Source organism: Olea europaea, chromosome 10 (genome assembly GCF_002742605.1).
Source record: "Olea europaea var. sylvestris chromosome 10, O_europaea_v1, whole genome shotgun sequence".
NCBI lineage: Eukaryota > Viridiplantae > Streptophyta > Magnoliopsida > Lamiales > Oleaceae > Olea > Olea europaea.
Genome location: NC_036246.1, coordinates 8383024 through 8454064, shown reverse-complemented (window position 1 = coordinate 8454064; position 71041 = coordinate 8383024). Strand labels below are relative to the sequence as shown.

The window sequence follows — 71041 nt, the reverse complement described above, 5'->3', positions numbered from 1 at the left end:
ATTTTGGCCTGGACATGCAAACCATGAGCCTAAGAACCTAAGCATCAGGCTACACCACAACATTGGCCAATTCCTACCAAAGCATGTTGGTACACTTGACGTTTTGTACTCGAGTCGTTAAATCCATTTTTGAACCATTTTACACTAGTATTTTAGAAGGACCCGTTTGACAATATTTTGAAAAGTCAAAAGTTATTTTTAAAATTAAAAAGTTGTTTTTGAAAAAAAAGTTGATATCAAGAAGTTATTAAAAAATATGGCCTCGATTTGGCCCTCCGTAAATTAAAATTTATTATTCTCTCTTTACTTATCAACCATACATTTTCCACTAAAATAATATTAGATATAAACTTAAAATTTTTTTCTTTCTTTTTAATCATTCATTTTTCAAAAAATTACTATTTCTTTCATAATTATTTGAAAAAATGGAGCCCAAATAAGGGCATAAAAATATGGACTTTACTACAAGTACATAGGGGAATACATAAGGGTGTTCATAATGGACACCTGACATCCTTCTATTGGAGGGAGCGGCTGGCCCACCGGCACCCACTCCAATAGGGAGTGCCGGGTGTCCATAATGGACACCCTTATATATCCCCTTATGTACAACAAGATTAATCCTAAAAACATATGCTTTTCTAAATGGACCTCTAATCTATTAGCAAACCGTACAAAGGATATTCTTTGCTTCAATAAAAAGGAAACTATGGAGAGCCCCTATTTGGGCCTATTTTTTGGGAAAAAAAAAATATATATTTTTAAACAGTATTTTGACATCATTTTAACCGCAAATTTTTCGATAAAATAATATTACATATAAATAAAAAGAATTTTCTTAATTTTTAACCCCACATTTTTATCAATACACTGTTTAAAAATTCTTTTTTACGAAAAAGAATGGGGCTCAGACAGGCTCCAGTAGCAGCTTCTTGAAAAACAGAAAATATGATCACTTAACTATGAATTTCAAGGTAAACGATAAAATTTCTGGATATTCTATTGGGAAACCGTGTCCACTGCCGGCCCACATTTACTAATTTCAACTGGTCACTCATCCATAATCTTGAATGCTTTCTGATCATTACCTCATCTGTCACCATATACACGTAACTCCACCGCCACGATATGCACTTATAAATAACAAGATTACACTCAGAATATAGACTCTATTCTCTATCAAATTCAACTTCGAAAATAATTAAATTATATACATAGGAAGAAAAAGAGGGGAGGCTCCTCAAAAAAAGAAAAAAAATGGGTAGTTTTGAGGAGGAGAATCTGTATCAGATGGTGAATGATTTTCTTGAATCAGAATCAACACCACCACTTTTATCTTCTGCCCCGCAAAGCTTGATCATCAATGGTCATCATGCTAAATATTACATCTTGCAGGTATATTTGAATATAACCTAGAAAATGATTTTAATGTTGAGATTATATTCTGAAACATTGTATTTTTTTATAGGAGATTCTTGAAAGTGGGGATGTTGCAGAAACTGATGTTCTTGGGAGTGTAATGACGCATATGAGAAAGAATATTGATGTTGAATGGAGTACTACTACACTGAAGAAGTGGCTTGTCAAGAAGTTGAAAATTGATGGCCTTAATGCAGCTCTATGTCACTCCACTTGGCCTACTACTATGAATTGTCCTGGTGGTAATTGCTACATTATTTGAAGCCTATTTTACTGTCATTATAATTTTTTTTTTGGGTTATTGAATAATCCAAACCCAAAATTATTAGGAACAGTTGAACCGTCTTATCTACGAGTTTAAGTTTTTTAGGGAGCGACGATATTTATTATTTATTCTTCTATACTGTTGGATTATTTTATTCACTTAAAATTTTATAATAACACAATTTTCATAAATGGGCGGTGACAACACTTAAAACTCAACAAACTTTTGCTTGAAACCATGTTGAGCCCCTTCATATTTATGAGAATTGTGCTTGTTTTAAGCCTTCGATGAAAATCTGTACTCGAGGGACTCGTTGAAAACACAATTAAAATTAATGCACTTCTCTCCTCCCTATCAGCTTAAGCTTTTAATCTAATAGACGAGATGTTTCAAGAAAGGCTTAGTTTGTTGTTTGTTATCGTTGATATATTATTGAACGAAATATGTTGTGTTTTGGCATATCCTAAACAGGTGAATATGTTTACGTTGAAGTTATACCAGAAGATAAAAATGGTTGTCCGTTGAAGGTGATAGTAGATACAGATTTCAAGTCACAGTTTGAATTGGCAAGGCCTACGTCAACTTACAAAGAGCTCTCCAACATGGTGCCAACTATCTTCGTCGGGACAGAACAAAAGCTGAAGAAAATTATTTCCATTCTTTGTGCAGAAGCCAGAATTTCATTTCTTGAAAGGGGTCTCCATGTACCTCCATGGAGGACAAGCACTTACATGCAATCCAAATGGTTTTCTGCCTGTGAGAAAGGGCAATAATTTCGCATAAGCAGAGAAGTTGACACAAAAAAGAAGAAATGAATGAGAAAAGAGTTGGTGACATTGTTCTATCTAAAATTTCCACAATTTTGTAAAATTAATTTGGTTTCCTTTTAAAATATCCAATGTGGTGTGTGAATATTTTAGGAGCCCAAACTATGTGATTGAATAAATCCTTCTCTATGTGTTGCGGGTCAAGGGCTACTTCTCCCTCCCCACAACTCCTTTCTTCTTGAGAATCCATATATCCCTTATCAGTGTATGCATTATATTTTACTGTCGATGTGGATGTGAAGGTGGAAAATCAACCAGAACCAGCAATTTCAGTTAGGGTTTATCCACTTTGCCAGGGCCATTGAAATTATAATTTAAGTTGCGAGTCTCTATTTCTGTGGATAAACGGTTGGTATATGATGCAAGTCCAAAGAATGTTGGACAAAAAATTGTATTTGACCCACTTAAATTATAATTAAGCTTTGCCAAACATGTACTTAAAGAAAACTATTATATAAAGTTCAGTCACTAGATGGGAAAAAAAAGGAAAAAAAGAAAAGTGATTAGATGAAAACATGTAAATAATTCAAGTGACCAAAATTAATTCTCCTGTTATATAATTAGGTTAATTGGAAAGTCCCACCATTTTTGTTTTGATAATCAAGCATTTTCGTTGTACTATCTATATTTTGAACATAAAATAAACAAACATTTTACATATCTCTTTGTTAGAGTGATAAAGTTCAACAAACTAAACATGAATGAAGCTGAACAAACAGGGTCAAAGACAAGGGCCTTTTTAGAGAAGAAAGTGGCAAATTTTGAACAGTTTTCACAAATAAAATAACAAGTAGCCTTAGATTTTCTTAAAGTTCATCACTTTTGCAATAAGATGAGCAGAAAAAATTCATTTATACTTTTGGAAAGAAGACAACAGACGTGCAGTATCTGTGTTTGGTACATGCATGTAGTGTTCTAGAAGACATAACGCGTGGAGATCGAGCTATGGGCTAGAGAAGTTGAAGCAAGGCGCAGGAGTAAAAAAAGCATAAAAAGACATTTTTTAAAATTTTAATATTATTTTAATTTTTAATTCATCGAAAAATAGTTTAATAATTAAAATTATACTTGCCAAACATCTAAAACAAATTTATAGGAAATTTATACATTTACTCAAAGTTTTCAACAAAAATGTAAGTTCCAAATATAAATATTAAATAGTAAATAAATAAAAAATTTTGGGATATTTCCTTTGTTCAAGGTTTCAAGCGACTATTTTGAATTTAGAACTGACGAAGTGAAGAAATTAATGTCTAAGTTTTGACTTACAAGAATTGTAAAAAGTAAAAAAATAATTAAAATTTAAAAAAATAATAATAATTATGCACGTCTAAATGTGCAGAACCACGCCTAAGCGCACATTAGCTGTTAACGATTGCCGTTGACCGCTAAATAAGGTGACAAGCCAAGTGGCTTGACGTTTTCGTCGCTCATTGCGCATTGACGACGCTTAGGAACCGTCAATGCGCGCCTTTTAGAACAGTGCATGCATGTATGCTCCAGCTTGGTGTAGATAAAAATTAGATTTTTAATATATTTTAATAAATTGATAAAAATTATGATTGAAAATTTGATAAAAATTGTGGGTCCTAAAAAATTCGGTTAAAATTAATTATTAAATTTTACATAAATTTTCATCATTTTTCAAACTGCACCAAACAGGACATACATGCATGTTACCAATAACGTTTTCTTCATTGAAGTTAACAAATATCCAATTGTAGATGGAGACAACAGCCATCAATACTGGAAAATCGAACGTGAGATAAATCTAAATGGAAGAAAAAACCACGGGCCCTCTAAAACAAGTGGCACCATACCGGGGGAAAGGACTTTAATTAGGGTCTGTTTGGCAATATTTTTGAAAAAGTAAAAGTTGCTTATAAAATTAAGAAGTTACTTTCGAATATCTTTGAATAGATTTCTGTTATTTACATTAAACAAAATCAAATTGAAGAATGATGCAAGCACGTAATGTGTGCGTTTGTGAGCAATGTACCACTAGAGCCTTATAGTCCAGTCAAGTCAGTGCTCGAACCAACATGCACTAATTTTGTTATTCTAATAGACATAATTATTTATTTACAAGATAGTTTTCAACGCTTCCTCTCCCATGTAGAATTAGTAACAATATTCAACTTATTTCATTAGCTTTGCTTTGATTTGATTTGATTTTATTATTATTATTATTTTTTATGTCACTTCAATTTTTCTTTGTTTAGAAAATTATTAAGCATACCTTCAATAATTAAAATTTCTCGTTATTTAGAATTTTGTCATTCATTTTATATTAGCCTAAGTTATTTTACTTTCTCAGTCGATGCAAAGTGATCATATATTATATGATAAGCAACAATACTGAACAACTGGAAGTATTGAGTCGATCCCCAGTTACTATATATGCATTTTTTTATTTTTTAGGCATTATTCATATTTGGTACTTCTTTCCTTTTTTAGAATTTTTAATATTCTATGGTAGTACGAGCATTTTTGGTGCTCTGTGTTTGTAAAAGGAGTCTAAACTCAGGATTGAATTGGAAGAGGACAATATGACAAAAAACAGAAGATACCAATACCAATTGTCAAATCAAAGATTAAAATCTACAAAAAGTATTTTGAGTTGCGCGTAGCTCACTTTGTCCTCTTTTTTTTTTTTTTTTTACAGTCATTTTTAACTACACAATCACTAAAAAAAAAAAAAAAAAAAAATATTCTGTACATAATTCCAAAAATTTTCTTTACATTTTAATCACACATTTTCCAAAAGTTCGCTATTCATAACTTTTTTTTTGACAAATAATGGCCATCAAACACCCCCTTAGTATAATTCCAAAAACTCCGAACTTGTACTCCTATGCAAAGATGTCATAATGTTTTTTGGAGGGATTTTCAAGAATGTCTAATTTTAAGGGTATAAGTTGAAAAGTGTCAACTCATTTGAATTTAGTGTCAATTTGTCTATTATGCCCTTAATGAAGAGCTACATTGTGAAATGGTATTTTCGACATTTTAAATGTCGTTCTCGACATTTGATTTTTTTATCAATTTGTCACGAATTTTGAGAAGTGGCTTCCATGAGAAGTTACATTAAAATAAATTCGGACGACAAAAAAAAAAAAATATATATATATATATATATATATATATATAATACTTTAAAAAAATCACGTGAAAACAAAAAATATGATACTTTAAAAAAAAATCAAAAAAATCACGTCTCCGTGACATGGAGGCAAGTGCCTCCGTGTCACGGAGACATTATCGACATTACATATATCATTATCGACATTTGAACACTGTTTCATTAAAAAAAAAAGGAAAAAATCACGTATCCGTGTCACGGAGACATTCTCGACATTTGCCTCCATGTCACGGAGACATTCTTGACATTACATATGTCATTCTCGACATTTGAATACCGTTTCATTAAAAAAAAATGAAAAAATCACATCTCCGTGACACGGAGGCAAGTGCCTCCGTGTCACGGAGATATTCTCGACATTACATATGCCATTCTCGACATTTGAATATCGTTTCATTTGTCTAGAATGACATTTTATTTTGAACATGACATTTCTCTACATTTGAAAATGTCGTTCTCGACATTTCTGAGTCAACGAAAAATATAGCATTTATTGTGATTTGACATGTATACTTTTGAAATAAATATGGTAGGTTATGTGTCAAAATTTTATTCGTCAATAACAATTTTGCAAAAATGTCCATTTTTTTGTCTTAGTGTGGATTAAAAATTGTTAATAAGGGTATTTTGGTCTAAATTTTTTCAAATTGGACATTTTTGCAATGGTTTGCAATAATGGACACTTTTGCAAATGACTGGGTAAAAATGGACATTTGATGAAATTTCCTCATTTTTTTTTTGTTATGAAAGAGCAAGTCGGCTGAAATAAGGAGATAAAGGCAAGAGGAAGCCAGCCACCAATTTTTTAAAATCAAGCGACAACGTCATTTCAATTAAATGAAATGGTGTCGTTTTGAGTCGAATTTGCTGAATGTACTAGGAATACATTTTATTCATTGCATTTTTTAAAACATGTTTCTTATTTCTTCTTTCGGTTATAACATAACGGAGAGGAGGGGAAAAGGCGTGAATTGGATAATTGTGAAACCTTCACTCTCTAAGTTCTCTTTCCCTCTCTCTGGCGTATCTCTTTTCTATCTTCCTAATTCAATTTTGTTTTGAATCGAATTCTATATCTTCAATATAAGTGTTGGTTGTAAAATAAATTTAATAGTTAGTTTGCAAGTTGCAGGAATTTGTATATTTAATGTTGAGATTTTAGCTCAACCATTACATTTGGTATTAGAGTAGCTGCGTGAACTGGGATGGCTGAGACTAGAAGCAAGCTGAATGAGGATCATCTGAAGTGATTGGACAAGGAGGTCGAAGATCTGGAAGTAGCATTTTAAATCTTCAGATCAAATTCTGAAAGTGGTCAGCCCCAAGCAAAATAGAATGGAGCAAATGATGGGTGAGATGAACCAAAAGTATGAATCTATTGCAGCAATGTTAGCTCAAATAAATAGGAATAAAATCGATCTATAGAAGAAACAGATCGAAGGAAGTACAGTGCCATTGCAAATAAGTGGTGATAACAGTCGTGGGAGTGAATACCACTCAGGTAAATCTAGTGGAAGTAGGGAGTTTAAAATGCATTCCAAATTACCCAAAATAGATTTTTCCTTATTTTGGAGGAGATGGACCTAGGAAATGGTTGCGAAAGGCGACGAATTACTTTCAAATTCATCAAATAGAAGATGAGATGAGGATAGGAATTGCGGAGATATACCTTAAGGGGAAGGCTGACATATGGTTCTGTGGATTCATCTCCAGCCATCCCCATGATGAATGGGACTTATTCTCAAGGAAAATTTGTTGGAGGTTTGCTGAAAACAAATAAGAAGAAGCAATAGAAGTCTTCGGTAGGCCAAGGTAAAAGGGATCTATGATTGAATCCAAACAGCAGTTTGAAGAATTGAAATCCTAGGTGATGATTTCCATTCCACGCTTGTTGGAGTCTACCATATTTTTGTCTTTACTAGTTGCCTAAAAGAAGAGATCAAATCAATGGTTAAAATCATTCTATCCCAAACTCTAGCCGAAGACTTTGAAATCGCCATCCTACAAGAGAATACCATCACAACCCTCAGCAGAGGCTCTAAAACTTTCAAACCTTACCTAACAAATAAATGGGCCAACCCAACCTCTAAACCAAATGAACCCACTCCTAAATCTACACCATACACTGAACCAAAAAAACCTCACTAATCCCCTTAAATTCAAAGCTATTACAACATCAGACTCTCAGGCAAAAAGAGAGTTAGGATTATGCTTTAAGTGTTATGAAAAGTACACTAGAGCTGACATTTGCTAAAACAAGATGCTCAATTTTGTTCTAATAGATGAAGAGAAGGATGAGGAGGTAGAAGAACTACCTAGAGATAAAGGAGAACAAGTAGATAAAGGAAGAGTAGATGTATTAATGGAGATATCACTTAATGCATTGGTGGGCAGTAACACGGGTAAAACTGTCCGGTTACTAGGGTTGATCAAAGGAAAAATAGTGTCTATTCTGATAGAAAGGGGAAGCATTTATAGCTTCACTGATGAGCAATTGGTCAATAACCTATAGACACCTAAACCTACCTCGATAACTATAGCAAGAGGAGGGAAACAAGTTAGCAAAGCTATTTGCAACCTATCAACTTAGAAGATACAGGATCTAGAGTTCCAATATCAATGGAGGTTCTCAAATTAGGAAGTAGTGACATTGTACTAGGGTGGACTGGCTAAGTTAATTCAGTCCTGTATTTTTTGATTTCATAAAAGAAAGCATAACCCTCAACCATGAAGGTGTCAAAATGGAACTTCAAGATGAAACTATTAGATAGGAATTTCAAATGTTGATTGACAATGAAGATAAAGGATGGTGCAGGAGTCAAACTTTTGGGATAATGGCACAGATTTCTGCCATCACTGAAGTAGAACAAAAATCTACCACTATAGAGCTAGAAGTTGTGGTGAATCAATTTCCCATGGTATTTATGGAGCCAAAAGACTTAACACCCACCCATGTTCAATGATCATCATATATCCTTTAAGGAGGAGGCACAACCATTCAAGATGAGACCATACCGATGCCCATATATACAGAAGGCAGAAATAGAGAGGATGGTTAAAGAAATGAGGAAAAATGGCATCATACAACCAAGAAATAGTCCTTATGCTTCACCCGTGTTGCTAGTCAAAAAGAAAGATGGTACATGGTGATTCTATGTAGATTACATGCAGCTTAATAAACCCACAATTAGGGACAAGTATGCCATTGATAGATGAATTGTTGAATAAGTTGAAATGAGTCAGATGGTTTACAAAGATTGATTTGAGAATTGGCTATCATCAAATTAGGGCCGCCACAAAAAAATGTCCATAAAACAACCTTTAAAACTCATGAAGGTCTATATGAGTTTAGATTAATACCATTTGGCTTGACAAATGTTACGACCACATTTCAATGCCTGATGAATGAGGAGAATAAATGTTCGTGGACAATCTCAGATAGAATATTTAGGCCACATTATTTCTGCAGAAGGGATATTGGTTGACCTTTCTAAAATCACTGCAGTGCAAAGGTGGCCGACACCAGTCAATGTTAAGCAGCTTAGGGGGTTCTTTGCCCTAACTAGGTACTATAGAAAATTTGTGAGAAGGTATGGGGCTATTGCCTAGCATCTAACTGATCTTCTTAAGAAAGGTAGCTTCCATTGGAATCAAAGTGCTAACTTAGCATTCTAGGAATTGAAGAAGGCCATTCGCACTACACCAGTTCTAGCTTTGCCAGATTTCTCTATGCCATTTCTCATAGAAATTGATGCATGTGATGGTAGATTAGGGACTATCTTGACCTAAAATAGAAGACCTGTAGCCTACCTGAGCTACGATATTTGTACTAGGAGCTTAGGTTTATCAATATATGAGAATGAGCTCCTAGCATTAGTGATAACTATTAGGATGTGGAGGCATTATCTAGAAGGTCATCACATCATCATCAAGACTGACAATCAATCACTGAAGTATCTATTGGAGTAAAGGATCACGACTCCATTGCAACAAAAGTGGCTATCCAAACTGTTGGGACTCATCTACGAGATTCAATACAAGAAGGGTTTAGATAATAAGGTAATAAATGCCTTATCTAGAAGGGAGATGGAATGCCTAACTGTCACTACAATGACACCCTAATGGATAGAATAGCCAGTTACGAAAGGGATAAGGTTGTTAAAGATAGAATTAATGCCACATAGTACTTAAATGGGCTACTTAAATATAAATCAAGAATATATATTGGGACTGGTGGAAGGGTGCGGAAGAAACTAATTGTAGCCATTCATGCTTCTCAAAAAGGAGGGCATTCAGGTGTTTAGGCTAGTATCCACAGAGCAAAGTAGTATTTCTTTTGGCCAGGGATGAGTAAAGATATCAAGCAAGAAGTTCTAGAATGTGCTACATGTCAGAGGTATAAGAATGAACATGTGGCATATCCAAGCATCTTATAGCTCTTACCTAAACTACAATATGTGTGGAGTCATATCTCCATTGCCTACATCCAACGCTAAAAATGTGATATTATTAGTGGTAGACAGGATGACTAAGTATGCACATTTTCTAACCCTGGCTTATCGATTCTCCGCCTCATCTATTGCAAGGTTGTTTTTGGATCGTATCTACACGCTACATGGTATGCCACAGAGTATTGTAATAAACAAAGATAAAATATTTACCAGCGAGCTTTGGTAAGAATGTTCAAGCATTTGGGGCTCAAACTACAGTTAAGTACAGTTTATCGTACCTAAACTAACGGGCAAACACAGAGGCCGAATTAGTGTTTGGAAATGTACCTTCAGTGCATGGTTTACAGGCAGCCTAAGAAATGGAGTAAATGTGTTAGCGTGCCTGAATGGCGGTATAATACCACTTTGCATACATCAATTAAAATGACCCTATTTGAGGTATTATATGGTTTTAAACCACCCCGGTTGGCTTTGGGTCCTTGCCTACAGAGTAACATCGCCGCAGTGGAAGAAATACTTCAAGAAAGACACTAAATCGATGAGCTACTGAAAGAGAATCTTGCTCAAGCTAGAGCTAGAATGAGATATTATGCAGATAAACACAGGAATGAAAAAGAAATTTAGGTGGGAGATTGGGTTTATTTAAAGTTACATTCGTACACTCAACAAACAGTGGCTAGAAGAGCTAACAACAAACTATCTGCAAGTATTGTGGACCACATCGAATAATTCAAAAAATTAGATCAATGGCTTACAAATTGGAACTACCTGCTATGACCCTAATTCATCCGATTTTTCACGTCTCATTACTCAAGAAGAAGATTGGGAGAAAGAAGTTCCTATTCGTGCACTTCCAAATCAAAACTAGGGCCATGGAGAGCATACTCAGCCCCTACGAGTGTTTTCTACACGATGGTTAGTCAAAAAAGGGTAGTTGTAACACAGTGACTAGCCCAATGGAAGGGCTCCAATCCAGACGAGACGAGTCGACTTGAGAGAATGCTGAGAACATGCATGCATCTTTTCCATTTTTTCAACCTTGGGGACGAGGTGTAGCTAAGGGAGAGGGATGTTATGAAAGAGAAAATCAACTGATATTGGGAGACAAAGGCAAGAAGAACACCAGGAAGAGGACAACCTAGCCACTGATTTTTTTAAATCAAATAACGACGTCATTTCAATTAAATGAAACAGTGTTGTTTTGAGTCGAATTTGCTGAATGTAATAGGACTACATTTTATTCATTGCATTTTTCTAAAACACATTTCTTTATTCTTTCAGTTATAACAGAATGGAGAGGAGGGAAAAAGGTCTGAATTGGATAATTGTGAAACCTTCCCTCTCTTAATTCTCTTCCTCTCTCGGTCTCATCTCTTTTCTATCTCTGTAATTTGGCCCTTGTTTGTGCCACATTATTAGAATGAAAATGCATTTTTGAATAGTGCATTGATAGGAAATGTGTGGTTAAGAAATAAGGAAAAAATTTGGATTTGCGTGTAATATTATTTTATTGAAAAATGTGTGGTTGAGATGATATCAAATCACTATTGAAAAATGTATTTTTTTGAAAAAATGTGGCTCAAACAAGGCCTTAATTTCGTTCTGAATTGAATTCTATATTTTCAATGTAAGTGTTGGTTGTTAAACAAATTCAATAGTTAGTTTGTAGGTTGCTGGAATTAGTGGATTCGAACTAGTACAGTTTTTCAAAGAAAGAAAAGATAGAACAAGTCCTTGGGCCCCTTTAGCTAACACGCTGAAATATACAAGGGCAACTTACAAAAATACCCTTAAAATTAGAGATGTTTTGAAAAATCATATGAAAAGTTTTTTAGAAGTAAAAAATAATGTGTAAAAATAAAAAGTGACACAATGTCACCTTTTTTGTAAAAAAAATTGTCACTTTTTTAAAATTTGAAAAAAAAAAGTGACACAAACACTCAAAAAGTGACAAAAGAAAAAAAATAAAAAAATTGACAAAAACTAAAGAAAAAAAAGTGACAAACACCAAAACAACATCATTCATTTGTGTAGTACCAGTAATCATGTTCATATCCATCATGTCCATAACAATTCATATGACAAATGACAAGAAAAAGTGACAAACACTAAAAAAGTGACATATATGATACAAATTGGAAAATGTGAAAAATATTCAAAAAAGTAACAAAAATTCAAAGAAAGTGACATACACTCACAAAAGTAACACAAATTTAAAAAAAAAAGAGAGAGAAAAAATAGAAAAAAGTGACTAAAAACATTTGAAAAAGTGACAAAATCAAATAAATTGACAATCACTAAAAGAGTATACAAATCCAAAAAAAAAAAAAATGGTGGCGAAAAATTAGAAATGTAACAAAAATTCAAAAAAAGTGTGAAGAATTTGGAAAGAGACAGAAATTTAAAAAAAATGACAAACGCTCGAAAAAGTGACAAAGTTCAAAGAAAGTAACGTACGCTAAAAAATTGGCACAAATTCGAAAAAAATAATGTCAAACGCTTAAAAAGTGACGGAAATTTTTTAAAAAAAGTGACAGAATTAAAAAAAAAAAAGAAAAAAGAAGTGAAAAAAATTTACAAAGTAACAAAAAATCGAACAGCCGTAGAAATTCAAAAGAAGTGACAAAAGTTCAAAATAAGGACAAACATTATCATTTTTAAGTGACATAATGTCACTTTTTAAAGTTATGTATGATATATAATGTCATTTTTATTAAAAGTGATGTTTATCACTAAAAAAGTGACAGAAATTCAAAAAAAGTGACAAGCATTCAAAAAGTGATAAAATTCAAAAGAAGTGATAGCCATCGTTTCTTCTCTTTCTCCGTTCATCGTCAAGTATTTATAAATCAATTTACTGACAAAACACCAATTAAAATATCAAGTATCTTTAAATCAATTCATAGTCACCGTTACCTTACAACTCAACTAATCCATTGACTTCCACTTAATGAAGATCCCAACATGAGAATAAGCCGAGTATTTTTTTTTTCAATCTCCGTTGATGCAAGAGGTCATCACCTACACCTGATTCAACCACTCCTTCACCACCACCAAAATGCGAGAATTTTCAAAAAAATATGATTGAAAATAAAAATAAAAAAGAAGAAGTGACAAATACCATTAAAAAGTGACACAAATTCAAAAAGGTGACAAAAACTAAAAAAATTGACGTAAATTAAAAAGTGAAAGAACATCAATTAAAATCTTAAAATAAATCATTTTATGCAAATTCAACCACTCCACCACCACCACACCATAACCCATAGTTCAACCCACACACCCAACCCTCAATCCAGATTCCTTCCCATTTTTTAAACAGTAGAAGCGATCTCACCGATTACAATCGTCGCACCGTCATCATCAAGCTCCTTCATCGACTACATGCCAAACTACCTACCAACTTCACCAACCCACTGCATTATAATAACATGACAATGATTAGTCATATAGTAGACATATTTCTTATAGTAAAAGAATTATAGTTTCAACATCAGCCACATACCTCGATGCCACCCAAGGTTTGACACAATGGACACCATTGAACTTTGTGATAAGAGCATTTTTATAGCAATAGAAGTGCTCTTAATGACTGAGGGAAACATCTTAAGAAGAACATTTGTGAAAGGTCCTGATCCTCTAAAATGTTGAGCAAATGGGGCCTCTTCCTCTTAAATGTTGGGGTGATAATGTCCTGTTCCACATCAAACGGTATGGGATCGAGGTTCATAGCTTTAATGACTTCTAAACCTCTCAACTGCCAAGAAAAAGCAATTAGGACTGTGAAAGTATTTGAATCTTTAATGACGGACAATTATTTCTTTGTGCTTTTAGCAACCATATTCAAACGTATGCTCAAAAAAAGTCAATGAAGAAGTGTCTATGATTAGTGATGATAAGCTAAAATAAAAAACATAGGTAACAAATGATAAATCTAAACCATTTCTTTTTTTTCTTTTGTAATCTTTTTAAGCTGTCCAAGTATGTATTCTCTCACTTGGGTATATTCGCAAAGCGCATTTTGTCAATAAATTGGGAGTTATTCAAATTTGTCGAATTAGTCAATAAACTTCATAAGGATGCTTCCAAAATTTATACAAAAGCCATATGAATCATATGATGTTTATTCAAATACATCATGTCTTTAAATGTAAATATAAATTGCAATTGAGAGATTTTGTCAAACACCTTGATGGTATCTTAGAAAGTCAAAGGGAAAAAGTGTGTCATTTAATTTTGGAGCTAATCCAAAATTTAATAACAATATTTTTTTATGCATTTATACACAAAAACATCACAATCTATGCCCAAACCTACTTCAAATATAAATGAACGAAAAAACTACTCAAAATCAAAGTTCAACCACAAAAACAAAGTTTATTCAATATTACCTTCAAAATCATGAGTGTAACTCTTCATGTTTGAACTTCCTTTTGCACTTCCAGATTTTCTCTTAAATGACTTTGATTCATGTTATTAATTTACCTACTTTGACCATAGATAAAATCGACCAAATATCAACAAAGATATACCAAATTCGAGCATTTACAGTGCAAGAAAAGGTTTTCACTCAAGATTCGCCCCAAAATCACCCAATTGTCCAAATGGGAAACTCTCGTTAAAACTACAAAGAAGCAGCAGCATTAAATTCGTAGGTGAAGTTTTCTCACTATAGGAAGATTGAAGTCGAAGTCAAAGTCAAAGTCAAAGTCAAAGTCGAAGTCGAAGTCAGGAGCGAAAATTTCTCGAAATTTTTTTGATTCAGAGTTTCTCCTTCTGATTTGGGATTTTCTCGTGGTTTTGAACGTAATTAATACGATAATACTAGTTTAAGTTAGTTTTAAGGTATTAATCAATTACATAATTTTTTTAGGGGCATTGCACCTAATTTTCCCAATATACAACACCAAAAAGGTATCTATTGGGCCATTGAATTTCTGTTAAGCCCATTAATATTACTCCACTCACTCAAATTACGGGGAAATAGTCGCTTAGAGAGTAGATTTTCGTAGGGTTCTTCAGCGTATAACATTCAGCTTCAAGCACGCCCGAAAATGACGAAATTCAGGAAGCTTAATCGACCTACAGGTCATCGGATGTCTATGCTAAGGTAAGAATATTTTTCTCCTTTTTTCTGTCTTTTTTTTTTGTTTTCTATTTCTTGGGATTTTTTTTTTTTAAAGTTTTGATTTTGTATTCACAGGACAATGGTATCACAGTTGGTGAAGCATGAGCGCATTGAAACCACTGTTGCTAAGGTAATTAATTTTCTTTTTTATTTTGCGTTTTCATATACCCTTTTTATTTTCAGGGGTTTACGCGAGTTTCAGTGTGATATTTTTACTAAAATATTTGCTGGCTTACACCAAACAGGAAATTATTTCATTTTTAGAACGATACCAAATTTTTGGAGTACATCCAGAAGAGATTTAATATTTTTTAAATTATCAGATGTGGGCATCTGAAAGAATTGGGGTGCTTCGGTGTTTATCAGGACTATTATATTTAATTCAAAATGTAATCTCAATTTACTTTGGTTTCTAATGATTTTTCTTAATCACGGCCACCAATTCCTCAAATAATTAAACGAGAAAAGGGAGAAAGAAAATTGTTTACTGCATAAATGATCATCTTTTGCAGATACTGAATTCAAGTTTCTTGATTTTTAATATTATCAAAAATATGTGTAAGTCAAGATTTTGGTTATGTTACTTCATTTTCACCATTTTTGTTTTTATTTTTTATAAGATTTTTTTTTTTTTTAGTGTGGGGGCGAGGTCGAGGGGGTGTAGGTACTGGGATGGTTGGGTGGACAACCTGCTAAAAAGCTCTTTGGCGTTAGTACTTTGGGCTTCCTTACGGATTGCAAGAATTGCTGTGTTTAACTTCTTTTCTTTTCCTTTATATATTATTGTATTTATAGGCAAAGGAAGTCCGAAGGCTTGCTGATAATATGGTACAGCTTGGGAAAGAGGTGTGAATTTCAATTTTCACTGATTTAAATGAGAATATTAATTCGGATTCTGCTGACAAGGGATAAATTTGAGCTAGTTCTAACTTTTTGATTTCTTTTCTTTCGTCATTAAGCTAATGTGAGTCGATAGTATGACATTACATTGTGTAAATAGGGTCATTCTTTAACGTTAGGAAGGGCAAATAGTATTATGTTCTTTATGTGGCAGAACTAATTTGCAAAGCCAACAAGACAAAAGTGCTGCTAAACCCTTCATGAGGTTCATTATTCGATTATCCCCATCGCTTAACTTTGTATAGTCCTGGTTATTGAATTCTGAGTTGTATTAGTTGGTTCTTATCTTTGTGTAAATTCATGTTTACTTTCTTTTATGACTTATTTTTTACAATATTTGGTGAAATATTTGTTATATTGTCCTTTCAAATCTGGCAGAAGATTAGGGCACTTTAGACAATCAGATTTGCTCTAGCTATCGTATACTTTTCCTAGCACTGCTTGAGTACAAGGTTCATCTATATTCCTCTGTTGAGATGCATTTCCTTGATGCTTTATTTGGATTAGGTTGTACTCTGCTGTAAATATTTATTACGTTGTTAACGAGCATAGGGATATTGAATTGGACGAGAAATCTTCAATGAGTGAGATGAAAATTCAACAATTAGCCCTTGTTTGAGCCCCATTCTTTTCATAAGAATGAATTTTCTTTTAGTGCATTGAGGGGGAAATGTTTGGTTAAAAAATAAGGAATAATTTTGGATTTGAGTGTAATATTATTTTATTGAAGAATGTGTGGTCAAAATGATGTCAAAATATTATTTATGAATGTATTTTTTTTTTTCCAAAAATGGGGCTCAAACAGTGGCTTAAAGAAAATATTATTCATAGACAGAAATGGCGCTGGGTGCTTGGAAAAAAAAAGAAAGACTTTATTGCGTCCAAATTTGAATCAATGTATGATGGACATTTGAATATACTAGTCAAAGTTGAACGTGCATTGCACGTTATTCTAAAATACTTTATAAGTGATGTAAAAGGAATATTTGGTATCAATTTATTGGACGATTTGATGAGTCTCGAACGAATTAAAGAGAATAAAATTTAAGAGAAGAAAATTGTACTCTTAAAATTCAATTTCTATGATTCAAATTTTTGTAATGATGAAATACTATAAATGAGCAATATTTTTATATTACATTTGATACCAAAAAAAAGAAAATAAATAATAAAAAAAATTATTTACACAAATTTAAACACCCATTAAAATTTCTAGATACATAAATATGAATGAATTCATTTATAATAATTCTATATTCATATAATTTAAAATTCATCGAGTGAAAATTCATTGAATTCAGATTATTGTGAATGTTAATAATTGAAAATTAATAACACGAATTTCATAAATAAAAATCGTTATATGATATTTATTACATATCGAAAGACGAAAAGTAAGGTGTTATTGAAATAATTGAATTGTAAGAAGGTTAAAATCGTCCAAAAAATGATTCTCCCTTGATGTGATACTTTAATATATTATAGATTATAGATATACGATTTCGATAAGGTAGTTGATCAATGTACATGAATAGAGTGCTACATACGACTATAACTTTGTTCTGCTTACTGAGCATGTTTCAAGAAAAAGTCTGATTATATTCTAACTCCATGATGATGAGTTGAAATAGTTTGATATAGTGAAATTGCAATCCATTTATTGCTTTTTAGCATAATGGAAAACCATTTGTTCTATGGTAACTCTGGAATTTTTTTTAATAGAATTAGATAACGATTCCGATCTTGTAAAGTTAGACTGAATTTTCATGATATATATACCAAGTATGTTGTTTTATTTTTTTAGTTTTTGACTCAAATATCAAATTACTATAGGGTTCTCTCTGCGCTGCAAGGCGTGCTGCTGCCTTTGTACGTGGTGATGATGTCCTCCACAAGTTATTCACGGAATTGGCGTATCGATACAAGTGCATCTCAAACCTGTAAACTTTTTACAGTGTTTGTTTTTTTCACTTCTCATTGTGATATAAGTTGGACATTTCTCATTTACAGAGAGAGAGCTGGTGGATACACGAGATTACTTCGAACCCGAATTCGAGTTGGTGATGCTGCACCAATGGCCTATATTGAGTATGTCTTTTGTTTTACCCTTTCTTTATCCTGTATGGACACTAGCTTGCCATCTGTTCTTATATTAATGATCGAACTTGCAGTTGAGTTTCATATTTCACGAATCATGGGAGAGGAAAATTCTTTATAGAAGAAAATATCTGTAGTATAGCAAATATTTGTGAGTACATTCTAACTATGTTTCCTATTTTGGTTGCTATGTTGTTTCACGTGGCAGATTTATAGATAGAGCAAATGAACTTAGACAATCTAAACCACCAACTCCGCAACCTTCTCAGAGGGCTCCTCTCGATCCCTGGACAAGATCTCGACTTACCAGACAATTAGCACCACCTAAAGAGGAGAAAATCTCCGAAGCTGATAATTAAAATACGATATTTTGAAATGTAAGACGAAGGTTTTGTTTTCATCTTTCTATTAGATATGTTGTTGCCTTTCATAATTCTATAAAGGCATTTGCGGTAAACGGATTACTGGGATGTATAGAAACTCCAAGCACATCCTCTCGGCTGGGCTGAGTCTGAAACATGCCGTTCGGGATGCAATTTCACACACCCTTGTTCAGGCTGTAGTTGGTGAGCACCAGCTTCTTGTTTCAAATATGATCGACTAACTTGATTCCCCTTTTATTGTAGCCTAGTGAATCAGAAATGTAGCACATGAAGAGAATGTGTAGGCTGATGATTGTGTTTAAAAGTGAGCAATGACATTGAAAGTTAACTATGACAAAAAGAAAATTAGATAATTGAATATGAGAATCACTAAACAAGAGAGTTGGTGAAGCCACGCCCACAATATCAATTGGAGGCCAAAGTACAATACACCGATTGCTTTGCTTTCAATATCAAGTACATAGGAGTCCAATGTCTATACTCTCTCAATCTTATCCTCCTTTCCTTTCCTAGTATTTATTTTATTGCAAGTCTGTTTTAATCTTATTTCCCAAGGTTGAATTGAATGTCCAACCAATAGGGGATCTATAATTTGTGTTGAAGGGAGGTGAAAGAAGTTTGTGAAGTTATTCGGACCCTGTTAAATTTTGGCAAAGAATGAAAAGAAAATTTCAAAGACGGGACCTAATTTTTTTTCAATCAACATTTTCATGGTACAATGTATTTTTTGACAAAAATGCCAATAAGGGACTGATTGGGAGTTTTGGAATATCGGGACTCTTCTAAAAGACACGGAAACGCCGAGCTAAATGGCTTGATGCTTTATTTATCGGTCAACAACAATCTGTTGATGGCTAATGCGTGCTAATTATCCTCTTTTTTTTTTTTTTCCATACAATTCTTTTAAGTTAAAATTTAAATGTTGATTTTTTCACTTCAACATTTTCATGGCACAATGTATTTTTTTGACAAAAATACCAATAAGGGACTGATTGGGAGTTTTGGAATATCGGCACTCTTCTAAAAGACCCGGAAACGCCGAGCTAAATGGCTTGATGCTTTATTTATCGGTCAACAACAATCTGTTGATGGCTAATGAGTGCTAAGTATCCTCTTTTTCTTTTATTTTTTCTTACAATTCTTTTAAGTTAAAATTTAAATGTTGATTTTTTCACTTCGTCGGTTCTAAATTTAAAAAAATTGTTTGAAGGCTTGAACAAAGGAAATCTCTTAAAAAGTTATATTTATTTATTGTTTAATATTTACATTTGGAATTTATCTTCTTGTTGAAAACTTTGGAAAAATATATAAATTTCCTATAAATTTGTTTTAGATATTTGGCATGTATTATTTTTAATTATTAAATGATTTTTGGTTGATTAAAAATAAAAAAATATTAAAATAAGAAAACGTCTTTTTACACTTTTTTACACATATGAACACTGAATACCGGTTATGGGATTTTCTAATGGTATTGATTTCGAACATTTATAAAGGATCAGATTTTGGTTGATTTTTATTAGAGGTTTTTAAACATTCTAATTCATGCTTAAGAGTTTATTAAATGATTTTAAAAGTTTTTTAAAAGAATAAAATTACATATATTGTCTATATATTTGAAAAAGTATGTAAATAATATGGAGTAAGTGTGTACATCATTTTGTGAATTTTCAATTTATAATTTTTTGTACGAAATTTTTCTTAGTCAATAAGTAATATTTTTCATTTAAGTTAATTTTTAACTTAAAAAGTGAAATATTTACTTGAACTTTTACCTTAAAAGTAATTATATGCGTATGAGCATTTTTTAACGTAATTGAACTTCTTGCTTATAATTTGTTATGGGTGAGTTTGTCATATTAGTTGTGTTATTACTTTATAAGCAATTTTTACATGAAAATGAACCGTGTCTTGTTTTTTATTTATAAGTGTCTTCTTCTTCTTCTTCTTCTTTTTTTTTTTTTTTTAATAAGTAAAATTTTAGTTATTGTACTATAATTGAATTTTTATCTTGTAAAATAATTGTTTTAGATAAAATAAAATTGGAAGAAAAATTGAAACAGCAAAATTCTGATTTAGTGAATTGAAAAATACAATTCAAAATACACTACGTTGATTTTGAGTGATTATTAAGCCATTCAAAATCCGTGCCCAAGCACCGCCTCTCATAAACAGTGTTTTTGGTAAACAGTGTCACCCGAAAACGATTAAAATCGGTGAAAAGAAAAATTCTCTGCAGATGAAGTTACCCTTTTTTTTTCTAAAATTTTCTTAAATCGGTGATAAAAATATTTATGCATTTGAATTAGTTTTATGTAGTAGTTGTGTACAAAATACATGGGGATGGAGTAACAGAGGAATTTTGGCGCTAGGTGCAAGGCTTCAATCATATAAGGATGTCCCACCGTCCGTATGTTCAGTTGGTATATTGCCAAGAGTGATGCTTTTAATTTGTCCATAAACTTTTGTTTCTTACTTTCTTTTGGAATTGCTTACTGGCCGGTCAAGACTTGAAAGCTTAAAACTTCATATTTGTAATTTTCATTACAGCTGTAATTAATCATAATTATTTAGCTTTAATAGGAATATCAATTCCGCCTCTCCTGCACACGTGTGAATTTTTTGTTACAGGTGGGGTCGGTGAATTGATTATTTCGCACTCAATTTTGTACGAAATTATACAGTGTCTAACGTGACTGATAGCATGTTTAGTAAGTTCAATTCGACAACAGTCATTACTGAGAAAGATAAAAGAAGCCCATCTTATACAATGGACCAAACGTGCCCACAAGATTTGACGAGCCTACATTACCAACTTTTATTGTAATGAAGACCCTTTAAAGAGATTCATTAGGATTTGACTCGATTATTGAGTACCCATTACTGCAACTAAATCATAATATGGACTACTTAACAAGAAAGAAATGAAAAGCACATCAGTTTAAGGAACCTTGATCTCTGTTAATGTTTTAAAATGGGGTTAATTTAGGTTAAACCATTTTGATTTAACAATGTTACCTTCCATTTCATGGGACTCTCTAATTGTTACCTAAAGAAGATGATTGCATTCCCTATCTGGTAAGTAAGATATTACATGCTAATCAACACAGACAGTAAATATATTAATTTGTAACCATATACATCATCAATTAAACTATTGTTTTCATTAACCTAATCCAGCTACTCTTTATTTTTAATATATGTATTATCAATAGAAATTAGAAATGATTCTAGTTCAACATCATGTCTCCTGTCAACAACAAATAAAGAACAAGATATTCTACTAAACGAAATCATACGCGTATTTAATAAACATGTTGTCGAAGATACGAATTTTCTAGGATATTATTAAGGATTTTCAACAAAAGAGAGTGAATAATTTTGTTATGTTATCTTTTTTCAGCATTAATAAACCTTGAACAAAAAATAAAATTGTAGATCAGAAATAAAGTGGACAATTATGCTAAAGACTATTTTATTCATGAAGCCAAAATGGCTGCATAAAGAAAATGTTTAAAGCAAGAAAGAAAAGATTCTTATCTTTATGGTGGTTCATCTGCAAATGATATGCAGATCATTTATTTTTTTGGTAATCATTTTTACGGATCAAAGCCTCAAATATGTGTAGAAATAATCCTTGGATATTATAGGAGGAAAATTCAAATATAAGTTACTCATTTCAATAAGGACCCTCCTTCCAAGCCTTTCTTTCTGCCTGCTATATATTCCACCATTCACAGAAAGCTTCAAAAACTACAGATCAATTCTCTCAATCTCATTCTCTCTCCTTCTCTGTATTTCTGTTAATCTCTGGTAGTCCTATGCTGCTTCAAAATTGACAAGGCATCTTCAAAGGTGAAATGTAATAGAGATACTGACAAATCTAAATCATCGTGAAACTATCTGTTTCCTGATATACCTTTTACATATAATCTACTTATAAGTTGCTAAGCATAGACAATCATGAAAATGTGCAGAATAGTAATTACAGTCACCCTTTCTGAAAAATTCTGATTACCTTCAAGTGGGCCCATTTTCTTACTGTTATCATCCATGTTTTGCTTTTCATTTTCTTTATCAGTGTCTCTCTCTTGGAAGTTTCGTTTTTCAGCATGCATATAGCCTTTTTGGACTTGGGGTTGAAACTGAAGTGATATGTTTTTGCATGCTATTTTGCAGATCAGAAGTTTCTTTAGTTTTCTATGAACAAAGTGTAATGAGAGTGATATATTGTTTCTGAAGACAAGCCCCATGGACAACAGACAAAGAATGTGAGTACAATATTTAAATGATTTTATGTCTTGTGCATTTCAATCCAGACTTAGTTTTTCATGCAGGGATTTTTTTTTTTTTTTTTTTTTGGACGAAGAGTTTTTTCCCCTTTTTCTTGTTTTTTTTCCCGACGACGACGACAATAAACTAAGCCTTGTTTTCAATAACTTTAGGATCGACTACATGAATCTTATTTTGTCAGAAGATAATTATTCAATGGTCACCGCTAATTGCTCTTGGTCCCAAATTTTTGGGGTTGATATAAAGGGGTGAGGGGGTGTGGGTGGGGGGTTCCACTATTCCAATTCCAATTTCTTATTTGTATTAACAGTTACTTTTTTTGGACGAAGAGTTTTTTCCCCTTCATCTTGATTGATTTCACGACGACGACGACAATAAACTAAGCCTTGTTTTCAATAACTTTAGGATCGACTACATGAATCTTATTTTGTCAGAAGATAATTATTCAATGGTCACCGCTAATTGCTCTTGGTCCCAAATTTTTGGGGTTGATATAAAGGGGTGAGGGGGTGTGGGTGGGGGGTTCCACTATTCCAATTCCAATTTCTTATTTGTATTAACAGTTACTCTAAGAGGAATGTTAAATTGAAATATTTCGTTTGAAAATTCCCCAAAAAGCTAATCGAATTGAATAGAGGAACTCCTAAACATTTGACAATTTCAGACGTGTCGATATCAATTGTGACTCATTATTTCGGGCAGAAGAAGACTAGTTAGATACAAAATTATCTATTTTTGAAACATGAATTATAGTAGATCTTTTAGCCCCTTATCACTGTGAGGAAAAATCGGACTATTTGGAGGAGCTGGAGTTGGTAAATCCCTTCGCCCCTCATTTTTCAAGAATCAGAAAAATCATTTTCAAGTTTAAATTTGATTCATCATGACCGAGTATAAAATACAATTATGACAGTAAATTTATGCACAGAATCCCATTGCTGCAAAATAGCTTTCCAGAATGATCCATAGGAAGTCCTCTTTGATGTCTGTTTCCATGTATGTTGTTTGTATTTTCAAATTCAATCTTATGGATACCTTATTCCCACTGATACATTTCCGTTTAAATACGGTAGGGAAGAAATCTGATAGAATCTGAAATGTTATGAAAATGGAGTTTTCATTTATATCTTTTTATCCAAACACTTACCATTTTAATGAATAGAGAAAAAATTAAGCCGAAAATTGACATTAGCAGAATAACCATTTCTCCTATGGATTCTTTTCAATAGAAGTTTTATCAATTATAGAATATATTTGAAGTTTTCTTTATATATATTGCTTGTTTCCCTCAATTTTTACACTAACATATATTTAAATGATTTTTTTTCCCTTCACAGAGACGATGCATACAAGAGAAAATTAAAGAGAAACAAAGTTAAAAGTGTAGAAAATCGTTTCCATTTTTTTTCTGCAGGCAAGAGCAGAAAATGCAAACTCAATCCCTTAAAGATTATCCTGGCTATCATTATACTTGTCTCCATTGTGACATTTCTTTTGTCTCCAACAATTTGTCACAAAAACAGTATATCCCACACTGTTTCCCGGTCAGTTCTGTTTTCATTTTTGTCTTCCGTTGTAAATTTAAATACGTTATTATCATCATTATGCATTCTTCAACTAGAAACGAGGGAAAAGTATGTGACTGATAATAAAAATGTTAACTGGAATATATGATTTCACGTGCATAAGTAATCTATGGCTATGTGCTAATCTTCAGCTTGGAGTAAATCTTCTCAACGAACAATTCACTTCTGAAGTATTTGAAACAAATATCTAGTTTTACTGTAGACTTTAGAAGTTGGGAACTAATGAAACAGAATAAAACAGAATAAAAGAAGTGCTTTAGAAACAAGAATAAGCTATTATTAATGGGTAGCTTATTTAATGCAGGCCACGTTTTGTGAACAGGTGGATGTGGGGAGGGTCAGATCCTCGGTACATATCAAATTTAGAGATGAATTGGGACGAAATATTGCGAGTTTTGAAGAAGTTACCTGAAAATAACAAGATTGGAGGAGTCGGTCTTCTTAATTTTAATGAGAATGAAATCAATCGATGGGAACAGTTTTTTCCCACTGCCAATCACTCAATTCTGCACCTGGACTATGCTGAGAAAAATGTGACTTGGGAGACCTTGTATCCTGAATGGATTGATGAAGAACAGGAAGAAGAAATTCCCAGTTGCCCTTCTCTACCAAAGCTAGAAGTGCCAAGACAACGACTTGATCTTATTGCTGTGAAACTTCCTTGCCGAAATGAAGGAAACTGGTCCAGGGATATAGCTCGGCTACACTTACAGATATCTGCTGCTACTTTAGCTGCCTCTTGCAAAGGCAATTACCCAGTGCATCTGCTTTTTGTTACAAAGTGCTTTCCAATACCAAATTTGTTTACTTGCAAGGACCTCGTTGCACATGAAGGTAACACGTGGTTATATAAGCCAAACATGAATTCCCTGAGAGAAAAGCTTCAACTCCCAATAGGATCATGTGAACTTGCACTTCCTCTTGGAGTCAAAGGTAAGTATAATGCAGTCTTTTCATCTCATTGCAGCTCTTTCCTGAAACCTATAGAATTCCATTATAAATGCACTCTCTCTAATTTCGAAATCAGAAACAAGTTCATTTCCTGCTATCTTGCTAAAGACAGACATCTCAGAAATTAGATGTAACATTATGCCCTTGTTTCAGCCCCATTTTCCCAAAAATTCATTTTTTCAAAACTCATTTTCAACCACACATTCTCTAATAAAATAATTTACACGTAAACCGAAAACTTTTTCTTACTTTTTAATTACATATTCTCCAAAAAATAATTATTCAAAAACACATTTTTTACCCAAAATGTGGCTCAAACAAGGGCTGTATGAAAGGGGAAAAGATAGAAGGCCAAAGGAACATTGTGTTATATTATGAAAATTAACACGAAAGTTCACTGCCATTTTTTAATCTCTCTCAGGATACCATACTTTATATATATAACGTAAAAAGGAAAACTACTTTGTTCTTAACAATAATTGACAAGAAACAACTTATTGTGTGAAGCAGAACAAGATTACAGAGCAAAAAAGCAACGCGAGGCTTACGCTACAATCCTGCATTCAGCTCATGTCTATGTTTGCGGAGCCATAGCTGCAGCACAGAGCATCCGCATGGCAGGGTCCACCAGGGATTTCGTAATTCTTGTTGACGAAACTATTAGCGAATACCACAGAAGTGGACTAGCATTGGCAGGCTGGAAAATCAGGACCATCCAGAGAATAAGAAATCCTAAAGCTGAGAAAGATGCTTACAACGAATGGAACTACAGCAAGTTCAGATTATGGCAGCTGACCGATTATGATAAGATCATTTTTATTGATGCTGATTTGCTTATCCTTAGAAATATTGACTTTTTGTTTGGGATGCCAGAGATCTCAGCAACAGGCAATAATGGCACCCTTTTCAACTCAGGAGTAATGGTGATTGAACCATCCAATTGCACGTTCCAGCTTTTGATGGATCATATAAATGAAATTGAATCTTATAATGGTGGAGACCAGGGATACTTGAATGAAATATTTACATGGTGGCATCGGATACCAAAGCATATGAACTTCCTGAAACATTTTTGGTTTGGTGATGATGATGTAGTAAAGCAGAAGAAAATTCGTCTTTTCGAGGAAGAACCACCAGTTCTTTATGTTCTTCACTATTTGGGTTATAAGCCATGGTTGTGCTTTAGGGACTATGATTGTAACTGGAATGTGGATATATTACAAGAGTTTGCAAGTGATGTTGCTCACAAGAGGTGGTGGAATGTACACGATTCAATGCCAGAGAAATTGCAAGAGTTTTGTCTGTTGAGATCAAAGCAGAAAGCACAATTGGAATGGGACAGAAAAGAAGCTGAGAAAGGAAATTACTCAGATCGGCATTGGGGAATCAGAATACAAGATAGGCGTATTAAGAAATGCATTGACCCGCCATACTGCAGCTGGAAGGGAATGTTAAAGCATTGGGGGGAGAACAATTGGACAGATGATGCATTCCCCATTTCCACACCACCAGCAAGAACTACAGCCTCTTTTAGTTTATGAGTAGCAGTTTCTACTTGTCTCAGTGGGTTGAAATTTTGCTCACAGTACAGTTTTAAAATGTCTTCCTATTAGCCTTCCATTGTTTTCTTGTCTTCGAATTACATTTTTCCAGGAAAGAGCGAGTACAAGGAGGCTTTAGACATTTATAGCCTTAACATATCAGATTTTATTTTTATTTTTAATTTCCTGTATCGTCATATTTACAGGAAAAAATATCCTTTGAATTTTCTCTGTTACTTGTTAACTTATTTTATTTCAGCTCACTGAATTTCTCCAATTTAGGGATTCGTTGAATATATCACAAGTTTGCTTGAACTTCTAGAAAAGGATTCTATTTGAGAACCTATTCAGAGAGGTGTTGTTATGGTTCCTATTGGGGTGTATGAACACTTGAATCCCACATCGAAAGTATGGGTTAACTTTGTATGATTTATATAGGCTTGGATTTTTTAACCTCAATGGCTAGCTTTTGGGGTCTAACTCTTCTAAATTCTATGACAATGGTATCAGAGCAGGCATCACGTCTTCTGGTTTCGGTTACCACTTAGGATGTATGGGCACATGCTCGACGTGGATGTCGAGTCAAAAGCATGTTGGTTTGTCATGGTTTCCATTGGGGGTGTATGGACACCTGAATCCCACATCAGAAGTATGGGCTTCTTTTGAGTGGTTTATATAAGCTTGGATTATCCAACTTCAATAGCTAGCTTTTGGGGTTTGACTCTTCCAAGTTCTATGACAGGTATCAGCATGATTGTCTTGACCACGATAAATTACGACTGAGATAAATAACCAGAACCAGCTAGGTATTTTCTTTTCAAACACTACACTTGATGAAAATTAAGAATCCTCCTTTAGCTCTCAAGGATAATAGAATGAAGCAGGCTTCTTTGCAAGCAAATTCAGTCACCAGGTTCAATGTAAATCCACTTGTTTTCTGATGATGGGAAAAGTAACAAACCATATGAAAGCCAAAAAATGATCTTGAGTTACCTTCTAATTTGCAAAAGTTGCATGGTTGTGGTCCTGTGCTGCGACTATTACCCACCATTATAAAGAATGCAAATTAAGGCTTAATAAACCTGTAAGATATTTATATCATTTAAGAGATGCAGAAAACAGAAAAGAAATTAGGAGTGGCCAGAATTGAGGGGCATCAGACAGAAAAAAGGACACCAAAATTCGATTAATTTGTCTTACATATATCATCAAAAAATACTAGAAACTTTATTGTGAATTATCTAAAGAAAGAATACCACCAAAGTGTCAAAATGAAATTATTTGTAATTACCTCTATTCAAGACAGATTCTCGCTGGTGTGGGTGCTTGAGTAGGATAACCTGCTTCAATGATCACCAGAGTTCACAAACAAGAGATGGACGACTGAATGCCCTAACTATTTCGCCTCTAACCTCCATGCAATGAAAGAAAACTATAAAACAGAGTGCAAAGTTATTCATTGATGCAGAGATCTATGATTCTTTGTCTTTACAAATAGAAAGACCCGGTGTAAACTGATGTCTGATTTATTTGAAGAGATGTAGTACCTCCACATGGCTAAGGCCTAAGAGAATCTTCTTTTCTGGAGCAAAATACGTACATAACTATATTTTCCTGTCAGTCATTGGAACAGGTTGAGGAGAATGTACAATTGTGGACCTGGAATCCTTGCCATAAAGAAGCCGAAATGCATAAAAATACTAGAAGTGGCCCATGGCTGCTTGAGTTGCATCGATGTATCAAAACAATATGGCGGCAAAAGGTTCATGCAGTAGATCGCAATTTATTCTATATCAGTCTAGTTTGTTGTATTCTATTTTGCAATTCGGTGCCTTATATTAGGCTAGACTGGAAGAAAAGAAAATCCTTCTTCATTATAAACCCACCCATTTCTTAAAAGTCAATGCTGACTCTCTCTTTTTCAACTGAGATTCTGTCTGGAATTTTGGTGCCTTGCCTTTGTAAAGTGTTTTATGGTACTTCAAAAAGAGCATGCGGTACTTGTATTTGTCGATGAACATCTTCCCTTTCTCCATTAACCCCACAACTTCATTTGCTCGAGCAAAGAAGCCACCTCTCACGAATGTATAAAGCACAGCATCCAATAATTCCTGATCAAACTTCATTCCACTGGTAAAGGCAATAGCCTTCATCTCACCCCACAATTCAGTCACCTCAATGTATTTACCCCCAATGGCAGCATACCCCGTGATCATAGAATGGAAAGTTTGTGCATTTGGAGCATGCCCCAAACTCCTCATCTTCTTGAGAGCCTTCTCAGCATCTTGCATCAGCCTCTTCTTGCAGAAAAAGTGAATCACATTATTCCAGTCACGAACTCCAGAATCCACGTTTTGCCCTTCTTGTATTTCCTGCAGCAACTTAGCCATTAAATAAGCTTCATCACCTTTCGTACAACCATTCACCAGCATATCAAATTCTTGATGACCACCCCTGGGGATTTTAGCCTCTTTCATCTCTTTGAACAGATTGAGAGCCCCTTGTGTATCCTTTTCAAGAACCCGGAATTGAATCAATGCCTCGTAACAGCTTGCATCAAGCTGAATGCCTGCCTTACGAGCATCTCTGAGTAATGATGTAACCTCTCCTGCTTTATTCTCTTTACAATATGCTTTTAGAAGAGAAGCATACATGGAGGAACTAGTTCTAACTCCAGCCAAATGCATTTCATCTAGAAGGTCGTGTGCCTGATCTAACCTACCAAGCGAAATGCATGTGTTGATGACATCCATCAAGGCTGAACTATCAGAAGAAACTGGGGAATCCTTTTTCTCTACCTTGATTAGAAATTCTGCCAAATCTCTTATCCGACCAGCTTCCAAGAAAGCCTTTATTAATTTCACGTATGCACTCTCCGTTGGCTGGAGAACACCTCGTTCAGTTGTAATCAACTCAACTTGCCTAAGCAACTTCATAATCAACATATCCAGTAATTCTTTGGCCTCATTTTCAAGTCTTGAGAACTTCCTGTCCCTATAGAAAGTTTCATAAGATAAAAAATGCCTTGGAAATAATGGAGGATTTTCCAATCCATCGAAATTAATATGATTCAACTCCTCTCCAGAAACATGTTGATGAGGTGAGGTGCGGACTTTCTTATCAGTTTCAAATGATAAATTAGCTAAACTCCGTGAATTTTGAGCTTTCTTTGCTTTCTCGAGCATTTCCAGAACCATGTGTGATGCAGAGTCTAGATCCATAAATTTCAAATGACAAGAAAACAAACAATTGTAGAACTGTCGAAACTGAAGATCACTTAAATTCTGAACTTCATCGATGTGTCTCTTGAGCTTTTTAAGCTCCTCCCTTCGTCCATTTCGTTCATAAATATGGGCCATGATAATCAATAATGTTGTGTCAGTTTTCACATTAATCCTAGGCATCATGTCAAGGACCTGCTCTGCTTTCCTGGTAGTACCAAACAGAAGGCATCCAGCCAAAGCAATGTTACATGCAGTTGTGTTAGGCTTCATAGCAATCAAAGGTTCATTACTCTTTTTCCGAGGATCAATTCTTCCATCCTGGAACAAGTAACCTATCTCAAGAACCAACTCAGCCGCGAGGTAAGCTCCTGATGAATTTTCAGTCATATGAGCTAAAATTGCTGACCATGCAGTCACGGGCGGGAACTGTTCCATCTCAATAAGCTTTCTTAAAAGAGTAGATGCAGGAATTGGCAATCCACACTTAGCAAGTCCTAGAGAAAGATACAACAGAGTCTCTTTGTCAAATAAGTTCTGCTTATGCTCCTCAAGGGCTTTCTCAACCAACCCATATCCTTTTTCAATCCATTGGCAATCCAAACTCCAAGTTAAAGCAGTTAAAAACTTGTTCACAATATATTTCCTAGGAAAGCCTTCCATTTGCATATGCTGCTCATGCAAATTCCACGCATCATCAAGCCTGTGCTCATCAATTGCAGTTTCTAACTCCTCACACAGTTTACCGGTGTCTCGAGCCTGCACCAAAATCGTGCGAGCCATAGTCGAAAAACAGTGTTTAGAACATTTAAATTCATGCTGAAACTTTGAGACACTGCTTTGGCAGTTAACTTGAGTGAAAGGCTTAAGGCTCCAGGCAGTGTCATGAGGACATTTTGAAATTTTATCAATAAAGCTAAACAAAATACAAGACGAATGACTTGTGGTCCGATGACTAAGTTTCTTGATAAATGCCATTTGGTCCTGTATTATAATACTGAAGTAGGCAATGCCTGCACCATGAAGAATGTCATTCATAAATACTATGAATTACCTGTAACAGAACATAAAAAGACAGAAAATGGAGTGAACAAAATTAAATATTTCTAGTGAGGCATTTCATCAAACAGTATGAAGAATCGATAGCAAAAGGTCAAAGCTTGGTAAATGTAAGATAAGTATGCTTTTCCATGTAACTGATTGATGAAGTTAATTGAATAAAATTTATTCGCGAATTAATGACTACTGGCTTCCAAAAAGGAAAAGAATTGAAGAACTAATTTGGTTTTGGAGATTAATTTCACGGCTACGCACCTGCAGAATGAGGATTTTTGGCTTCTTTTGTGGATGACAAGGTACTTGGTACGTAATTTCAAGAAGAATTGATGAGTCCCAAATTGAAATTACAATTGATGGAGCCCTAGAAACAGCTTATTCAGGTCAAATTTGGTTACCCATTTTTTCCCCCTTAATTGCTTTGAGCATGTTTGATGAATTTAAATTATAATTTTTTAGTTACAATATTTTTAGTGATTGTTTCAAAGAACTTAGAAGATTGCTAAAAAAAAAATTGAGGTCATGATCGATAATGTTAAACAAATTATCCATTTTTCACAAGAATGTCTTCTCAAAAAGGGCCAGATGGTTTTTTTTTTTTTTTTTTTTTTTTTTTTTTATTAAAATAATTTTTTTATAACAAAAAATATAATGTTAAACAAATTATCCATTTTTCACAAGAATGTCTTCTCAAAAAGGGCCAGATGGTTTTTTTTTTTTTTTTTTTTTTTTTTTATAATTAAAATCAATTGTTAAGCTCGCACGAATAAGCACTAATCCAAGAGTGTGTTTGATTATCAATATCTTTTTCTTTTTTTTTAATGTATAATGGGTTTTTCCACCCCAAATGTTTATTTTTGAACTGTTTGATTGTCATTTTTTTCATGAAAAATATTTTCTTACTTTTGATCACGTAATCATATTTTTCTCAAAATCAAGAAAAATATTTTCTTAGGGAGAGTATGATTTTATTTTTAAGGAATTTACTCTCCCTTCCTTTCTCTCATATATCCACTCTTTTTAATCCACCCACCAATAAAAAAAGAGAAATATAATATTTTTTATATTGAAAATTAAATCAATCAAATACATTTAATTGACAATTTTCATATAAATAAATTATAGACAATAGAATTACTTAAAATTTATTTTCTTTCTATACAAATTTCATGCTTGCAATTAAACATATACTAAGTTTATATATATTTTTTTGTTTTTTTCCCAAAAAGAATTATTTAAGTCCCTTTTTTTTCTTTTTCTTTTTCAAAATTAACTTTTAAACCCGACAATATATACACGTGATTGAAAATGAAAGTTAAAAGGTCGTATTACAATTTACAACAAAAAAATTACATTTAGCCCATGTGTAATTGAGCTTTTTTAGAAAATCACTTATTTTTTATTTGTTTGGGGATTCTAATTTTTATCAACTTTTCTGATAGCTTGACGTATGTGTCTGACAAAATATCGATGAAATACCAAATTTGTTCTGTTTTGAATCTTTCTGGGAAATCATGATGAAGGCAAATTCATGTTCTCATTATGATTAAGGATAACAATGAGCAATTTAGGGGTAGGCTAATTGGCAAATATTTTATTGACAATTTAAAAGGGGAGTTGGTTAAAATGCCTACTCAAAAAATGTATTTGGTAAATTATTCTCTCTTAATGTTTTTTTGGTCAAATGACCTCCAATTATGAAATACAATAAACAAATAATGTCAAATGTCATAAATATTTTCACCATGGGAAAAGACTCCAACACTCATATCAATCCAATTGATTCTCAAATTCAAGTTTAGATTTTCAAATCACAATTACGTGTTTCTCATCTTCAACTACCATATTGGTTACTCTAAAATTCTCTTATGTATTATATTCTTCGCCTATTTTGAGTATGTTTTGAGTATTTGAACAAGATTTTGATAAGTATACTATCTACATTGAAAAATTTCATTACATTTGAAGAGAGAAGAAAGACACTTTTAGAAATTTCATGTATAATGTACATTTTTATTGAATAATATTTTAGTTGGTGTTATTTTTTGTGTTGTCTGCAGCTATGGGATGATAATGGGGCTCCAACTGTTATCTGATAGGTAAAATGGCACTCCAGCCGTTTTCTGCTATGGAAAACGATACTATGGCCATTATCTACTGTAATTTGATTTTTCAATGGAAACATCTCTAATAATGGACTATCTAATGTATTTAACATATAAATATTGATCATGTCACAAAAAAGGATTGAAACGATATGTCTGATATGTTATCGATTTGGTGAAAGTACAAGTACAATATACACATCATAATTTAAGTTACAGGATCCAATGTTTGAGGTTGTTGCGTTAGAAAATAAGCAAAATATTGAAAAATTCAATAGAACAGCACAAGTGTCGTTACTGATAATGAAACGACACTTGTGTCGTTTTGTCTATAAACGCGAGTATAAATAACCACAGCTCGTCCATGCCCTCGATAATTGATAAGTTAAACTTATTTAAGTTGCAAGATAGACATGTCTCTTACAAAATTTGAAAGATATATTGCATATTTATTACTTTGAGTTGGTGAAATTGCTAGTCATTGTAATGGTTCCTTAGAAAATATAATAAATTAGCACATCTCTCAACTTTTGTAAACGACATATCCATCTTACAACTAAAATGAGTTCAACTTATTGGTTCTCAAGGCATAAATGTGTCATGACTGTATATACTAATGTTTATAGATAGAACAACATAAGTGTCATTTAACAGCCTTTGTGACATTCTGTTGATTTCTCTAATAATTTGCTTATTTTCGAACGTAATAATCTCAAACACTGGATCCCCTAACTTAAGAAAGATAGAAAGGTTGACCACGTTACAAGAATGGTTGATTTGATATAAACTATACAATATCGAGTTCGTGAAATCTTAAGTCATTGTATTAATTCGTTAGAAAATATAATTAAGAAGTACATCTCACAACTTCTGTAAATGGAACGTCCATCTTTCAACTTAAATGAGTTCAATTTACTGTTTCTCAATGCATGGACGAGTTATAGCTGCGTATACTTGTATTTATAGACAAAGCGACACAAGTGTTGTTTGACGGCTCTTGTGTCGTTTTGTTGATTTTTCAAATATTTTGCTTATTTTTCAATGTAACAATCTCAAACCTTGGATCCTCTAACTTAAAAAAGTCAAAAATGTTGATCATGTGACAAAAAACTATCCAATTGACATATGTTATATGATATCGAGTTGGTGAAATCACAAGTCATTGTATTGATTCGTTAGAAAATATAACTAATGAGCAAATCTCACAACTTTTATAAACGGAACACCTATCTTTTAACTTAAATGAGTTCAATATATTAGTTCTCGAGGCATGAATGAGTCGTGGCAGTGTATATTTGTGTTTATAGATAGAACAACATAAGTGTCATTTAACAGCTCTTGTGCCGTTCTGTTGATTTATCAAATATTTTGCTTATTTTCTAACGTAACTTTGGATCCCTTAGCTTAAGAAAGTTAGAAAGGTTTATGACGTAACAAAAAATGATCGAATTGATATAAGTTATACGATATCGAGTTGGTAAAATCATAAGTCATTATATTAATTCGATAGAAAATATAATTAATGAGCACATCTCTTAACTTTTGCAAACGACATGCCTATCTTTCAACTGAAATTAGTTTAACTCATTGGTTCTTGGGGGTATGGACGGGTCGTGGCTTCACATACTCATGTTTATAACGGCACTTGTGCCATTCTGATGATTTTTCAGATATTTTATATCTTTTTCCATCACAACGACCTCAAGCATTGAACCTCCTAACTTAAGGAAATCAGAAATGTTGATCATGTGACAAATAACAGTAGAATTCTCATAGATTATAGGACATAGATTGAAGAAATCACAAGTCGTTATTTATATTCGCTAGAAAATATAATTAATGAACACATCTCTCAAACTTTGTACACGACGTGTCCATCTTCCAACTTAAATGGGTTCAAATCATCGATTATCGGGGATCGAACGGATTGTGGTGGCTCATACTAGTGTGTAAAGATATAACAACATCAGTGACGTTTAATGACACTTGTGCCATTTCTATTATTTTTCCGATATTTTGCATCTTTTCCACTACAACGACATTAAGTATTGGACCCCCTAACTTAAGAATGTCAGAAATGTTGACCATGTGACAAATAATGGTAGAATTCGCATAGATTATACACTATAGAGTTGGAGAAATCACAAGTCTTTATCTACATTCGTTATAAAATATAATTAATGAGCAAATCTCTCAAACTTTGTACGCGGCATGTCCATCTTGCAACTGAAATGAGTTCAGATCATCAATTATCGAGGATAGGATAGGTCGTGGTGGCTCGTATTAGTATTTAAAGACAAAACGACTGTGCTATTCCGGTGATTTTTTCGATATTTTACATCTTTTCAACTACGACGAATTTAAGTATTGAACTCCCTAACTTAAGAAAGTTAGAAATGTTGACCATGTGACAAATAACGATAGAATTCGCATATATTACGCGATATAGCGTTGGAGAAATCACAATCGTTATCTACATTCGTTAGAAAATATAATTAATGAGCACATCTCTCAAACTTTGTACACGACGTGTCCATCTTGCAACTGAAATGAGTTTAAATCATCGATTATTGAGGATAGGACGGGTCGTGGTGGCTCATATTAGTGTTTAAAGACAGAACGACACAAGTGACGTTTAACGACACTTGTGACGTTTCGATGATTTTTCCAATATTTTGCATCTTTTCCACTACAATGACATCAAGCATTGGACCCCATAACTTAAGAAAGTCAGAAATGTTGACCATGTGACAAATAATGGTAAAATTCACATAGACTATACGATATAGAGTTGGAAAAAACACAAGTCGTTATTACATTCATTAGAAAATATAATTAATGAGCACATCTCTAAAAAATTGTACACGATGTTTCAATCTTGCAACTTAAATTAGTTCAAATCATCGATTATCGGACGGGTCGTGGCGACTCAAACTAGTGTTTAAAGATAGAATGACATAAGCAATGTTTAACGACATTTGTGCCGTTTCGATGAATGGGTCATGACTTCACATACTCATGTTTATAAACAGAACGATACAAGTGTCATTTTCTTTACAGTAATGGCACTTGCCGTGCTCATGAACAAATTATATTTCGATAATGGCACTTGTGTCATTTATTTAGAACTTTTCACTCAGTAACGGCACAAGTGTCGTTTTCAATAACACTTTCATCCTCTAAACGATACTTGTACTGTTCTTTTAGAACTTTTTATCTCAGTAAAGACACAAATGTTGTTTTCAATGGCGTTTCGTCCTCAAGCACTGGATCTCTAAAGTACACAAGAAAAGTAGATCATGTGACAAAAAATGATTGAAATGACATAGATTATTTGATATAAAGCTGATGAAGGCATGAATAATTCTATTATTTTCAACAAAATACGAGTAACGAACATATTTCTCAATTTTTTAAAATATTATATCCACCTTACAACTTAAATGAGTTCAACTTATTATTTATTGAGGCACAAAAGGGTCGGGACTGCTTAAACTCTTATTCATAAACAGAACGGCACAAGTGTCATTTTATTATCAGCAACGACATTTGCGTTGTTTTGTTGGTTTCTCCTTTATTTTCGTTTGTTTCCAACACAATGACCTTTAGAATTGAATACCCTAAGTTGTGTCGTTCTAATAGTAATAATAGAAGTTTATATTTCGGCAATGTCAATTGTGCCGTTTTCTTAGAACTTTTCATCTCAATAATATCACAAGCGTCGTTCTCAGGGAACATGCTTGTGGAAACAAGGAGAACGTGTTGGTGCTAAAATATGGAGTATTGAAAGATAACCCATTTGTTTGTAATGAGATTTGTTTCATTCTCATAGATACTTATATAAGTCAAACAACGACACTTGTATTGTTTTACTGAAAGTTTATAATTCATGCAATATCACTTGTGCCGTTCTCATGTACGCTTATAAATCCAGAAACAACACTTATGCCTTTTTCTTGAGATATAACACAATAGAGATACATATCAATATTTAATAAAAGACAAACATATCCTACAGAAAAACTCCATCTCCTGGAATAAAGTTATCCTATTGATATGCGCATTTTCAAATGTAGTTTACAACTTTTTTACATTCTCCAAAACATAAAAATCCTCAAATTCGAGTGAAAAATATATATACCTTGAAACAAAATAATTTTGAAGGGTACTGTAAAACGCTAATCCTAAACTCTAGCTACACTAGAATTATACCCACACCACTATAATTGCAATTATTTCAACCACTACTACCGTGCTTGTTACAACCCACATTTTTATCTAGTCAAAGTTAATAGTGAAATTTTCAAAGTCAAGTCAAATGAGGACTTTAATGAAATAAATCATTTTTATTTGGACTTTGATTGACCAAATCATTTTATTTGGGTTTATCTTATAAATTATAAATATTTTAAAGGTTAAGTTGGACAAAATAAAAAAGTTGGGAATTTACTTATATATTTTTGGAAGTTATAGGATTAAATGTGTTATGAAGAGAGAGTTGAAGGACTTCCTTTATAATTTTGGGTAAGTGGACCATTATATTCAACCATTGACCCATTTTTATCTCAAAAACACACAAACACACACTGGAAATAATGGGGCAGAGAGCTGGAGACCGAAAAAGGGAGAAAAATTGAGGAAAAAGGAAGAAAAAAAGAGAAAGAAGGAAGAAAAGGGAAGAAGAGGAAGTGAGGTAAGGTTAATCTCTTCAAGTTTGGGTCGAATTTTTCCATTTGTTTCAAGTGATGAAGTATGATTTATGTTAAAATTTTTAGGGTTTTAACTTGTAGTAATAAAATGTCAAATTTAGGTGATATATGTACGATTTGGAGCTCAAGCTTGGGGATTAATTAAATTTCAGTTTCAGCAAGGTAGGCAGTAAAATTTTTGGGAAAACCCTAGAATTTGATTTTGGATTTTTTATTAATTAATTGTAGAAATGATTATATAAATGGAATATTTCACTTGGGAGTTGATTTTATGGAACAAAATATATATTAAATGGGTGGAATTATGGTTACTAGTTTCACTAGATTGGAGAGTAAAATTAGTTTTAAACTTGAGAAGAAGGTTTTATTGATGAATTAGTTATTAGAAAAGGGATTAGAAAGTGGGATTAGCTCCAATTGATCAAAAGAATATTTGGAAAATTCATTCGAGCATCGACCAATTTTAGTAAAGTATTATAGAAGCAGGTCTTAAAGTTTCTTAATTTAATAGTGGTTGATTAGTCATCTTATTATGTATTCCAGGTGGTGACGAGGAAATTGGAAGAGCCTATCGACCATCTTAGGTTCAGCTTGTATTATGTGAGTGGAGAAAACTTATTTTTCAGAAATAAGTCTTCTTTAGATTTAAAGTTATTTATTTTATAAAGTTGACTTCATAACATGATTTTCAGAATAAAATGGATTTTATTATCAATTGTTTTTAAAGTTAAATTTAGTTGAGTTAAATCAGTTTAGTAGCATGTTCTATTCGTATTACATGTTTCAGTATAGCTAAAATTATTTTCTAAAAAACACCAGAAAGTAACAAGGTGATTTTACCCTCATCTGCACTGGTGTGAATGTGTTTCCACAGTGTATGACTTCATATGGTTATTTTATCCACTCTACGCTGGTGTGAATGTATTTCCACAGTGTATGATCAGTATAGTGATTTTACTCGCTCTGCACTATTGTGAATGTGTTTCCATAGTGTATTACCATTTTATAACTCTGCGCGCGTATGACCAGAATTTCAGAATTGAATAACCATGCTATGTATATCGAGATTAATCGATACACGAGTATGGCTATTCCGGGTACATTTTTGGTGTGATGTTTCAGTATTACATAGCTTATCAGATTTTAGAAATGCGGTATATAGAATAAAGATGTTTATGATTACAATATATTTTAGTTTTGATAGTATTATCATATTTTAAACTACAGAATTCAGCTTATTCAGTAAAAAAAAAAAAATTTAGTTTATATGTCTGTGAAAAGAAATTTTATGCTATATGTCGATTTTCAGAAAGACTTTATGATCGGAAAAGTGTACTTTTACAAATATCCACTTACTGAGTTATATGCTCACATTTTTATTACTATTTTTCTTATCAGATAGTAGCTGAGTTGAGCATTACTGGGCCAGTTGATCTATCGAGTTGAGCCATAAATTGTCAAGCATTATATGAATCATCTTTTTCAGTTTAATAGTTCATATTTTGGGATAGACACCTCTTTTGTTCTGAAATTAGTTCCATGTGTTGGGCCTGCTATGTTTTGTATATATATTATGCATTTTGGGTACTGTGGTTTATAAATTGTTGCAAAAGTTGAATTGCCAGTGTTGTATTTGAATAGTTGATATTCTGTGGGCCAGTGTACCCTATTTTAAACTATATATACATATCTGTTTGGGATATTGGATTATATATTTTAGGTGGTTTTAGTCCATAATTCAGGGGGAACTCTGCCGAAATTTTTATAAAATTATAACAATCAAAGCATGTCGAGTTTGCCTTGGTGGTGGATCTGGCACTTCGTTAGTATCTACCATCGGCGCACGACACGCGTCGGATCTATTAGGGTGATTCAGGATGGGTCGTGTCAATTGGTATCAGAGCATGGTTATAAAGTCAGTTTGTATGGTTTATTTGATTTTTGTTCTCATCATATCATACATATTTTGTAGTTGGAGTCATGGCTCATGGTAATAAGACACGCAAGCTCCAAGATATGTTGTCTCAACCATCGGCTGCTCCTGATAGGAATGCTAGTAGGGTCGAGGAATCAGTTCATCCGACCCATGATCAGCAGAGATATGGAGATGTAGCCCAGCCTGACTTAATAGTTGATAGGATTGCCATCGCTGTTGCTTTTACTCTATGTAATACAGACAAAGATTTTAGTATAGAGCGGGCTACTAAATTAGGAGCTAAAGTATTTACATGCACAGCTGATCCAGTAGAAGCAGAATCATGGATGGTGGGGATTGAAAGAATATTTGATGTGATGGATTGTCCTGATTATCGAAAATTATGACTAGCTACTTTCTTGTTAGAAATAAGTGCTTATGATTGATGGAGGTCCGTACAGAGTAAATATGTTGATCCTTCTGTGATCACGTGGGGCGAGTTGTAAGATGATTTTAATGAGCATTTCTACCCTCGTTCTTAGAAGACTGACAAACAGAATAAATTTTTGAGACTAGTACAGACATCAATAGTGGCGGAGTATCAGAAGAAATTTCTAGAATTATCAAAGTATGCTGCTGCTCTTGTAGCTGATGAAGTTGATAAATGTAGAAGATTTGAGTATGGCCCGAGAGAAGAAATTAGATCAGTGGTGACTGCGTCTGGGTATGAAAATTTGGGTAAACTTGTAGAAGCAGCATTAAGGGTTGAGAAAAGTTTGTCTGAACGAAATGGTTAACAACAAATGAGACCGGGAATTGGAAGGGGTAGTCAGATATGGGCAGGAAGATCTATGACTAGGCCACTGAGGAGGGATCGCAGAGGAGGTGGATTAGGTGTTTCCACTTTTGGTAGTTTTAAGTCCAGATCTCATGGCAGTCAAGGCTCGAGGTCGAGTCAGGGATCAGTACAGCAGCCAGGGAGTAACCGTACTCAGACTCAGAGATCTTCTCAGAAATCATTTACTCCTGGACAGAGTGATAGCTCTGGTGTGGCCAGATTTCCCTAGTGCCAGTTGTGCGGGAAATTTCACCCTGGTGAGTATCTTAAGGGAATTGGAGTGTGTTATTATTGTGGTCAGATGGGACACATGAGGAGAGAGTGTCTAGTTTGTTTCCAGCAGGGTGGCATACCACAGGGGGTTTCTTTGCAGTTGGGTGCTGGCATTTTTAGACAGAATCGGAATCAGAATACTTTGGCAGGCAAAGCAGGTGTTACTAGTGCTGCTCAGTCTGATGTTGCTGGTAGTAGTGGTACTAGATAGAAAGGCTAGGCTGGACGACCCAGAACTCAGGGAAGAGTGTTTGCAATGACTCAGCATGATGCTGACGAGTCACCAGATGTGGTTATGGGTACGTTATCTATTTTTGGCAAAAAGGCCCATTTTTTAATAGATTCAGGTGCTATACATTCATTTATGTCTTATGCATTTGTTATTTATGCGGACCATATGTCAGAATCATTAGATAGTGATTTGATGGTAGCAACTCTTGTAGGAGATTCACTTTTAGCTAACAGTGTGTACAAATATTGCGTGATTAGAGTGAATGATCATGAGTTGAAAGCTAATTTGATTCCACTTGATATTCATGATTTTGATGTGATATTGGACATGGCTTTTTTGTCCGTAAATCATGCATCAGTCGATTTTTTTCGCAAAAAAGTGGTGTTTCGAAGGCTAGGAGAGCCTGAAATTGGTTTTAGTAGTGAACGGAGAATATTACTTTCATGTATCATATCAGCACTTGATGTTGGGAGATTGCTTAGAAAAGGTTGTCAAGCATATTTAGCTCATGTGATTGACACCCAGATCACTAAATTGAAACTTGAAGATATACCAGTGGTAAAAGATTTCCCTGATGTTTTTCCTGAAGATCTTCCAAGGTTGCCTCCTGATAGGGAAATCGAGTTTATTATTGATTTGATTCCAGGGACTACCCCTATTTCACAATCACCTTATAGAATGGCTCCAGCAGAGTTGAAGGAATTGAAAGTTCAGTTGCAGGACTTAGTTGACAAGGGTTTCATTAGACCCAGTGTATCTCCATGGCGAGCTCCAGTCTTATTTGTGAAGAAGAAAGATGGCACAATGAGATTGTGTATTGACTATAGACATTTTAATAAAATGACAGTCCACAACAAGTATCCGTTGCCTCGCATTGATAATTTGTTTGACCAACTTAGAGGTGCCTCAGTGTTTTCAAAGATTGATTTACATTCGGGGTATCATTAGCTCAAAATTAGAGATATTGATGTACCAAAAACTGCTTTTAGGTAACGGTATGGTCATTATGAGTTTTTTGTGATGCCATTTGGGTTGACTAATGCCCCTGCAGCATTTATGGACTTGATGAATAGAGTGCTTTGCCCATATTTAGACAGATTTGTGATTGTTTTTATTGATGATATCTCAGTTTATTCTCGTAGTAGAAATGAGCATGCTGAGCATTTGAGGATTATTTTGTAGACTTTGCGAGATAAGCATTTGTATGCTAAGTTCAGCAAATGTGAATTTTGGCTGGATAAAGTTATATTTTTGGGTCATGTTATCTTAGCTGAAGGTATTTATGTAGATCCTCAGAAAATTGAAGCAGTAACGAAATGGGAACGCCCTACTAATGTTACAAAAGTATGGAGTTTTCTTGGGTTAGCAGGTTATTATCATCGATTTGTAGAGGATTTTTCCAAAATTGCTCTTCCTTTGACTAGTTTGACTCGAAAGAACTCCAAATTTGTGTGGACTGATGAATGTGAAAAGAGTTTTCAAGAGTTGAAGAAAAGATTAGTTTCTGCTCCTATTTTTACTCTTCCATATCCAAGTGAAGAGTTTGTGATTTATAGTGATGCTTCACGCCAATGATTGTGTTGTATTCTAATGCAGAACAGGAAAGTTGTAGCTTATGCTTCTAGACAATTGATAAAGCATGAGTTAAATTACCCAACTCATGATTTGGAGTTAGTTGCAGTAGTGTTGGCATTGAAGATTTGGAGACATTATCTTTATGGTGAGAAATGTCAAATATTTACTAATCACAAAAGTTTAATGTATATATTTGATCAGAAAGAACTGAATCTAAGGCAAAGGAGATGGCTGGAGTTGATAAAGGATTATGATTGTAAGATTGACTACCATCCGGGGAAAGCAAATGTAGTTGCAGATGCTCTTAGTAGAAAGACAAGTTCATCCTCTCCATCTAGTGCAGTTTATGCTTCTTTGATTTGTGAGTTCAAGAAGTTACACACTGAGTTGACAACTACTACTTCAGGGGCGGTATTAGCTCATTTTCAGGTGAGGCCTACTTTGGTTGATAAGGTTAGAAAAGCTCAATCTCAAGACCAGATATTGAGAATATTGAAAGCAGAAGTTAGTACTGGGTTAAGAACGGATTATGTGATTAGAGATGATGGGGCGTTGGCTAAGGGTAACAGATTATGCGTTCCAGATATTCCAGAATTGAAAAAAGAGATTTTGGAAGAAGCACATAGTTCTGCTTATGCTATGCATCTAGGCAGTATTAAAATGTATCATACATTGAAAGATCATTATTGATTGCTTGGTATGAAGAGAGAGATAGCAGATTTTGTATCCAAATGTCTTATATGTCAGCAGGTAAAGCCAGTTCGTCAAAAAACAGCAGGACTTTAACAGCCATTGCCTATCTCAGAATGGAAATGGGAACACATTACTATGGATTTTTTTTGGCCTTCCTCATACTCAAAATGGTCATGATGAAGTTTGGGTTATCGTAGATCGTTTGACCAAGACGGCCAAATTCTTGCCAATCAAAGCTACTTATACTTTAAATAAGTTGGCAAAGTTGTATGTGGATGAGATAGTGAGCTCTTATGGTACTCTATTATCTATTGTGTCTGATAGAGACTCTCGTTTTACATCTAAATTTTAGCCCAATTTGCAGGAAGCCATGGGTACTAAACTACATTTCAGTAAAACTTTTCATCCTTAGACAGATGGCCAGTCAGAGAGGACCATACAGACTCTTGAGGATATGTTGAGGGCTTGTGTTTTAGAGCTCAAGGGTAGCTGGGATACTCATTTGTCATTGATGGAGTTTGCTTACAATAACAGCTACCACTCTAGTATAGAAATGGCTCCTTTTGAAGCTTTATATGGTCGGAAGTCCAGGACACCAGTTTGTTGGGATGAAGCTGGTAAGAGAAAGTTAGAAGGCCCAGAATTGGTTCAAATGACATCCAAAAATGTGAAATTGATCAAAGAAAAGTTGAATACAGCTAAAGAGAGACAGAAAAGTTATGCTGATAGGCGCAGGAAAGATCTTGAATTTGTAGTTAGAGATAAAGTCTTTCTTAAATTGTCACCTTGGAAAGGGGTGTTGAGATTTGGCAAGCGAGGAAAGTTGAGTCCACGATATATTGGACCCTATGAGATTACTAAGCAGATTGGTCCAGTTGCATATCGATTAGATCTACCAGATGAATTATCTCGAATTCACGATGTTTTTTATGTTTCCATGCTTCGCAAGTACATTGCTGATCCTTCTCATGTTCTGGAGTCTCAACCAATCCAGTTGAAGGAAAAGTTAACATATATAGAAGAGCCCGTGAGAATTTTAGACAAAAAGGTGCAAATTCAGCGAAACCAGAAAGTTTCAATTGTTAAGGTCCTTTGGCAGAATCAGACAGTAGAAGAGACAATGTGGGAGAATGATGATTAGATGCGTGCTCAATATCCTCACTTATTTATTACCCAGTCAGTTGTCAGTTAAATTTCGAGGACGAAATTCTTTTAAGGAGGTAAGATTGTTACAACCCACATTTTTATCTAGTCAAAGTCAATAGTGAAATTTTCAAAGTCAAGTCAAATGAGGACTTTTATGAAATAAATCATTTTTATTGGGACTTGATTGACCAAATCATTTTATTTGGGTTTATCTTATAAATTATAAATATTTTGAAGGTTAAGTTGGACAAAATAAAAAAGTGGGGAATTTACTTATATATTTTTGGAAGTTTTAGGATTAAATGTGTTATGAAAAGAGAGTTGAAGGACTTCCTTTGTAATTTTGGGTAAGTGGACCATTATATTCAACCATTGACCCATTTTTATCTCAAAAATACACACACACAGACACACACATTGAAAATAACGGGACAGGGAGCCCGAGACTGAAAAAGGGAGAAAAATTAGGGAAAAAGGAAGAAAAAAAGAGAAAGAAGGAAGAAAAGAAGAAAAGGGAAGAAGAGGAAGTGAGGTAAGGTTAATCTCTTCAAGTTTGGGTCGAATTTTTCCTTTTGTTTCAAGTGATGAAGTATGATTTATGTTAAGAAATTTAGGGTTTTAACTTGTAATAATAAAATGTCAAATTTAGGTGATATATGTATGATTTGGAGCTCAAGCTTGGGGATTAATTAAATTTCAGATTCAGCAAGGTAGGCAATAAAATTTTTGGGGAAACCCTAAAATTCGATTTTGGATTTTTGATTAATTAATTGCGGAAATGATTAGATAAATGGAATATTTCACTTGAGAGTTGCTTTTATAGAACAAAATGTATATTAAATGGGTGGAATTATGGTTACTAGTTTCACTAGATTGGAGAGTAAAATTAGTTTTAAACTTGGGAAGAAGGTTTTGTTGATGAATTAGTTATTAGAAAAGGGGTTAGAAAGTGGGATTAGTTCCAATTGATCAAAAGAATATTTGGGAAATTCATTCAAGCATCGACCAATTTTAGTTAAGTATTATAGAAGTGGATCTTAAAGTTTCTTAATTTAATAGTGATTGATTAGTCATCTTGTTATGTATTCCAGGTGGTGACGAGGAGATTGGAAGAGCCTATCGACTATCTTAGATTCAGCTTGTATTATGTGAGTGGAGAAAACTTATTTTTCAGAAATAAGTCTTCTTTCAATTTAAAGTCATTTATTTTATAAAGTTGACTTCATAGCATGATTTTCAGAATAAAATGGATTTTGTTATCAATTGTTTTTAAAGTTAAATTCAGTTGAGTTAAATCATTTTAGTAGCATGTTTTATTCGTATTACATGTTTCAGTATAGTTAAAGTTATTTTCTAAAAAATACTAGAAAGTACCCAGGTGATTTTACCCTCGTCTGCACTGGTGTGAATGTGTTTTCACAGTATATGACTTCATATGGTTATTTTACCTACTCTACGCTGGTGTGAATGTGTTTCCACAACGTATGATTAGTATAGTGATTTTACCCGCTCTGCACTATTGTGAATGTGTTTCCATAGTGTATGACCATTTTATAGCTCTGCGCGCGTTTGACCAGAATTACAGAATTTCAGAATTGAATAACCTTGCTATGTATATCGAGATTAATTGATACACGAGTATGGTTATTCCGGATACATTTTTGGCGTGATGTTTCAGTATTACACAGCTTATCAGATTTTAAGCTACAGAATTCAGCTTATTCAGTAAAAAAAAAAAAATTTAGTTTATATGTTTGTGAAAAGAAATTTTATGCTATATGTCGATTTTCAGAAAGATTTTATGATTGAAAAAGTGTACTTTTACAAATATCCACTCACTGAGTTATAGGCTCACATTTTTATCACTATTTCTCGTATCAGATAGTAGTTGAATTGAGCACTACTGCTAGTTGATCTATCGAGTTGAGCCATAGATTGTCAAGCATTGTATGAATCATCTTTTCAGTTTAATAGTTCATATTTTGGGATAGACACCTCTTTTGTTCAGAAATTAGTTCCATGTGTTGGGCCTGCTATGTTTTGTATATATATTATGTATTTTGGGTACCGTGGTTTATAAATTGTTGCAAAAGTCAAATTGCCAGTGTTATATTTGAATAGTTGATATTCTATGGGCCAGTGTACCCTATTTTAAACTATATATACATATCTGTTTGAGATATTGGATTATATATATTAGGTGGTTTTAGTCCATAATTCAGGGGGAACTCTGCCGAAATTTTCATAAAATTATAACAGTCAAAGCATGTCAAGTTTGCCTTGGTGGTGGGTTTGGCACTTCGTTGGTATCTACTATCGGCGCACGACACGTGTTGGATCTATTAGGGTGATTCGGGACTGGTCGTGTTAGTGCTAATATGTGTTTCCTCCACTTCGAGTATAAGAGTTATCGCTTCTAAAATCATGAACACCAAAATGTCCACACCACATCTACTTTTACCTCTATATGAAGCTTGACTTGTAAACCAAATTAGCCAATGGGTACCTCCTGATTGGCTTATCAAATCAACTGGTGGCTTTGTTGATAACATGAGCAACATAGGGAATATCAAGGTTAGGAGTTGCCATATCCGTCGTAACCAAAATTAGTGTGTTTGCACTTTTAAACGATTTCAATGCTAGTTCTCTTTCTTGGAAAAACGGGTAAATCAAAGTCAAATCAAGTAATAATCAATATAGGCATAATGACACAACATTTACGCAACTAAAGAATAAAATGATTCAATAAAGTCAAGGGGATACACAACCTTTTAAATTGCCAACTTATATACATTTTTAGTAGGTCAAATTCTAATCTACAAATAAGGGTATTGTAGTAAAAATAGCAAAACATAATATGAAAAAATTATGAAATCAACAAGTGTAAAGTTTAATAATAGGACTCACATAAAATAGGAACTACATTAAAGCATAATATGAAGAATTTTACTAAAATACTGAATTATTTAAATCAAATTTCTCATGATGCAACTCTATAAGTTTCAAGGCATATCAAAGAACAAGTACATTTACATATCACAATTTTCAATTTATAGCAATGCTAATAAATGATTTTATTTTAACCCGTCATCTTCAAAACCCCAAATATATCAGAAATCCATCCACATTTAAAAAAAAAAAAAACTCAACTAAAACTAAACTAAATGTACAAATAAATCATGAAATCATAAAAAAAATAATTTTTTTTTTTACACATTTTATTATAAAACTACAGTCATGGAAGCAAAAAATCACATTTCAAAATAACAAAAAAGAAAAAAAAATCGGAGAAAAATTTACCTTTTTGGTTGTACTAGCTTGTACTAAAGAAAAGATATAGTAATGTGAAATAAAGTTGAATCAAAGAAAAAGTTTTTCGTAATATTGAAATATAGTAAAATTAAGGTGAAAAAGGCGGGTTTGGAATTCAAATTTGGGGAATAGGGTTTCACAGTGAAAGTGAAAAAGAAAGAAGAAGGTAAAATGAAAGAAGTTGGGTGAATAATTGATATAAATCGAATGACAACTTTGTCATTTTACCAATTAAAACATTTTAAAATTTTTTATTCTATTTCAATGTTGGTCAAAGGCTATTTGTCCAAACTCATTCTCTAACTGAGTCATTTGGCCTAATTCCCCCAATTCAAATAGCCTAACTAACCAAAAATTTCTATTTTAGTAGGATTACACTGGGAAGAATAAATTCATGTGTGTTTTATATTTAAATTAAAATTAGCGCAAATGGTTCCAAATCTTTGCCCTTGGGGCCTGTTTAATGACAATGGTGGAAAATGCAAACAATTCTATATAAGTTGGAAAAGAAAAAATCATCAAAATTATAAGAATTCGATTTCCATGGAATTGGTCAAAAACATGCTTTAAATATTTGTACATTGGAATTGGAACTCCATTTTCACTTTCATATCAAACAGATAAGGTAGAAAACGGATTTTCGGATGTGGGCCCGTTTGGTTGGTCCATTTCCCATCATTTTTGTGTGTGTGATTGTAAGAATTTTACCTAAAAAATGTTTATCATCTTTCCTCTACACATGTGCCATTTTCCATGGTTTTGTAAAAAACCAATTCTCACTTCCAGCATGTCTTTTTTATTTTTTGGAATTGGAACAAATTTTATCTTCAATTCTAACAAATTTTGTCCATTTAATTGACAATTTTCATAAAAATTAAAGCTAAACGAACACCAAAAGATAGAAAATTTCAACATTTTTTAAGGTGAAAAATTATACCAATCAAATACGTTAATTGACAATTTTCAGGAAAACAAGTTCTAGGATTCAATTATCTGGAATTCGTTTTCTTTCCATTCAAATTCCATCATTGCAATCAAACGGACCCTTATTGTTTTATTTGTCCGGACCTCTCAATGTAGAGCAAATTGTCCCATCCCCACCTCCACCAACAAAAAATGGGGGACCCCTTTTTTTGGCAAGTGGAAAGAATCGCCACTTGATTTTTGACATTTTATTGGCAGAAAAATGACAATAATTCTAAAGATTTGAAATTTTAGGAATTTTAGTGTGGAAAGTGCTGCTATAGGATTGTTTTGAGGTGAAATACAAAATTTCTTGAAATCGATATTATCAATATCATCATCCTTCAAATTCTTCTCCCATCATCTCCTCCATCTTGCCTGTTCAATTCCTCATGTCCTACCTTAATCACCCTCAACAGATGCATCACCACCATCGCCTACTTCACTTGCCTATTGCACCTTCTTCATCATCATATTGGTTTTTATTTTAGTTTATTGCATCCAAAGATTCTGCCTTATCCCTTGTGTCATTAATGGTAGTACAAAGGGGAGATTTCAGATGTAGATTTCTCCTTGTTGGTCATTCATTGTTTTTGTTAGATTTGTTGTCTTGGTTTGTGGATGACTATGGTAAACAATGATACGATGATGAGACCTTTAGTTTTTGTGTCGACAAATTTGGAGCTTGGTTAGGAGGATGGAATGGGATGAGTGGAGGGGAGGGGAGGGGAGGCAGGTGAGTGGATGGAAAAAAGAAGATGATTATAATTTATTTTTTACTTAATTTTACTTGAAGTCATTTGACAAAATTGTCCTTCAAATATATACAAATTAAGGGCAATTGCACTTCAGGCACAAAACTAACTATACTTTTTAACGAACTCCATGTGAAAGGACGATCTGCACCAAAAATACAGATGTTCGAGACCATTTGCACAATATTTGAAACGTTTGGGTCAAAAAATGCAAAAAAGGGCAAATGTTTTGGACCATTTCTCCAAATACCCTTTTTAATTGGACTTATAAGCTGTTTAGTATCTTACTTTTGCTTATGAGCTCATTCCACGAATGACAATCTAAAAAATAAACAAAGTTGAATATTCTTGTTGTATTGTTTAGTAGACAAGATTAGGCATCAAATATGTACAAAACTGCACCAAGCTAGGAAGTAAAAATGTAACTTTAGAATTATAAAGTATTTTAAAATTATTGAAAAAATGTGTGTTTTTCAGTTATAATAATAACTTTTGTTAAGATAGAGGAGCACAATTATATTTGGCAGAGCTTAAAAGTTTTCCATTTTCTAACTATGCAACATATGCGTGCATACAATGTAAATAACATAGATCATCGAATTGAATAATGCAATATATAGAAGTAGAAATATGTATATTTGATCAAAATTTCTTGTTTAAATTTGATCTTTGTCTTATCACATTGTGAGTCAACAATTTATAACTTAAAAAATCAAGGAATTCGTTGAACAAGAAAAAATATTTTTTGATATTTGTTCACCTTATATATCCAATTACGAGAAGGGACAAGAGAACTACGAAAAAATTGTTTAAAGTTTTCATTTAAGATGTAATTTCTCTATTATGTCACTAGCATTTGGCCTTACCATCTTAACAAAGATGTAATATTTGATATTACAATAATTAATATAGTTGATTTCATAAATCAAGTTGAATTGTTATGTCGCTAGAACACATCAAAATGAAAAATGGAATCAAGTTACATATATGATATTTAGTTGCATTGCCTTCTCGTAAAATATAACAAACTTTAGTCCAAGACTCCAAATTTATGTTTAAAACGAGGAAGAAAATGTGGATTCATAAACGACTTTCTTTTTCTAATCGGAGACACAGTTGAGATATTTTCAAGTTTTAAATGGTAAATTTTAACAATCGGACCATTTTTAAAACGTGAAAAATAAGTAAATGAAAGTAAAAAGTTGATATTAATCAAGTTGAAAGTTTGATTATCTCAACAACCCATGGCATTACCTTAAAAAATACAGAGAAATAAAAATAACCTCTACGAAAGGCAATCTTTGCCTTGAAATAATTTAGATAGGGACATGGCTTCTTATTGAAGGGCAGAACAGAAGCACAAAGAAAGGTATCTAAACTATAAAACCCTTATATATCTTGTTTCAAATTCAAGCATACAAATGGCAACCCCCAATCTGCAATCCAAAGAAAATGCATCAATGAAGCCATCCTATAAACGGTACTCAATACGGGGCCCCAATTATTATTTTGAAAAGGGTGAAGAAATCGTAGACCAGAATATATTGAGTTTAAGAATGTCATATAATCATCAAAAGAAACAGGATGATGTAAATATGATGTTGGGTTTTGTAATTGTCTAAAGAAAGAGGGGCAGCTCAAAAACATTATTTTGATTGGTTGGTAGTGGGTTAAGATGGCCCCGAGGGTTTCTTAAACTTCACTTGCAAATTTCCAGCCTATTTGAGTCTGTATATAATGAGCCGATTCTTGAATTGCTGCTTCACAGGTCGAGTTTCAAAGCAAAGCCCACAGTCACAGGTACCGAACTAAAGTATTTTCTTGATGTATACAATGTTCTTGCTTTCTTGAAAGTAATAGTATTCCATTTTCGTCTACATTTTATGATGATCAGACGAAAATCGTAATACCCATCTGGGATTTCTTTGATTAAGATGATTATTTTATATTTTTCTGGTGGACGTAGAAATCAGGAGACAATATGGAGAACCAATCTACAAGCAATGCTAACAACGTGTTTCATCCCCAGGTAAATAAGGGATTTTCTTTATGCAGCTTTTTGTGTTCTTATATTGTGTTCTTTGATGCCTCCAATTTCTTCATTATTTGGTTGTTTTCCGTTATTGGACATTTCTTGTTACTCGTGGTATCATTTGTAATTGAGTTACCAAGTCTTGCATTATTTTACCCCCTCTTTCTACAGTCTATTCAAGCAAGCATATATTTCAGATAAAATGTGGTTCTCTTTTTTATCTTTTTTTGAGTTTCCGATTTGACTTTCTTGGAAGTGGTGTTTGGAGAGTTGGGAGAAGGGCTTAACATTTTTATGTCTTAACAAAATGAGAAACCAACAATCACATCATTGTTGCCTCTGCAAAATGTCAATCATGAGATTATGTCAGGAAGTATATATTCTTTTAATCTCAAAAATGTTTATTATAATAGTGATGACAGTGTTCAGTTGAGGCCACTGATTGTATATAGGGATGTTGAACGATTCCAATATGATTGGGGCTTAGGAGGGGTTAATAATAAGATGTCATGATGTTGAAGTTTGAATTTAGACATTGCATTCTTCTGCAACTGTAATTTTTATTGGTAGTGTAATTATATTTCTTAAGTATCTAAGCTATCTTTAGTATGGCGATTTGGTGTAGAAACACAAACAAAGCTATGCTATAATCTGGTCTAGTGTATGCAGATCGTCCCATCCAGAATTTTTTTTCTCCTTCTATTTTTTTGTTTCAGATCATATCAGTTATATGAATCAATGTTTTGGTATTTCTGGCAGAACTTGAATGAGGAGGTAAACGATTCAAGCAGCAGAGCTTCTACTAACATCATACTCAACAATGATTTCTCTGGAGGACTACATTTGTGGCACCCCAATTGTTGTGATGCTTTTGTGATTTCCGAAGAGTCTGGTAACTCTGAAGTAATACCTGCCAAGCTGAGTGGTCGCTATGCTGTCGTAAATAATCGGAGTGAATGCTGGCAAGGCTTGGAACAAGACATTACCACCCGAGTTTCCATGGGTTCCACTTACACAGTTTGTGCTTGGGTGGCAGTATCTGGGGCTCACGATGGTGTTTCTGATGTGCTAGCCACTCTAAAACTTGAATACCGAGATTCAGCTGTTACTTATTTGTTCATTGGAAGGTAAAGCTTGCTTTCATTTGGTTCTTCTACTTCTTAAGAAACTAGTTCTTGATTGCATTGACCTGTTGCAGAATTTCTGCATCAAGGGAGCGTTGGGAGAAAGTGGAAGGTACATTTTCACTGTCAACTATGCCTGATCGAGTTGTATTTTATCTAGAAGGACCTTCCCCTGGCGTTGACCTACTCATAAGATCAGTAATGGTTTCCTGCTCTAGTTTGGCTGAATATGATGTAAGTTTATCTCAAGTGCATTTTTCTTCTTGCATGTAGACTTGGAGACGGATTAAAGCTCTGTATCTTATCTTTTGTCGGCGAATAAGTACCACTAAGTGCATCAAGAGCAATTTTGGCTAAGCTTAAAATGTTTATTTTTAAGTAAATAACTTATAAAATAAATATTTTTTTAGGTCATTGGAAATAATTCCTTAACTTTGACAATAAGGTAAGAGTAACTTTAAAAAAATGTAATATCTTCCGCTTGGAAGTAAAAAAAGTAGAAGTTATCCTAACATGTTTGTAGATAAAAAGTTACTTAAAAGTGACTTACTTTTTTTTTTAAAGCTTAGCACGTGCTCTGGACTGAGACACAACAAATCAAAGTTGTTAGCTCTTTTGTTTTATTTCCTCTCGCACTCTTCTCAGCTTTTCTGCTCTCGTCACTGTTGATTTCTAATGTGGTCTTGACTTTAACACCTGATAGAGCCGAAGCAAGGGATCTATTTGTGATGATGAGAACATAATTCTGAACCCAAAATTTGATGATGGCCTTCAAAACTGGTCTGGAAGAGGTTGCAAGATTGTCTTGCACGACTCTATGGCAGATGGCAAAATCCTTCCAATGTCTGGAAAGTTCTTTGCATCTACAGCAGATCGCACGCAGAACTGGAACGGAATGCAGCAGGAGATAACGGGGAGAGTTCAACGGAAGATTGCTTATGAAGTTGTTGCTGTAGTTCGAATATATGGTAATAACGTCACTAGTTCAGATCTTCGGGCTACATTGTGGGTTCAGGCAGCAGATCTCCGCGAACAGTACATAGGGATTGCTAGGTAATTTCTGTCTCCCCTTTCAATGGGATACTTTCAGTTTACACCAATTATTCTTGGCGTACTTTTACTTTATCTTCTGAGATATGAACAAAATTTCCAAACTCAAAGTTCCTCCAAACTTAACTTTCTTGTGATCTTCTATACGATAGTATCTGAAACAATCTTCTGATCTTCACAATTATTTTTTACTGTAGAATGCATATTTCTCAAGACTTTATCATCTGTTTTTTTGTTATATTGTCCCATTGTTAGGTTTTGACGACTCTTCCAAGTTTCCACATTAGATGGTGATCATCTTCATAGAGATCTGACAAACTATATATAGATTTATTTATTTGTCCGTGTTTCACTTTTATATTCTTTTCTTTCTTTCCTTCATTTAGCGAAAACCAATAAGTAAATATGTTGTTTTACTTCTTTTGGCATGGATTAGTATTTTCAAACACATTTGCTCCATGATAGCTGGCTGGTTATGTAGTTTGCAGGCAACAGACAAAGATTGGGTGCAGTTGAAGGGAAAATTTCTCTTGAATGGTTCCCCTTCAAGGGCAGTAATTTTTTTAGAAGGTCCACCTCCGGGCACTGATATTCTCCTTAATAATATAGTTGTGAAGCATGCTGCAAAAGTCCCACCTCCATCTCCACCAGTCATCAAGGTAGTTGAATAATTTCTACGTACTTTTATGTGCCCGACACACTTGCTAGGGTGCAAATTGCAGAGAAATAAAAGTAATGAACTATTGTGATGAATTTTCATTTTTCCAGGATGCCGCATTTGGTGTTAATATTATTGCTAACAGCAACCTTAGTGATGGCACCAATGGTTGGTTTCCCCTTGGAAATTGTACTCTTTCCGTTGGAAATGGTTCTCCACATATCCTTCCTCCCATGGCTCGAGATTCCCTTGGTCATGCGCCATTAAGTGGTCGCTACATACTTGTGACCAAACGTACTCAGACGTGGATGGCCCCCGCTCAGATTATAACGGATAAATTGAAACTCTATTTGACATATCAAGTGTCTGCATGGGTTCGGATTGGCACCGGTGCCACTAGACCTCAGAATATTAATGTTGCTCTTGGTGTGGACAGCCAATGGGTAAATGGTGGCCAAGTAGAGATTAATGATGACAGATGGCATGAAATTGGCGGATCTTTTAGAATTGAGAAGCAACCAGCGAAGGTAATGGTTTATGTCCAGGGTCCTGATGCTGGTGTCGATTTGATGGTTGCTGGACTTCAAATCTTTCCGGTTGACAGAGAAGCGCGATTTAAACACTTACAGAGTGAAACTGATAAGGTACACTTAGAAGGATCAAGTTTCCATTATAATGGCGCGATGGTAATTTGTTTAAGATTTTACTTTATTTTTATTTATTTTTAAATGTATATGTTGTTATGCAGATACGCAAGCGTAATGTCATCTTGAAATTTTCCGCATCTGATTCAACCACTTTGCTTGGCACGTATGTGAAAATTAGACAAATGCAAAATAGTTTCCCGTTTGGATCATGTCTGAGTAGATCAAACATTGACAATGAAGACTTTGTTGATTTCTTCTCCAAAAACTTCAACTGGGCTGTCTTCGGAAATGAATTGAAGTGGTATTGGACAGAAGCGCAGCAGGGAAACTTCAATTACAAGGATGCCGATGAACTCTTGAACTTTTGTGAATGCCACAACATTCAAGTCAGGGGTCATTGTATCTTCTGGGAGGTGGAGTCTGCAGTTCAGACATGGATACGCACTTTGAACAAAAATGATCTGATGTCAGCTGTTCAAAATCGTCTATTGGGCCTACTCACACGCTACAAGGGAAAATTTAAGCACTATGATGTGAATAATGAAATGCTTCATGGTTCATTCTATCAAGATCATTTGGGAAAAGATATCAGGGCAAATATGTTCAAGATCGCTAATCAGCTGGATCCATCTGCCATCCTATTTGTGAATGATTACCACATCGAGGATGGTTGTGACTCACGATCATCCCCAGAGAAGTACATTGAGCACATTCTTGATCTCCAAGAACAGGGAGCACCTGTCGGAGGAATAGGCATACAGGGGCATATAGACAGTCCAGTTGGGCCAATTGTCTGTTCTGCTCTTGATAAGTTGGGAATTCTCGGACTTCCAATATGGTTCACAGAAGTTGATGTGTCTTCCAACAATGAGTATGTTAGAGCTGATGATTTGGAAGTCATGCTTCGGGAAGCTTTTGCCCACCCTGCAGTCGATGGCGTGATGTTGTGGGGATTCTGGGAGTTGTTCATGAGTCGAGATAACGCACATTTAGTGAATGCTGAAGGGGATATTAATGTAGCCGGTAAAAGATACCTTGATCTTAAGAAAGAGTGGTTGACCCTTGCTCAGGGCCATATAGACAAACAAAGTCAGTTTGAGTTTAGAGGATTTCACGGATCTTATGAAGTTGAAGTTGTTACTCGTTCAAAGAAAGTGACCAAGAAGACATTCATCGTTGATCCAGGGTTGGAGCCAGTCACGGTTTCTATCAATTTATAGTTGTGCTTCGATAATTAATTGATTATCACGCTTGAACTGCTATATATATTATTAGAGGTGAAAGAAAGAAGATAATGTACTGGTGACTTGGGAATGTGTTGGTTCTATTTGCAAAATTCATAATAAAGAATAAAAAAGTGTGTTCAGTTATTGACATGATGTGGTTATGATAGTTCATAGTAATGAAATATGTTGGTTTGTGCCATCTCTGTTTACACTGTTTCTTTCATAAAGCCTTAGTGGACTGTAGGTGGTCTCTACTCTTTAAAAAGACGGCCAATCTAGTAGAAGTACACTTTGTAATGAATTGATCGAACATTAAACACTTCACGAGTGAGAACTTGTTGAGAAAATAGATCTAAATTTTATTATTATGTAAATTTTATTATATTATTGACTCTTAAGTTTCAATCCTTTTTAACAAAAAACATAGATTTGTGCCTTACCATCATAGCCTGTGCAAGCCAACGATCTTCTGGGGTCCCGTAGCCCTATGCTATTTAGATAATCCAACTTAATATTTTAAAACACTCTGCACTAAAAGGGGAGCTCAAGGCTCCAATTCTAAAACAAGTTCGTCTTGTCAATAATTTTCTTGTAATAAAATATAAACTAAAACGAATATCAAAATATGCTTATCATATTATGATAGTATGTTTAAGTGTTCAAAAATTTATAAACAGTAAGTTTTGTAAAATATGTTGAGAATAAGTATATAGTAATTATAAATTTTATAAAATATATATATAAACATACGTTTACTAAACTTAAATTATGATTTAAGTTTTGCCCAACATGCACATATTACATACAAATGTAGGTTTTGTTTTTTACTGATTAAACATATTTTTGTCAAAATTTACATTCTAAAAAAGTAATTATAAAGCATATTTACAAGAATTTCTACTTGTTCATATAAACGAGTTTTTAACTTATATTTTGTAATTAGTAAATATCTTAATTCTATTAGTACTTAAATAGTCACCGTCACGGGGAAATACTTACAAACAAATAACAAACTGCTATGTGTACAGAAAAAGAGTTGCCGGAATTTCAAAAGATAACACTTTGTAGCTATCAATTGGAAAAGAGTTAGGTTACATTACTAGATTAATTTTATTAGAATTGTGCCAAATTAACACTTGGTAGAATTTTATTGATAGTTGGGCCAAAAATATTTTCAAATTTCCAATCACAATTTGTCAACTCATTCTGGTAAAATAATCGGGTAAAATGGAAAAAAAAAATAAAAATAAAGTAGCAATCATGCTACAATTATAGAATTTTTTAACCAAAAATCCTTGTAGACAAACATGGTAGGGAATCATTGAAAGATGGGAAAAAGGGCAAAAAAAAAGTCCAATCACATTTTGCCATATCAGTATCGATGCTTAAATTTTTTTCCATACTTGGTGCTTCATTCAAGAAGTAGACCAAAGGGATGTTGTTGTTTAACAATTCTGGTGTACAAGAGGAACTGCTAAACAAATAATGAAGAAGTTAGGACAAAGTTGCCGATAATAGAGGAAGAAATAATATTATACATACTAGTTGAAGATTGAAAATTGAATGGAGAAAAAAGTCTCATCTAGGTATCGGTAAAATTTCTAGATTAATTTTATTAGAATAGTGTCATATTAACACTTGGTAGAATTTTATTGATGGTTGGGCCAAAAACATTTTTCAACCATCCAATACAATTTTCCAACTCATTCTGGCAATCTCATTTTGGTGGAATAATCTAGTAAAATGGCAAAAAAAAAGGTAGCAATCATGCTACAACTACAGAATTTTTTGACAGAAAATCATGACGAGCAAGTGACAACACATGACGCCGACATCATTGAAAGATAGGAAAAGAAAGAAAAAATAGTCCAATTACATTTTGCCACGTCAGAATCGCTATTTAAACTTTTTCTGTAATTGGTGTTTTATTCAGAAGCTAGACCAAATAAATGATGCTGTGTAACAATTCCGACAGCAGCTTCATCGTACGAGAGGAATCGCTGAACAAATAATGAGGAAGTTAGGACCAATTTGTGAGATATAAAAGAATAAATAATATTATACACACTAGTTGAAGATTAAAAAATTGAATGGAGAAACAACCTTGTCTATGTATTGGTAAAATTTCCAGATTAATTTTATCAGAATTGTGCCAGATTAACACTTGGCAGAATTTTATTGATAGTCAGGCCAAAAACATTTTTCATCCATCCAATCACAATTTGCCAACTCATTCTGGCAATCTCATTCCGGTGAAATGGCGAAAAAAGGAGCAATCATGCTAATTTTTTGATAGAAAATTCTGATGGACAATACATGGTACCGACATCATTGAATGATGGGGAAAAAAAAATCCAATTATATTTTGCGACATCAGAATCGGTACTTAAACTTTTTCAGTACTCGGAGCTTTATTTGAAAAGTAGACCTAATAGATGCTGATGTGTAACAATTCTGATAGCAATCTCACTATACGAGAGGAATTGTTGAAAAAGTAACAAGGAAGTTAGGACCAAGTTGCAAGTTTTAGATATAAGTGGAAGAAATAATATTATGCACACTAGTTAATGATTAAAAAAAATTGAATTAAGAAACAGTCTCATTAATGTATTGGTAAAATTTCAAGATTAATTTTACCATAATCATGCCAGATTAACACTTGGTAGAATCTTATTGATAGTTGGGCCAAAAACATTTTTCAACCATCCAATCACAATTTGTGAACTCATTCTGGTAAAATGGTAAAAAAAAGTAGCAATCATGGTACAATTACAAAATTTTTGATAGAAAATCTGGAGAACACATGATGCATACATTGTTAAAAGATGGGAAAAAGAAAAAAACAATTCAATTATATTTTGTCACATCAGAATCGGTAGTTAATTTTTTTTGTACTTGAAACTTTATTCAAAAGGTAGACCAAACATATGCTTCCTTGTAACAATTCTGACATCAATTTCACTGTACGAGAGGAATTGCTGAACAACTAATGCGGAAGTTACGACGAAGTTGCAGATATAAGAGGAAGAAATAATATTATACATACTAGTTGAAGATTAAAAAATTGGACGGAAAAACCGTCTCATTTATGTACTGGTAAAATTTTCAAATTAATTTTACTAGAATTATATCAGATTGACGTTTGACAAAAGTTTATTGATAGTTGGGCCAAAAATATTTTTCATCCATCCAATCACAATTTGCTAACTTATTCTAGCAATCTCATTCTGGTAAAATAATATAGTAAAATGGCCAAAAAAAAAAAAGAAAAAAGGTGCAATCATGCTACAATTATAGAATTTTTTTAATAGAAAATCCTGATGGACAAAATAGATGGGAAAAAATGAAAAAAGAAAGTCCAATCATTAAAAGGTGGGGAAAAAAGAAAAAAAGGTCCAATCATATTTTGCATCGTCAGAATTAGTACTTAATTATTTATTTATTTTTTGGTAGTTGGAGCTTTATTCAAAAAGTAGACCAAATAGATGATGCAGTGTAATAATTCTGGCAGCAGTTTGACCGTACTAGAATAATTGCTGAACAAATAATGAGGAAGTTAGGACCAAGTTGCAGATATAAGAGGAAGAATAATATTATACATACTAGTTGAAGATTAAAAAATCGAATGGAGAAATATTCTCATCTATGTATTGGTAAAATTTCCAAATTAATTTTACTAGAATTGTGTCATATTAACACTTAGCAGAATTTTATTGATGGTTGGGCCAAAAAATGTTTTCCAACCATCAAATCACAATTTGACAACTCATTCCAGTAAAATAATATGGAAAAATGGCAAAAAAGAAAAAAAAAAAAAAGGTAGCAATAATGCTACAATTACATAACTTTTTAACCAAAAATCTAGACGGACAACACATGGTGCTGACATCATTAAAGGATGGGAAAAAAGTTAAAAACAGTCCAATCACATTTTGCCACGTCAGAATCGTTACTTAAATGTTTTCTGTACTTGGAGCTTTATTCAAAAGGTAGACCAAACAGATGCTGCTGTGTAACGATTCTGGCAACAATTCACTGTACTAGAGGAATTGCTGAAAAAATAATGAGGAAGTTTCGACCAAGTTGCAAGTTGCAGATATAAGTGGAACAAATAATATTACGCACATTAGTTGCAGATTAAAAAATTGAATGAAGAACTAGTCTCATCAATGTATTGGTAAAATTTCCATATTAATTGTATCGTAATTGCGCCAGATTAACACTTGATAGAATTTTATTGATAGTTGGTTAAAAAATATTTTTCAACCATCCAATCACAATTTATCAACTCATTCCGGTAAAATAATCTGGTAAAATGGTTTTAAAAAAAGTAGCAATCATGCTACAATTAAAGAATTTTTTTGATAGGGAAATCCTGACGAAAAACACATGGTGCCTACATCATTAAAAAAATGGGAAAATGAAAAAAATAATCCATTCACATTTTGCCACGTCAGAATTGATAGTTAAATGTAACAATTTCGACGGCAGTTTCACCGTACAAGAGGAATTGCAGATCAAATAACGAGGAAGTTAGGATCAAGTTGCAGATATAAGAGGAAGAAATAATATTATATATACTTGTTGAAGATTAAAAAATTGAATGGAGAAATGTAATTCAAAATTTCCAGCTGCGTTAGTCTCTATATAATGAGCCCTTTTTTGCATTACTGCTTTAGAAATGGAAACCCATTCAAAGGTACTTGAAATTTTTTGTAATTTCCATTTGGGATTCAGATATTGTAATACTCATTTGAGATTTCTTATATATAACTTGTTCTTATTACTGTTGTGCTATTGAACCTTGGAATCAAGAGACGGTAGCAATTCTAGTTATAGCTTTCACTCTGAGGTACGTAACTGAGGTTTTGCAGCAGTTTTCAGTTTTCATTTAAGGATTTCTATCAATGGTACCATTTTTTTAGGAACGAAGGGGGACGTTTGGGAAGTGCTAAACTTGCGAGAATGATGGCTTGGGTTGCGTTTGGTTGCAAACATGAAATTTACATGGAAAAAGAATAAATTCTAGGTAATTCAATTGCCTAGAATTTATTTGTATGAAAATTGTCAATTAAATGCGTTTGATTGATTTAATTTTCAGTCTAAAAAATATTATACTTATATATTTTTATACTTGCCTATTTTTTATTGATGGAAAGAGAAGAGAGAGTGGATAGATGAGAGAGAGAAAGAGAGAGTGAATTCCCTGGAAAATAAAATCATACTCTCCTAAAGAAAATATTTTCCTTAATTTTGAGGAAAATACGGTAACGTAATCAAAAGTAGGGAAATATTTTTCTTGGAAAAAATGTCAATCCAACAACACAAACGTAAAAATTTGGGTGGAAAAAAATATTTTTCATGGAAATATTGGCAATCAAATGCACCCTTAATGTTTGTTAGGATACTATAAAGAAAATCAGATAGTTCACACTTTGAAATGTTTAAATCAAGACCACAGGATGATTTAATTAGTGATCTAAATGTCTTATATTAATCATATAGAACTGAACTTGTGAATAGCGAGAAATATCAAGGCTTGTACTTTCTTGTGTTCTTCGAGTACTAAAGGTTTCACTGTACCCTGGAGGTGTATTTTGCACTGGCCAAGTGCATCACTGATATGGTTGGACTTGGAGCTAATAACTTTATAAGGGAAACAACACAATAACAAATTTCTGTCCCCCCCTTTCAGAGCCAAATTGGTTTTTACATAGCAGAATCCTCAAATCAACAAATAGTTCTAACAACAGTTGTACGTCTTAATTTCAAAATGTTAAATTCAGTCATAACATTGTTGCAGTTGCAAAGTGTCAAGTCTTAGATTAAATGGTGAAGGATTGCAGAATAATTGAAATTTTTGGTGCACTAATTGGTGAGATATCATGATTAAGTTTGACCTTTAGACGTTCTGTTGTTTCTGGAACTATAATTTTTCTGGCTATTATTATTATATAATTATATTTTTAAAGTAACTATTTTTACCTGTAGAATGACAATTACATTTAGCATTACAAGCAAAGTTCTGCAATAAGCTATTTTAGTCTGCAACCTGAATTTCTTTTTGCCATGTTTTAATTTGGACTTGTATCTATATATAAATCAAACTTCAAAACTTAAAGGAGGAGTTAATGGGTTCAAGCAGCATACATTCCACTAATATCATACTTAACCATGATTTTTCTGGAGGACTACATTCTTGGCACCCCAATTCTTGTCATGCTTTTGTGACTTCGGAAGAGTCTGCTTATCCTGAAGTAGTAACAACCAAGTTAAGTGGTCATTATGCTGTTGCCACTAATCGGGAAAAAAGTTGGCAAGAATTGAAACAAGTAATTACTGAGAGAGTTTCTACAGGTTGCACTTATACAGTTTGTGCTTTGGTTGGAGTATCTGGGGCCCCACATGGTGTTGATAACGTGGAGGCTACTCTGATACTTGAATATGGAAATTCAGAGGAGATACTTGTCCATTGGAAGGTAATGTGTGCTTTCATTTGCTTTTGCTACTGCTTAAGAAAGCAATTCCTGATTGTATTGGCCTGGTGCAGTGCAAGGTATAAGGTTTTAGAACTACCCATTCTCTATTTTTGCTTCAATAACATGAACTATTTTAAAATGTTTTGGTATTAACCGAGGTTTGTTTTAATTTGAATAATTAAACAGCTTAGTTTAGATATGATACTTTATCAAACCATTGTATTGTAAAATATCAGGGGCGGAGGCACGTAGGGGCAAGGGTGGTCGGTGGCCCGCCTAAATTTCTGAACCCTTTTTTTTTTTTTTTTATACGTAGCTTCATGTAAAGAACATGTAAGTTGGATCACCTAGCAGATTAAGGTGTGGGATATTACCTGAAATTTTTGACGTACAACTGGAGAAGAAACCCTAAATCTAAATACTTCAGGCAACTCCATTCTATGATGTCAGACGAAAATTTTCCAATTGGGAAGAAGCTATTGAATTCTTCATATGAAATTTGTGGTTCAATTGATATTCATTTTGGATTTTATATCCACAGCTTGTCAATAATAATTTCTATTCTGGGAGTTGTGATTTTGGGATTGAGAAATTTGTTGGTGTGATTTTAGTGACTTGGACATTGATTTTGGATTTTAAACCCATAGCCGTTAATTATTATTTTCTTTTTTTGTGCACAAATTACTTTGTTAATGTTCTCTTTTCATCTTGATTTAAGGAAACTTTATATAAAAAATTGATTTCTAATTTTTGTCGAAGCCTATTGCATTATCATATATGAAGAGTGCGGAAGCCTATTGACTATCTCTAATAAACTTGAGTTGGTGCTATTGATATTAGGTGATTTATTTAATGGCTATCTTACTTGATGATGGAAGTGTTTGACTTGTTTATTAAAACTACGTTAAATTTATAAATTTTATTGAAATTTTTTATTTACATAATATTCGATTAAATGTTAACAGTTATGGAGAGATACTTTAGAAAGTGAAAGCTTTAGTTTCCATTGAAAGTCAAAATATTGGTAGAAAGAAATCTAGCAATGTCAGTGTGGTTGCTCAAGATGAAAGGAAATATCCAAGTTCAAAATTATATTAAGCATGAAAGAAATAATCAGGGTTAAAGTGATATTAGCCATCAAACTGATGTTATGTGGGATGTTATTCAAGAACAATTATAGTAATGTAGTGGTACACCTTTATAATATTTGTAATTTTTTACTATATAATTTTTGCCCACACAAATAAAATATTCTGGCTCCGCCAATATTGTAAATGATTTGATTTGAAAATATAGTGAAAATTGATCAAGTCAAAATGATTACATTCTACTTTAGCCTTCTTTAAACCAAGCTGTTTTTTATATTTATTTAAATAAATCAGGTAAACTACTGGCATTTTTAAACGGATAGATAACACAAAAAAACATAGTAAATCTTATTGGTTTATTTTGAAAGTAATGTTAGCATATTAATGTTGTACAAAGTTGTGGACTCTTGTCTCTTATATTTGAATCATCTTTTTCGATAATAGTTTTATTATATGCAATAGGATGCAAGGTGGAAAATTCATCCTAAATAGGAGACCATGAAGTTAAGTCAGGAGGAATTTTGCAATTCATACGATTTTTTATAGATCTCGGACACATAAAGAAATATGTACCATTTTAGATATTTTTGAAAGTATAAACAATAAATATATAGATAGTAATAAAGAATATAAGTAATGAGGTTTTCCTTTTAATCATGCAGCATGACAGTGCTTTGGGAAACTCAATATTATGGTTAAGAAGGGTTCCTCGTTAGTTGATGATCTAGAGGAACAGGGAATACTCTATGTAAGAGTTCACTAGTGAATATCTAAGACTCACTTTTGTCAAGTGTTGAACATGCTTGTAGGGTTAGGAGTCTTTGAGAGGATCCATCTTTCAATTTCTTTCTAGTACAATGTATCCTTAATTGGATTAGTTATGACCAAAAAGTGCAATATCTTTCAATAATTCATATCTAGATATATCTCTTATATCGTTATTTGAGTGGTTTAGGGTAAAAATACAAATAAAATTCCACCTGCATAAAAGTTTTGCTTACATTTAAAATGCAGAATCTTGAATTTCAAAACATTGAGCCTGTGCAGAATTTTTAAAGATCTAACATGTCATAATTATAAAACTATTCACAAGATGACAAAAATTATTTTACTTGAAAGAAATCAAGTTATTGAGGTCTTGGTATAAAGTCATATTAGTATAGGTCATATTTCATTAGCGATGTGCCGTTAGATTATGCTAAATATTAGCCCTTTCATTGATGATGTATGCTTAGACGAGGCTAAGTCTTAACTGTTTGTTGTATTATCCATATGTGAAAAATCATTTTTCTTTTACTGCATTATAAACAAGAATGATATATTTGATTTCGTTTGTACGTTCTCATACTATTTGTTAAAAGTGTTGTTTTTATTGGTTTTGATTTGTAGATGACTATGTCACACCAATATAACATTCCAGAAGAAGAACGTGTCCAGGCCCATGTCTCATAGGTCAGCAGCACAAAATATATATCAGTTGTCCTCAACAAATTGGATCCACAACAAAAGCGTATGTTTGAGGACAGTTGTATAGGACATGTGGCAAGGTTATCGGAGCTGAAACTATCCGCTCAATTAATTCATGAAATGGTAAACAGAACGGTGGTTTGCAAAAAGAGGTTTGAGATTTGGTTCAAGGTGAACCAAAGGTTCGCACGATTTGGATTGTTGAGTTCACATTAATCACTGGCTTGAAGTGCGGTAAAGTGTCTAAAGGTACCGAAGTTAACAAAATCCTATAGAAAACCCATATACAGGACAGAATGTTTGCTAATATGGACCGGATAACTTGTAGCAATCTGGAGAAATTTTTCTTGAAATGTGGCACTCGTAACGATCGTTACAAGTTTGGGTTGGCACTAATTATTGAAGGGGTATTCAATTCACGAGACCGAAATGTAGGGATACATCCGACAACTCTCTCCATCGTTGACAACTTAGATTTCTTCAATGCCTACCCATGGGGGACATTATGTTTTCAACTTCTTATCAAATCACTGCTACGTGTATGGGGAAGAAAGACGGACATGGCAAAAGTGAACAATTGTCACAGGATGACTTACACGTTGTACGGATTCCCTCTCGCTGTCCAGGTATACATGTATCCGTATTCATTTCAGTTCTTTTCATTGCACATTGTTACGTATCTTCGAACATGGTTATTACTGTTATAAATGTCATGCAGATTTGGGCGTATGAGGCAATCCCAGAATTGGGAGCTCGATTCTCGAGCAAGACTTGCGACGATGTTCGAGGATGTTGCGGTGGTCTGGCACGAAATAACCCTATTCCAGAACATATGCAGATTTTTTTGAAAAGACATGTGTGAGCAATTTATGTACATAATATGCTCATACTTTCGCAATATATGATATTTCAGCTCGCCTATTTTTCCTTCCCCTGTAGGTAAACTTGTGGGTAACGCTGCGCGCAACTGCTGTAGAAGTATTGCAGCCCTGCATCGTCGATCTAGTTCCGTTGGAAGACGTAGCTGACCCCATTCTAGATGGTCTCATTGCTCAACCAATAGAAATATAAGATTGTCCAATTGAAGATGATGTTATACGGAACGATGACAACAACCATGTACGAAATAAATCTCGACGAGGCAACACATGTGGACTTCGTCATCGAGATTTACATCACGTTGACGGTGAAGAAGAAGAGCATGGGGTTCCAATTATCGAAAGGCATGTGTCTTTAGATGAGATAAGAGCTCTCTTCAATGAACAACAGGAGGCATTTGAGAGCAAGTTGGGCGATTTGAGAGAGGAGATGAGTACCAAATTTGCTAGTCTCCAAAATGAACTGGGATATCATGAGTGCAGTTTGAGAAATCACGTCACTGATGAGATAAATATGATCCGAGGTAGGTTTGATGAAGTTGCTATGGAAATTGGGGTACACAATGTTGTTGACTAGTATGGTGAATTTGGTTATGATGATTGTGGTGGAGATGAGCCCTGACGTGAAGTTTTCACTCTCAATATTTCTACGGACAAACAGAATGTCGGAGAGGCAACCGAAACAGTTGTTTGTAATATCCCTGATGTGTCCATAACATCGAGAGGTGGAGTTGGAGCACTTAGGTCAGTATACGTTGCTTGTGATATTGTGAAAGAGGCACCAACCATTGTACCTATAGTTGGTGTGTCCATTGATTATCAGCCGGTTCATGATAGCGTCGTTATTGGACTTTCGATGGCAACTGATCCACCTACACATAGACCTCGATCGTTGAGGCTGAAGAAGGCTAGTGCGAACACAAAGAAGCCATACACCAGATCTGGGCGCAAGAGGGGTAAGAGAGATGTGTAGGCTGTGTATTTTGGTTGACGGCACATAATGATGATTGGATATGAACTTCAGGTTAATTTGAATTTAGAGGTTCGCATATTTTGATTTATATGGTGGTTTGCAATGTGTATTTTGGTTTATGTCGTGGTGCGCAACATGTATTTTGGTTTACAAAGTAGTTTATATATTCTGGTTTATATGCTGGTTTGCAATATTTATTTTGCTTTATGTGGTGGTACGTAACATGTATTTTGGTTTATGTGGTGGTACATAATATGTATTTTGGTTTACACAGTGGTTTGCATATTTTGGCTTATATGGTGGTATGTAATATGTTCTCGAACTGTCATTCTAGACAAATGAAATATTAAGCGTCGAGATTCACAGCTATGTAATGTCGATAACGACATATCAAACGTTAGGAAATTGTTGAAATGTAGAGAAATCTCCTCTTTTGGTCCAAGTGTCGTTCTAGACAACTCTAATGTCATGTGTCAAGATTAACAGCTATTTAATGTCGATATCGACATTCCAAGTGTCAAGAATGGCATCAAATGTCAAGATAAATATGATCTAACCAATTTTAATGAAAAGTTAAGGCAACCAATTGGAGCATTAACTGTAAAAACTGTAGCAATCAGGTTTATAATTACTATAGCAATTAAAATTGGTATGCCAAGCACAAGTAAATACTCAACCATATTGATGTGAAAAAAAGTAATAAAATAATTACCATGAATGACTTCAACCATATTAGTTGGTGAGATATCTTCTCATGTATTTAACAGACAAGTGTTTCTGCACTATAAAAGGCTGGACTTTACTTGAATATGCACAGACAAAAATTTAACAAATTCATAGTACTAGTTAGTTCTTCCATTGATTATGTCTTCATCAACTCAACATACTCCTTATATTGATGTTACTATCACTTTCGACCCCCTGGGTCCTCCACGGACAACCCGATCATCATAGACTCGGACTTGGATGATGAAAGCAATGCCTTTGCTCCATATGTTCGTCAACCTTCGAATTGCCATCGTAGGGTTTGCCTTCAACCCATTCATTTTCCGAATCTAATCGACGAAATTGAACCAATTCAAGTTCATCGTGAGACCTCTCCACTAGAAGTCCAACCAGAAGCACATTATGTGTTGTTGGATGAAAATGTTGAAGCAGTTCCCGTCGAAAATGAAGATGTGATCATTATAAGCTCCAACGAGGAATATGAAAGTGATATGTCCTCTTTGTTCGTGGTGGAGGATACGTAGAACATGCGATCATAGTAAATGAAATATTTACGTACATATACTAGTGCTATAAAATTCATATAGGTGATGGATATTTTTTAGGGTGATCACCATTTTGTATAACAGTCGGCTATGACATGCATTGGAGTTATGACTTCCTTTTGTTGTGATTACTATTTTGTCAGCTCCAATAATTTAGGAGAACGAGTCATTCATGGGTTACTTTTGTATCCATTACCACATTATGTTTACAATGATTAAGAAAATCTCAGTGATAAATTAGATATATGATTGTTCACTTATATGATGAACGAAATGATATCGTAATGAAATGCCATATGAATATATGTGATCACCATTTCCCTTGTTTTTAGTTACACTCCAAACCTGAGCTTTCTTGTTTGTATCCATTACGACATTCTAAAATTAAGTATTGTTTGTATGTGGTGAAATGCCCATATGAATTTTTCTGTTCGTGCGCTATAAAATTTTGAACGACAAATCACAAAAAATGGGATGAATCCATATAAAGGATTGAGAATGTATTACGAGCTTAATTTTAGAATAAGCAATTGTAAATAAGTACTATAAAGAGAGAAAGAAGAAAGAAACATGAAGAAATAAAAGTCAAAAATATATTCAACAACATTCAAAACAGGAGATGAACAATTAAGATCGAAAGCAAGTAATACACAAAAATATATTCAAAAAATTGATAATTCATGTTATCAGGGCATTTAACGATCGGAATACACAATGTCATTCAAGTATTCGTGTCACTTAAAGGCGTCGAATTCTGATATGTTTGCCTGTTATGTCCAGAACCCCCATATCGGCTGCATTTTCATGTCAAAGTCGACATTTCAGTTCTTGACCATTGACGTTGAGTAGGAGGTTGACTTGGTGCTCTATGTATATTCAAGGGTAAAACTTCGATGGAACGAATAGACTGAGGAACAACCCAATCTGACTCTCGGCCAACAGGGTGAAGAACTTCGTTGTACGTAGTTCGCCAACATTCTGTGGTGTAGTAAGGGGAGCACAAGTCATACAATGATTTTCCTTTTGCGCAAGCAGCTCGGGATGCATGTGAACATGAAATTTGTCGCATCTAAAACTCTCGACATGAACATGTGTTACCTATAAGGTTGATAGTACAAAGTTCAGTATCTACACCTACCTCAAAAACGAGTTCAACCAAATTTTGTATTGGTAAGGTTACACCGGTGTCGAATGATTTTCTCAATTCATCATTAATTTTTGGTGTCACGGTCGTATTACATTTGGTAGATGCGCTTTTTTTCGTAGAACCATCGTTGCATGAATGACATAATATTTTTGACCAACGAGATTATAGAGAAATTTCATTGTCGCCTTAAGATTGATTTTAATGATTTCGCAATGTTATTCATCATAATGTTGTACCGATTACTAACAAAATTTGCCCGTGACCAGGTGGATATACCGATACGTTCCAAGTAAGATGCCATTGACAGTCGAATGGTTTTTATCTGTGTCATGAACTGATCAAATTCTAATAGGCGGTATGCTAGCGTTGCCCATTTGAACAAAAATATGACATTGCTTTAGCAATAAGATTTTTCTCGATATGCCAGGTGCAGGAATTGAGGTGAGAAAGCGGGAACAATGTCGTAATTGCCCGCTTCATACTCTTCTTCTTGTCCATCACAAACACTAGCTGGTTTGAATCATCAACGACATCTTTCAACTTCGTGAAGAACCAATGCCACGATACATTTATTTTCCCATCGACAACACCCCAAGTAAGAGGATATATTTGTAGGTTAGCATCTTGCACTGCAGCTACTGGTAGCAGGGGCGGAGCCAGGAAATTTGTTCAGTGCAGGCATAATTTAACACACGTCGAACATTGAATTTTGGTCATAAATTTAATGATGATAAAACTATAAAAAAAAAAAACTAAAAATGACAGTTTATAATTAAACTTGTTCCTTGCAAGTTTTCATATTTTGACAAGTGAAGTCCAAATCAACCTATACCTAAAATCAAGCAAAATCATGGGATATTACTTAAAAAAAAAAAATTGTTATGGGCCTAAAATTTAGTGCGGGCATATGCCTGCACTCGTCCTCACATGGTTCCACCCACGACTGGTAGTGTTCTCTTGTACTGGCCCTTCAAATGACTTCCATCAACACAAATTACTGGACTCATGTACTTTCGAAAACCACGTATACTTGGCCCGAACGCTAAGAAGAAGTACAAGAACCTATTATTTGAGTCGAGTTCAATTTGTGTAATAGTTCCTGGATTTTTCTCGGTTAACATGTGACAGTATGATGGCAATTTCTGAAAAATTTCTTCAAGTGTACCACGAAAAAAATAGAAGTCCTTTCTCTTTAGCCTTCCACACTTTGTTGTAGGTAATTCGT

The 71041-nt window shown here is 33.7% G+C and overlaps 6 protein-coding genes across 21 annotated transcripts; 5 read left to right on the top strand and 1 right to left on the bottom strand.

Annotated features, from left to right (window-relative positions):
- The first annotated feature begins 1191 nt into the window (after nt 1-1191).
- Nucleotides 1192-2670, top strand: LOC111402631. 2 transcript variants are annotated; one of them, XM_023031005.1, is made up of 3 exons: nt 1192-1395; nt 1469-1658; nt 2156-2670. In XM_023031005.1, the coding sequence occupies exons 1-3, from the start codon at nt 1258-1260 to the stop codon at nt 2455-2457; spliced, it is 630 nt and encodes a 209-aa protein (XP_022886773.1). In that variant the 5' UTR covers nt 1192-1257; the 3' UTR covers nt 2458-2670. The 2 variants fall into 2 exon arrangements, with proteins under 2 accessions (XP_022886773.1, XP_022886772.1); XM_023031004.1 differs by having other exon boundaries at nt 1469-1661.
- Nucleotides 2671-15046: 12376 nt separating this feature from the next.
- LOC111401135 (50S ribosomal protein L17-like) lies at nt 15047-19241 on the top strand. Of its 4 annotated transcripts, none has more exons than XM_023028724.1 (7): nt 15047-15214; nt 15308-15362; nt 16028-16078; nt 17966-18072; nt 18143-18220; nt 18438-18606; nt 18856-19241. In XM_023028724.1, the coding sequence occupies exons 1-6, from the start codon at nt 15159-15161 to the stop codon at nt 18586-18588; spliced, it is 498 nt and encodes a 165-aa protein (XP_022884492.1). In that variant the 5' UTR covers nt 15047-15158; the 3' UTR covers nt 18589-18606; nt 18856-19241. The 4 variants fall into 4 exon arrangements, with proteins under 4 accessions (XP_022884492.1, XP_022884491.1, XP_022884490.1 ...); XM_023028723.1 differs by having other exon boundaries at nt 18707-19241; XM_023028722.1 differs by having other exon boundaries at nt 15048-15214; nt 18438-18972.
- A 2921-nt stretch (nt 19242-22162) lies between these two features.
- On the top strand, nt 22163-27260 carry LOC111401134 (UDP-glucuronate:xylan alpha-glucuronosyltransferase 1). Of its 4 annotated transcripts, none has more exons than XM_023028719.1 (5): nt 22163-22467; nt 22792-22883; nt 24243-24449; nt 24814-25424; nt 25950-27260. In XM_023028719.1, exons 2-5 carry the CDS (start codon nt 22864-22866, stop codon nt 26981-26983), a joined length of 1872 nt encoding a protein of 623 aa, XP_022884487.1. In that variant the 5' UTR covers nt 22163-22467; nt 22792-22863; the 3' UTR covers nt 26984-27260. The 4 variants fall into 4 exon arrangements, with proteins under 4 accessions (XP_022884487.1, XP_022884485.1, XP_022884488.1 ...); XM_023028717.1 differs by having other exon boundaries at nt 24796-25424; XM_023028720.1 differs by having other exon boundaries at nt 22167-22467; nt 25953-27260.
- On the bottom strand, nt 25345-31794 carry LOC111401133 (pentatricopeptide repeat-containing protein At1g03100, mitochondrial). Of its 7 annotated transcripts, none has more exons than XR_002703932.1 (5): nt 31519-31794; nt 28531-31258; nt 28275-28415; nt 27977-28065; nt 25347-25472 (listed from the first exon to the last, which is right to left on the bottom strand). XR_002703932.1 is itself a non-coding variant. In XM_023028716.1 (2 exons), the coding sequence occupies exon 2, from the start codon at nt 31240-31242 to the stop codon at nt 28858-28860; it is 2385 nt and encodes a 794-aa protein (XP_022884484.1). In that variant the 5' UTR covers nt 31243-31258; nt 31519-31794; the 3' UTR covers nt 28422-28857. The 7 variants fall into 7 exon arrangements, 1 of the variants encoding a protein (XP_022884484.1); XR_002703931.1 differs by having other exon boundaries at nt 28275-28395; nt 31519-31793; XR_002703936.1 differs by having other exon boundaries at nt 28275-28395; nt 28531-31217; nt 31519-31793.
- Nucleotides 31795-51039: 19245 nt separating this feature from the next.
- LOC111401132 (endo-1,4-beta-xylanase C) lies at nt 51040-56663 on the top strand. 2 transcript variants are annotated; one of them, XM_023028715.1, is made up of 9 exons: nt 51040-51145; nt 51545-51576; nt 51743-51805; nt 52568-52935; nt 53007-53166; nt 53636-53985; nt 54464-54641; nt 54751-55284; nt 55389-56663. In XM_023028715.1, the coding sequence occupies exons 3-9, from the start codon at nt 51758-51760 to the stop codon at nt 56505-56507; spliced, it is 2757 nt and encodes a 918-aa protein (XP_022884483.1). In that variant the 5' UTR covers nt 51040-51145; nt 51545-51576; nt 51743-51757; the 3' UTR covers nt 56508-56663. The 2 variants fall into 2 exon arrangements, with proteins under 2 accessions (XP_022884483.1, XP_022884482.1); XM_023028714.1 differs by lacking the exon at nt 51040-51145 and having other exon boundaries at nt 51158-51576.
- A 5854-nt stretch (nt 56664-62517) lies between these two features.
- On the top strand, nt 62518-67690 carry LOC111401131. 2 transcript variants are annotated; one of them, XM_023028712.1, is made up of 3 exons: nt 62518-62992; nt 65470-66173; nt 66266-67690. In XM_023028712.1, the coding sequence occupies exons 2-3, from the start codon at nt 65844-65846 to the stop codon at nt 66407-66409; spliced, it is 474 nt and encodes a 157-aa protein (XP_022884480.1). In that variant the 5' UTR covers nt 62518-62992; nt 65470-65843; the 3' UTR covers nt 66410-67690. Both variants share the same exon structure in this region, with proteins under 2 accessions (XP_022884480.1, XP_022884481.1).
- Nucleotides 67691-71041: the final 3351 nt, after the last annotated feature.

What these genes read in the sequence shown, in the direction of transcription:
- LOC111402631 (XM_023031004.1), top strand. Translation starts at nt 1,258, where the DNA reads ATGGGTAGTTTTGAGGAGGAGAATCTGTATCAGATGGTGAATGATTTT. An exon ending in CTAAATATTACATCTTGCAG is followed by an intron (nt 1,396 to 1,468) that starts GTATATTTGAAT and finishes ATTTTTTTATAG; the next exon opens with GAGATTCTTGAAAGTGGGGA. An exon ending in TACTATGAATTGTCCTGGTG is followed by an intron (nt 1,662 to 2,155) that starts GTAATTGCTACA and finishes TATCCTAAACAG; the next exon opens with GTGAATATGTTTACGTTGAA.
- LOC111401135 (XM_023028724.1), top strand. Translation starts at nt 15,159, where the DNA reads ATGACGAAATTCAGGAAGCTTAATCGACCTACAGGTCATCGGATGTCT. An exon ending in TTGAAACCACTGTTGCTAAG is followed by an intron (nt 15,363 to 16,027) that starts GTAATTAATTTT and finishes TTGTATTTATAG; the next exon opens with GCAAAGGAAGTCCGAAGGCT. An exon ending in TACAAGTGCATCTCAAACCT is followed by an intron (nt 18,073 to 18,142) that starts GTAAACTTTTTA and finishes TCTCATTTACAG; the next exon opens with AGAGAGAGCTGGTGGATACA.
- LOC111401133 (XM_023028716.1), bottom strand. Translation starts at nt 31,242, where the DNA reads ATGAATGACATTCTTCATGGTGCAGGCATTGCCTACTTCAGTATTATA.
- LOC111401132 (XM_023028714.1), top strand. Translation starts at nt 51,514, where the DNA reads ATGAGCCGATTCTTGAATTGCTGCTTCACAGGTCGAGTTTCAAAGCAA. An exon ending in CAGTACATAGGGATTGCTAG is followed by an intron (nt 53,986 to 54,463) that starts GTAATTTCTGTC and finishes CTGGTTATGTAG; the next exon opens with TTTGCAGGCAACAGACAAAG. An exon ending in TACAGAGTGAAACTGATAAG is followed by an intron (nt 55,285 to 55,388) that starts GTACACTTAGAA and finishes GTTGTTATGCAG; the next exon opens with ATACGCAAGCGTAATGTCAT.
- LOC111401131 (XM_023028712.1), top strand. Translation starts at nt 65,844, where the DNA reads ATGTTTGCTAATATGGACCGGATAACTTGTAGCAATCTGGAGAAATTT. An exon ending in GATTCCCTCTCGCTGTCCAG is followed by an intron (nt 66,174 to 66,265) that starts GTATACATGTAT and finishes AATGTCATGCAG; the next exon opens with ATTTGGGCGTATGAGGCAAT.
- LOC111401134 (XM_023028717.1), top strand. Translation starts at nt 22,864, where the DNA reads ATGGACAACAGACAAAGAAT. An exon ending in ATGGACAACAGACAAAGAAT is followed by an intron (nt 22,884 to 24,242) that starts GTGAGTACAATA and finishes TTCCCTTCACAG; the next exon opens with AGACGATGCATACAAGAGAA. An exon ending in ACTTCCTCTTGGAGTCAAAG is followed by an intron (nt 25,425 to 25,949) that starts GTAAGTATAATG and finishes TATTGTGTGAAG; the next exon opens with CAGAACAAGATTACAGAGCA.